At 43.0% G+C, this 70,798-nt stretch overlaps 2 protein-coding genes across 5 annotated transcripts; one reads left to right on the forward strand and one right to left on the reverse strand.

Moving 5' to 3' along the window:
* Positions 1–2,971: 2,971 nt before the first annotated feature.
* On the reverse strand, positions 2,972–9,689 carry HNRNPA1 (heterogeneous nuclear ribonucleoprotein A1). 3 transcript variants are annotated; one of them, XM_053556759.1, is made up of 12 exons: positions 9,501–9,689; positions 8,832–8,948; positions 8,414–8,560; positions 8,072–8,282; positions 7,876–7,968; positions 7,697–7,789; positions 7,378–7,452; positions 7,020–7,178; positions 6,328–6,483; positions 5,748–5,813; positions 3,295–3,373; positions 2,972–3,115 (listed from the first exon to the last, which is right to left on the reverse strand). In XM_053556759.1, the coding sequence occupies exons 1-10, from the start codon at positions 9,666–9,668 to the stop codon at positions 5,758–5,760; spliced, it is 1,275 nt and encodes a 424-aa protein (XP_053412734.1). In that variant the 5' UTR covers positions 9,669–9,689; the 3' UTR covers positions 2,972–3,115; positions 3,295–3,373; positions 5,748–5,757. The 3 variants fall into 3 exon arrangements, with proteins under 3 accessions (XP_053412734.1, XP_053412733.1, XP_053412735.1); XM_053556758.1 differs by having other exon boundaries at positions 3,295–5,521; positions 9,501–9,687; XM_053556760.1 differs by lacking the exon at positions 7,020–7,178 and having other exon boundaries at positions 3,295–5,813; positions 9,501–9,673.
* A 483-nt stretch (positions 9,690–10,172) lies between these two features.
* On the forward strand, positions 10,173–53,301 carry CBX5 (chromobox 5). 2 transcript variants are annotated; one of them, XM_053556769.1, is made up of 5 exons: positions 10,173–10,306; positions 30,133–30,308; positions 38,139–38,325; positions 41,358–41,458; positions 44,835–53,301. In XM_053556769.1, the coding sequence occupies exons 2-5, from the start codon at positions 30,175–30,177 to the stop codon at positions 44,983–44,985; spliced, it is 573 nt and encodes a 190-aa protein (XP_053412744.1). In that variant the 5' UTR covers positions 10,173–10,306; positions 30,133–30,174; the 3' UTR covers positions 44,986–53,301. The 2 variants fall into 2 exon arrangements, with proteins under 2 accessions (XP_053412744.1, XP_053412745.1); XM_053556770.1 differs by lacking the exon at positions 10,173–10,306 and adding an exon at positions 27,965–28,046.
* Positions 53,302–70,798: the final 17,497 nt, after the last annotated feature.

The following is a 70,798-nucleotide window of genomic DNA, read 5'->3' on the forward strand; positions in this document are numbered from 1 at the left end:
AGTCCTATTCCACTGGCTCCATCCCAACATAGTTCTGATGTAAACACCACAGATGAAGAGTGATTAAAAATGGGGACTCTTGGCTCAGCTCCTGTAGCTTAACGGCTAACGGCACCAGCCACATACACCGGAGCTGGCGGGTACAAATCCAGCCCAGGCCTTCCATACAACAATGACAACTGCAACTAAAAAAAAAAAAAATAGCTGGGCGTTGTGGCAGGCGCCTGTAGTCCTAGCTACTTGGCAGGCTAAGGCAAGAGAATTGCCTAAGCCCAAGAGCTGGAGGTTGCTGTGAGCTGTGACGACATAGCACTCTACCGAGGGCAACAAAGCAAGACTGTCTTCAAAAAAAAAAAAGTAAAAATAAATATGTGGAATCTTTTTTTTTTTTTTTTTTTGTAGAGACAGTGTCTCACTGTACCGCCCTCAGGTAGCGTGCCGTGGCGTCACATAGCTCACAGCAACCTCTAACTCTTGGGCTTACGCGATTCTCTTGCCTCAGCCTCCCAAGCAGCTGGGACTACAGGCACCTGCCACAACGCCCGGCTATTTTTTTGTTGTTGCAGTTTGGCCGGGGCTGGGTTTGAACCTGCCACCCTCGGCATATGGGGCCGGCGCCCTACTCACTGAGCCACAGGCGCCGCCCCCGTGGAATCTTTTCTTGAGACAGTCTCACTATGTTGCTCTCGGTGGAGGGCTGTGTCGTCCCAGCTCACAGCAACCTCCAGCTCTTGGCTTAGGTGATTCTCTTGCCTCAGCCTCCCGAGTAGGTGGGACTACGGGCGTCCTCCACAATGCCTGGCTATTTTTTGTTACAGTTTGGCCAGGGCCAGGTTTGAACACACCACCCTCAGTATATGGGCCGGTGTCCTACTCACTGAGCCACAGGCGCTGCCCACATATATATATATATTTTTTGCAGTTTTTGGCTGGGGCTGGGTTTGAACCTGCCACCTCTGGCATATGGGGCCAGCCCCCTACTCCTTTGAGCCACAGGCGCTGCCCCCACTTTTTTTTTTAGGCCTCTTTCAAACATGAACTGATCCTCAACCTAAGCTACAATTCTGAGACAAAAAAGTGAATCATCATAGCTAAGTAGTATTATTATTTTTTGAGACAGAGCCTCAAGCTGTCACCCCTGGGTAGAGTGCTATGGCATCACAGCTCACAGCAACCTCCAACTCCTGGGCTGAAGTGATTCTCCTGCCTCTGCCTCCCAAGTAGCTGGGACTACAGGCGCCTGCCAATTTTTGTTGTTATTGCACTTGTCATTGTTTAGCAGGCCCGGGCCAGGTTTGAACCTGCCAGCTTCAGTACATGTGGCTGGCACCATAACCATTATGCTATGGGCACCAAGCCAAGACGTGGAATCTTCATGTAATGTTTAGGGAATGAAAGTAACTTGAATCTTTCTATTGTAATTTGAAAACTTATCAACTTAGATTGCAAAATGGTAATAATCTGAGATCCCGTCTAAAAATTAGCTGGGGGTTGTGGCAGGAGCCTTTAGTCCCAACTACTCTAGAGGCTGAAGCAGGAGGATCACCTGAACCCAGGAGTTTGAGGTTGCTGTGAGCTAGCACCATAGCCTACAGCAGTGGTTCTCAACTTGAGTCACAACCCACCGGAATTGTGTTAAGAGGGCCGCGGCATTTTGGGAACCACTGGCCTAGAGCAACACAAGACTGTCTCAAAAAAAAAAAAAAAAAAAAGTTTTTATTAGTTTTTATTTAATTTTTTATTTTTGTTTTTGGCCAGGTCTGAGTTTGAACTCGCCACCTCCAGCATATGGGGTCAGCACCCCTACTCCCAGGCACTGCCCTAGTTTCATGTTTTTTTTTTTTTTGCAGTTTTTGGCAGGGCCTGGGCTTGAACCCACCACATGACAGACGCCCTACTCCTTTGAACCACAGGCACCACCCCTTCATTAGTTTTTAAAAAACAAAAATTTCCCCACATTTCAAGGTCCTTGGGCTAGTTTGGAAATTTGGTCTTTAATCTTAAATGCTACTGCATTATGTACATTTTAACAAAAACTTGTTTAGTTCACCAAATAGACCCGATTTTATTTTATGCAACCTCACAGAAGGTGCTAACTTCTGGCTTGGGATTTCTACTCAAGTGCCAGATAGCTGGCCAATACCTGCACAGATGTAACTTTGTAACAGATGGTAACCATAGCTCCCAGTGGAGAGCTACTGAGCTCAATGGCAATGTTAGCTTGTACAACTTGATTTCCCCTTGCCAGGGGAGCTAGAAAAAGGACATGCTCAAGTGCAGCAATAGTAACAGCTTACTTCTTCTATTGGGCCAAATTAAATCCTAGTGAGAGCCCATCTCTATTTTCATTAAGCCTTGACACTGAATGGGATAAATTTCAACATGGCAAAATGTATAGTATTAGGATTACTTCAACAACTTACTCCTCCCTAACCTGAACCATCAACACACATTGCTTAATTTGTTGTTGCAGTTGGCACCTGTGGCTCAATGGGTAGGGCACCAGACCCATATACCAAGGGTGGATGGTTGGAACCTGGCCCCGACCAGCTAAAACAGCAGTGGCAACTATAACAAAAAATAGCCAGGTGTTGTGGCGGGTGCCTATAGTCTCAGCTACAGGGAGGCTGAAGCAAGAGAATGGCTTAAGCACCTAAGTTGGAGGTTGCTGTGAGCTGTGATTGCCACTGCAACTCTACCAAGGGTGGGAGTGAGACTGTCTCAAAATTTATTGTTGCATGTTTTCTAAACCGTGACAACATACCCACATAATGCATTAAACCTTACAAATTAACTTATGAAGCACTCACTAGTAAGAGATTAAAAAAAAGGAGATCGCTGAAGATATTAGCTTACCACACAATTAGGGTATTAAACACCCACATTTCCCATTCCCAAATCTGTAAAGGTAAAGCATGTGAAGAAATCAATCCTTTTACCATAAATAAAATGAAGACAAAGCAAACAGAACTCAAATGCAACATATTTATTTTAAAAACCCATTCACAAAATAGAATGATTAATCACCAGAGCTGCAAGCAGCTAAAGTCCACTGCATGGCAGTGAGAATGAAGTACCAGTGGCTCAGACAAAGGTTGTCCTCACGAGAATGTTCCTGCAAATGGAAGAAGAGTTTAGTATTTATGTAAGCAGAAGTGAAGGATTCTAAAATTATACCTGCTGTGCCAAGCCTACTTAACTGTCTTTGTAATTCATTTTGGTTTGAGAGTCTTATTCTTTTTTACTTTGGTAATGCAGAGTACTCTTGCTAATCATTACTTTATAAAAGCTTACCTTTTAGCCTTGAACTTGAACATGAGTTTCTGGTTTTTTTTTTTTTTTAAAAGTTGACAAGACTGTAGTAGACTCCTCCCTAGAAAAGTAAACAACTTTTAGAACTAGCTCTTTTCTGAGATCAAATCCCATCTCAAGCTAAACCTCCCACCTCCCTTTAATGGCCCACCCATCCTCCCACCATTTGGGGAAAAGATTCTAATGCATTACTTTGAGCCACTGTTTTAAGAAAATGGGTCAATGGAAGGTAAGAAATAAAATTAAAGGGCAAAAATATATTAGAAAATTAATGTGCTCACTTCCTTCAATTGGGAGCCCCCATAATAGGGTGTCAATTTAAAAGAATTCATCTCCAGAAAAACCAAAGTTCAGCTTAACTGGACTAGTTTTGGCTCAATACATTAAGAAAAATGTAACAAAACTGGACTTTAGGTAACTATATGGATGTAAGTAAAATCTGTTCTTACCTACAAGCATAGCCAATAAAACCTTTCCTCCTGGTTCTGACTGCTAGTCCTAAGAGTCAGGTGTGCCTTACTCTTGTCTGCCTCCTTCCTTGCGATGATCACTCAAACTTCACTCCCTCCTAGCTTTCATGGAGCGTGTCGTGGCCTGTCCCTGGCTTATCTGTACTCCACATACCACAAGTGTCTACTCTCAGCTGTAGAGTGTCTGAGCTCGGAGCCATTCGCGCTATACTTGCTAGCAGTTCCTAGTAGCTGAACATCTCTCCTGGATCTTTAAAGGCATTGTCACGAATCCTGAGGTATCTGCAAACTCCCTTAATAGTTAAGGTTCCACCTGCTATTGCAAACTCAGCCAATATCATGGAACTATCACCCATGCTTTCCCACCCACCACCACCTCCCCACCCTCTTCCAACCACCCTCCTCCCCAAACTTCCAAGTAACACACCCATGAGATGGAACATACAATCCTATTGATCAACAAATCTCTATACACTACTAGGTACAATGGCACTGAAATTATGAGGGTACCAAAGGCAAGGCTCAAAGGAACCTATGTACAAATAACAAATTATTGGATTATTAAGCGTTTATGGCTTAGAAATCATTATCTCTATACAATTAACACTATAGGATGTTTGTGTAAACTTGTGCCATAAAGGAAAACTGCAGTTAATATAAAATTGTATAGAAAAAACACAATTTCTACTTTTATAGTTTTAGTTTCTAATTTAACTGCTATAGTTAACCTATGAACTTCTAAAGACCCACCCATTAAGAACCCAGTTAAAAAACTGCAGTTTTCCTTTTATGTAAGCCTATTTTTATCTTCATTAAAATTCTTATTGGTACTGGTCATTTTAAAAATGTCTCTGAAACACATCTAATCTGTGGATTTATGGTGTGGCATTAGCCAGCAGCTGGTTTCTATTATCTGGCAGAGCTTTGAACTTGAATTGTGGTAGAAGCATTCAACATTATCAGGGGTAGTGGGTAGGGAAAGTCCAAATCTCTGCCAGTCCCAAATCCATACAGTTGTCATTTCATTCAAGAGAATTAAATCGTTTATTGATTACACATGATAATGGTAGATACACAAGCTTCATTCTCATCTGTAATTTTATCTGGTACCATTATTCAATTTAGATATATTGCATAGGATATGCCAACAATCACCTTTATAACCAATAATTCCATGATTTTCCTTGGATGACCCCTTTAAATGGTGAGCTTCAGGTCACAACAGTAACCCTCAGTTCAACTATACCAAGGTTTCTGAAGACAATGGCTTCTTCACCCAAGCAGGTTGTAAATGAATTTCAAATAGAACCTGGCATCACCCTGAAGGAATTCTAGCTTCACACTTTTGGAAAGTTTACCAAAATGGCTTCAGAGTAGACTAACTTTACACAGCACATTTAAAAAAAAAAAAAAAGACACATTTATTCAGCGTCATGATCAGACTATTACATTTAGCAATCAACAGCATGGGTGCAAAAAAAAAAAAATCTACATTAAAACCCTTTGTTGGAATGCTTTACACTTTCCACAGAACAGAAACTAAAATAACCTGTTATACAATTAGTCACAAACACAGTCCTCGAGTTTTTTGCCCATACACATGAGTATTGTCTAAAACATGTCTTCTTTGTAGCAGCTAGGCCCTGCCACCACTGTGCTTGGCTGAGTTCACAAATCTGTTGTAACCTGTAGCTTCCCTGTCACTTCTCTGGCTCTCCTCTCCTGCTAAGCTTTGTTTCCTGTTGAACAATATGGAATAAAGTTGTTAATCTAAACATATTAAGACTCATGGCTACAATCCAACAGCAAGTTTTGTTTCCCACAAATTTTGCTGATCTGAATATTAACATCCACAATTTTACTGCAATTACAATGTTAACTATGTTGCACTGCTCAGCTACATTAGGGTTACTGGGTTCATCAGCAATTAAAAAAATTAAGCCACACACAAAGGTGTTTACTTACCTGGGAATAATTAAAACCTTCTGCCACTGCCATAGCTACTGCTGCTACTGGAACCACCATAGCCACCTGAGAACAAAATTTTTCTTTAAAGGCTTGGAAATGTAAATAATGTTTTTGTATTAACGTAACGAATGTTCAAAAGCTTAAATTAAAAAATTCAATTATTTTAAAGTGGCCCTTATAGAACTGACAAAGGAAATGTAAAGAGGTGATGTGACTTTTCTCATTTAACTTTATACTACCCCATTTGAAGGTTTCCAACTGTCAGCTTTTAAGACTTAAATTTTAGAGATAAGTCTTGCTTTATTGCCCATACTGGACTTGAGGGATCCTCCTGCATCAGCCTCCCAAGTAGCTGGGCCTACAGGTACCTGTCTTAAATTCCCTACTTTGTTGCTCACACATACACCTTGAAGATCTAATGCATTTTTCCCCAGTAGTAGCTATAGTTACACTCAGCCCTGATACTATCCAGTGTTTTTTTTTTGCAGTTTTTGGCTGGGGTCAGGTTTGAACCCACCGCCCCTGGCATATGGGGCTGGCACCCCACTCCTTGAGCCACAGTACAAACATACCATACCTTGGTTTCGTGGTTTGGCAAAGTATTGGCCGCCACCACCATAAGGGCCAGAGCTTCTGCCTCCAAAATTTCCTCCCTTCATAGGTCCAAAATTTGATGACTGATTGTTGTAATTGCCAAAATCATTGTAACTTCCACCACCTCCAAAATTGCTTCCTAAGAATGGAAAGAGGGCCTTTGTTATTTGAGAAGATGATCAGTCCCAATCCTGCCTAGTGTTGTGAACAGAAGCTTGCCTTCCTCCCAAACTCCTGGTGGCTCCAAATCTTTGTGTTTCATTCTCCCGGGAAGCTCAAATACAATGATCTAACTTGCCATGATGTGAGTTTTTCCTAGTGGCATACACATTCTCCAGCCATAAGGCCTTTACAGATCCAGGGCCACTGCAAACTTAAGTTCCTTAGATGTATCAACTAAATGTCCTAAAGTCCTAAAGGAGTTAAGATACTAAATCCTGCCATGATGCTAATCTAACTCAAACACACCACTATCCACTTACCCATCTACTTATTTGGGAGTGAGGCGGCCCCAGCTTAAAGCTAGGAGGAGGTAGCACAGCAAGCCTACTTATTTTTAATACACCATGCAGTGCACCACACAATGCTTTAAGAGCTTCAAATCCCAATATGGGCATGAACTCTAAAAGGCTGATCTAGCTATCACACCAAGTACTTGGATCACTGGATACCTACCACTACCACCGCCAAAGCCGCCTCCGCCTCCTCCGTTGTTATAGCTGTCATAGCTGCCACTCCCGCCATAGCCACTGCCCTGGTTTCCATAACCCTGTCCACCACTTCCATAGCCTCTGCTTCCTCCAGAGTAACCAGGGCCGCCTCCTCCATAACCACCTATAAGAATACAATTCTTCTCAATAAGACAAAAGTATTTAACAATAAAGATTTGTGCTATGGCTAAAAGCCAGCTCACAGCATGCGTGTTAAGGGCCAAGTTGAACTTGTCATGCACTAGTTTTAGTCTCTACTAGCCTATTCTAAAGGTAGTGGTTGCCGGATATTTTTTACCCACATATTCCTTAGGCAAACTTACCATCATTACCAAATCCATTGTAGCCATCCCCACTGCCACCATATCCACCACCACCACGGCTGCCACCAAAGCCACCTGGAAGAAAACAAAGCTTCAAATTGGGTTAAGGACATATGACCTGCATTTCAGTTACATTACAGGAAACATTCCCTGTACTACAAAAAACCGATTTGCACACCAAAGATTCACTTCCGGTAAGAAGAGCTACGTTTAGATAAAATGTAACATTGAAATCGTAGGCCAGGGTTACATAGTATTTTGCAAGATACAAAAAGGACAAGTCAGGCAGGGAAATAAAATCATAAACTTCCATACTTACCACGACCACTGAAGTTTCCTCCACGGCCAAAGTTGTCGTTTCCACCAAAACCACCTCCACGACCCCCACCAAAGTTTCCGGAACCACTTCGACCTTAAGAGATAAGGTCAAGTGTTACACCATACATGTCAGAGTAACCATTAAGTTACCATTAAGGTTTAATTAAACAATAAACACACCTCTTTGGCTGGAGGAAGCACTAGCCATCTCTTGCTTTGACAGGGCTTTCCTTACTTCACAGTTGTGGCCATTCACAGTATGGTATTTCTGAACTAAAAATTTTTCAAGATAAACAGAACAGTTATCTTAGGATTTAGAAGACCACAGGGATTTTGGAACCCTTAATGAATTAAATGCCAATGATCTCATACTTACTGACAATCTTATCCACAGAATCATGGTCATCAAACGTAACAAAAGCAAAGCCCCTCTTCTTGCCACTGCCTCGGTCAGTCATGATTTCAATCACTTCAATTTTCCCATACTGTTCAAAATAGTCTCTTAAGTGATGTTCTTCAGTATCTTCTTTAATGCCACCAACAAAGATCTTTTTCACAGTTAAGTGGGCACCAGGTCTTTGAGAATCCTAACAGGAGGAAAACCCACTTATGTTACTTAGATTAGCAAACCCACCCTCAAATCAAAACATCTTAATCTTAGAACAGACCAAATGTAAAGTCCACTAGCAACACAGCTGCAAATGGGAAACACACTCACCTCTCTGGAAACAGCTCTCTTTGGTTCCACAACTCTTCCATCCACTTTGTGTGGCCTTGCGTTCATTGCTGCATCCACCTCCTCCACGGTGGCGTATGTGACAAACCCAAAGCCCCTGGAGCGCTTGGTGTTCGGATCTCTCATTACCTGAGAAAACCGTTACATCATTTCAAACATATTCTGACCCCAGAAGTTATTGTCACTAACTTTGTGTCAAGTAAAGGTAAACTTGAAACCGGTCCTTCACACAAGGGGGTACAGTTCTCTACTACCCTTAATTTAAGAGGCCAGTTTTTCAAATCAGAGAAGTTTCTGGTTATAATTCCATTTACCCTTATTAAGTATTCAGACAGAAACTGCAATGATAAGTCAGAAACCGACCAATTCTGCTGCCTTTTTTGTCCCTTCTAAGTCTTACCACGCAGTCTGTGAGCGTTCCCCATTGCTCAAAATGGCTCCTCAGACTCTCATCAGTCGTTTCAAAGCTCAACCCTCCAATGAATAGCTTCCGCAGCTGTTCAGGCTCTTTAGGAGACTAGAGTAAGGGAAAAAGCATTGAACGGGTCTTTAATGTGAAACAGTTTCCCTTAAGAAGAAACAGAAGTAGACACTAACGCACATTGCACTTATTGTTCGCTCAGATCGCAACAAGACACGTGCTTCTCTCCCCATTAGGGGAGGTGAGATCCTGGGGGCTGGGAGCGCTGGAAAGCCGCAGGCGCATGCGTCCCTACTCTCCCTCTGACGCACGCGCAACAAAAGACCAGGGCGGAGGGGTGCATCGCCAAAAAGGGATTAATGGCTCCTTAAGTAGCTCGCTCACCGAGGCAAGGTAAAAAAATACATCTATGTGCCTTAGAATTTTGCAACGAGTAACAAGCCAAGGTAGTAACTAGTGGCTGGCGGACGGTGGCCTCATGGCGACGAAGAGGACAAAATGGCGACTTGAACTTCGGGAGGGGTAGGCCCTGGCAGCGACCAAAGAACTGTCGAATGGGCCGGTGAAAGCAATGAAACCAAGCCGCATCCTACCGAATTCAGAATGGGGCAAGGAAGAAATTAAAACTGCAAAGGGCGCGTGACGTACCTCTGACTTAGACATGACGGCAGTGGGAAGAGAGACTTTAACGATGCTTCCTCGGCAGCGTCCACAGGCAGAAAGGAGTAAGCTAACGAACGTATCTGCCAGCCTACCTTCGGCCTCTTTTTTATCCCGCCTCCTAGTCTTCAGCATTGGTAGACTCCGCCCCCACATAGCACTGATTGGATAATTGACATCGCTTCGCCCTATTATTGGTCTGTGGTGCTACACGCTTGTGCAACGTCATCCATTTGGGCGGTCTACGTAGTCTCCACCCCTTGGAGTCCATTGGCTTTAGAGTAATTTTATTCTTAACCAGTCTGGGTAACCCACTAATCCTTCAATTTGAATCTATCTGGGATGTTTAGACGCTCTGTAATAATCCACATTTAACACTCTTGACAATGCATTATTAATATTTTGCATTAAAAAGTAGTTAGCCCGTGACAAGTTTTGTTGTTTTTTTTTTTGCAACAACAGCCTGTTGAGCGCATGTGTAGTAAAATGGCGAATTTACGCAGGCGCATTAAGAAGTTCCGCCTGCTTCTTGGAAACACGTGAAATGGCGGGCAGGAGAGGGTGGTGAACCTACGGCGCCTGCGTAGTGGCGGGCTTTGCGCCTCGCTTTGCGCGTGCGTCATGGGCGGAGAAAGGGTCTGGGGCCCAGGATTGGTTGCGCAGGCGCAGGGAAGGATCCGTTTTGGCGGGCGGTTGGCGTTGCGCAGAAGGCGGCAGCAGAGGTGGCTTGTGGTCTGGTTTTACCATAGAGGACTAGGGCAGACGATAGCGCGACTGATCATTCTCAATCCCGGGTAAGTGGCACGCTGTCTTATCTGCCCATACGAGGTCTTGAACTGATTCCAGTTGGGCCCGTTATTGTGTGAAATGAATGGACCGCGGGGTGGGGGAAAGTGAAGGGGCAGCGGTGGGTCGGGCCAACCAATGGTAGAACAGGAGGCGGGATGTCTTATCCGCGTAAGTACTTTGGAGCTGTGGAGCCCAGGAGTTTGACTGGCTAGTGTGTAGGCCAATTGAGTCTGCCTCGAGCTGCCGACTGATCGGCCCTTGGGCCATAGAATGTGGGAGGCGGGTTTTCCTTTCCTGAGCAGCGTATCTCTGAGCCAGTGAGCACCAAGCGCGCGGTAGGTTGGGCTTCTCCAAGAGGCAGCGGTTTGACTCCAATGGGGAACGCGGGGGTCGGGCGGTTAAAGGGATGGGCGGAATCTGGAGCCAGTAGGCGGACAGCCTAAGGAAGGCGCTCACACACGTAGCCCAATTGGCTCTCCAGACGAGGGAAGTCTTAGACTTGGGGTTGTGAGGAAGGGGGATTCAATGCCGTGATGGCGTGGGAGGGCGGATATTCGATCCACAATGACTTCTCGCGCCGCCTTTAGCCTCGATCCCATACCCCTCCTTGTTAGGGAAGGCGGACATTTGCTCCTGCGTGTCTCAAGTTGGGCACCCCTCCCCCCACTTCGGTACATCCCGCTGTCCACCAGTTTAGATTTTGGGGAACGGGGGAGACTTTTGAGAACTCGCTTTTTTAGGAAGACTGAAAATGTTGTTAGGACGAGTAGGATAAATCTCTATGTAATGTAATGGAAAGGCGTCTCCAGAAAAATCTCCCTCACCGTAATGCATACTTCCACAGATAAGTTTGTAGGTCCATAGGAAAAGTTTTGGCAATCTATACGTGAAAGTGAGTTAGTTATAGGGACACGGTGGGATGGAGGCAAGTAGGTTCTCTATTGTTTAAATCCTTGCCGGGAGAATAAATTGTGATTAAAATTTAAGAAAATGGAGCTCCGTTGTTTTTGTGTTCACGTCATAATAACATACTTATCATCACCACTTTTCTCTTTTTTATTATTAATGGCCCCAATGCTTTTATTTTAGTCTTTCCCAGTCAATTTACCTCCCATATATATTTTTCTGCACACCATTACTGATTTCCTAAGGCCTTCTTTTGTTCATTTGAGGATGTCTAACTGGATAAAAACCAAGCTGCTTGAAGAGTAATATTTAGGGCTTGGGAGGACAGAACACTCAAACATACATGACCTGGGTGCGGTTTTTTGTTTGTTTTTTTCCCTTTTGATTACATTTCCTTCAAAGTGTAGTTTATATGTAGTCTCTCTCTTGTTGACAGTGCCCACTCTACTTATTCCACCATCTTTAGGGAAAAGGTAACAGTATATATTGGCTGTATCAGGGTCCTGCAGCTTTATTGTTGACATATTTATTTGAGGTCAAGGAAAAATATTTAAATACTGTAAGGAAATCAACCGGATATGAAGTACACTTATTTAGAGATGTTTCTGACTTTGTACCAAAGACAAATGATTTTAGTGAAGCTTATACTGAACCCAGGAGAGATTTTTGTGTTCTGTGGCACTTGCAAAAGGACATAGCTGTATTTTATACTTGGTTATAAACCTATTTGTACATAGTGCAGTTGCTGAACTTCTAAAAACTAAAGTGACATGGGGTAAGGATATTTGTCTTGGATTTATTTAGGTTTGAAAGAAATACAAACTTGATCTGCAGCAGAGTTCCTCAACCTCAGCACTTTGGGTATTTTGAGCCAGGTAGTTCCTCATGGTGGGGGGGGGGTGTCCTGTGAATTTGCATTGTAAAATGTTTAGGAGCATCCCTTGTCTCTACCCACTAGGATGCCAGTAGCATCTCACCTCTCCCCACACCCCAGTTTATGACAATCAGAATATTTGCAGATTCTGCCAATGGGGGAAGTGGGATTCCCATAACTTAGTTGAAAACCATTAATCTGAAATGTTAGAGTTTACTGGGCTCAGTAACCCAAGACTGCAATCCCAACTGCTTAGTAGGCTGAGACAGAATGATTGCTTGAGCCCAAGGAGTTTGAGGCTGTAGTGTATGATGATGTCATTAGGTAAAAGTGGAAGAAGATGGGCGAAGTGTTTAGGGAGTAGCCTTTGGTAAATGGATCACTAAATCCTAATGATCTATTCAGATATAGAATAGATCATTGTTCCATTGGATAAAAGGAAATGTTCATCGAGGTTTTTACAATTTTTGGCAATGTAAATATGCAATTGATTTCATCTTGTATTTGTTTTGTTTCCTAAAATGCTGGCTATTATGTTTTTGTTTTTTTTTTCCTCGCCTAAGTAAAGTATCTTGAGAGGCTATAGTGTTTATAAAGAAAGTAAACTGGGCGGCGCCTGTGGCTCAGTCGGTAGGGCGCCAGCCCCATATACCGAGGGTGGTGGGTTCAAACCTGGCCCCGGCCAAACTGCAACCAAAAAATAGCCGGGCGTTGTGGCGGGCGCCTGTAGTCCCAGCTACTCGGGAGGCTGAGGCAAGAGAATCGCTTAAGCCCAGGAGTTGGAGGTTGCTGTGAGCTGTGTGAGGCCACGGCACTCTACCGAGGGCCATAAAGTGAGACTCTGTCTCTACAAAAAAAAAAAAAGAAAGTAAACTTTGTCCCACATGCTTCTTAGATTTTTCACTTGGTTTAAGCCTCTTTCCTTTCCTGGGATTCTTTTGGATCAGTGTCTCGAACTTTTTTTACTTTGACCTTCAGTAAGTAATATATTTTACATTGACCCTGTACGTACATTGAAAGAAGTTTCACTAAGTAAATAAATGTACTGAGCACTCCTATATTTTTTTATCTACAGTATGCTATTTCATTTTCTTTAAAAAGGTCAGTTTACAATGAAGTGATTTCACAGCTGTTTCTGTAGACCTGCAGGTTTTTTGTGGAGGTGGAGTGGAGAGAACAACACTGAATCTGAAGAATTGGTAACCAGTCATGCCACCTTAGTAGATTACTCCCATCTACTTGTACAGATGGTCTCCAACTTCTGATGGGTCAGTATAGGATTTTTTCAATCTTAAAATGTTGCAGAAGTAATAAATATTCAGTAGTAACTGTACTTTAGGTCCAGGTGCAGTGGCTCACACCTATAATCCTAGCGCTGTGGGAGACTGAGGCGGGTGGATTGCTGAGCTCATGAGTTCAAGACCAGCCTGAGCAAGAGCAAGACCCCATCTCTAAAATAGCTGGGCGTTACCCCATCTCTAAAATAGCTGGGCGTTGTGGCCGGCGCCTGTAGTCCTAGCTACTTGGGAGGCTGAGGCAAGTGAATTACTTGAGCCCAGGAGTTTGAGGTCGCTGTGAGCTATGACACCATGGTACTCTACCCAGGGCAACAGAGTAAAATTCTGTCTCAAAAGAAAAAAAACAAAAACTATACTTTGAGTACTCATACAACCATTCTGTTTTTCACTTTCAGTACAGTATTCACTAAATTATGTGAGATATTCAATACTTTATTATAAAATAGGCTTTGCGTTAGATGATTTTGCCCAAACTATAGGCTAATGTGTAGTGCCTGGCTAGTTTTTCTTTTTTTCCTCAAGACAGAATTTTAGTTTGTTCCCCTTGGTGGAGTACCCCAACAACCTCAAACTCTAGGGCACAAGTGCTCCTCTTGCCTCAGCCTCCCAAGTACCTGGCTATTTTTAGAGATGGGGTCTTGCTCTTGCTCTTGCTCAGGCTGGTCTTGAAATCATGAACTAAGACAATCTACTGGCCTCGGCCTCCTAAAGTGCTGTGATTATAGGCAGGAGCCACTGTGCCTGGCCTAGTTTTTCAACATTTAGTAGACACGGGTCTCACTCTTGATGAGGCTGGTCTTGAACTCCTGAGTTCAGGCAATCCATCTGCCTCAGTCTCTGAGTTGCAGGATTACAGGCATGAGCCACCATGCCCTCCTGGTGTGTAATTTTTTTGTTGAAACTCTGAGGTCATCATAGTGAAATTCTTTTTTTTTTTTTTTTTTGTAGAGACAGAGTCTCACTTTATCACCCTCGGTAGAGTGCCATGGCATCACACAGCTCACAGCAACCTCCAACTCCTGGGCTTAAGCGATTCTCTTGCCTCAGCCTCCTGAGTAGCTGGGACTACGGGCGCCCGCCACAATGCCCGGCTATTTTTTTTTTTTTGGTTGCAGTTTGGCCGGGGCCGGGTTTGAACCCTCCGCCCTCGGTATTTGGGGCCAGCGCCTTACCGACTGAGCCACAGGTGCCGCCCCATAGTGAAATTCTTAACTTATTTTTTGCCGTTAGAGTAGTGGTTCTCAATGTTCCTTATGCTGCGACCCTTTAATACAGTTGCTCATGTTGTGGTGACCCCCAACCATAAAATTTTTTTAATTTTGTTACTGTTGTGAATCATAATGTAAATATCTGATGTGCAAGAGACCCCCAAAGGGGTTGCGACCCACAGGTTGAGAACCGCTGCTTTAGAGAAACTTATTTGGTTGCTAAATTATACTATTATGGTAATAATCAAAGTATTACACCTCAGTCAAAAGTTACAGCATTTGTGCTTGGTACTTAGAGACATACTATTTTTTTTTTTGGTTTTTGGCCTGGGCTAGGTTTGAACGCGCCACCTCCGGCATATGGGACTGGCGCCCTACTCCTTGAGCCACAGGCGCCGCCCTGGAGACATACTATTGCAACCAGATCTAAAAATGTTTGCTAAAAGGGAAAATAAAACATCTTCACTGGTCTGTGTGAAAACTAAGTAGAAAATGTCTGTCTGGGTACTAGATGATCTGGATGATAATTGGTGAAAGAAAGAAACATACATCTGAAGTAACCGGATTTTTATAAGCCAATATGCTAGAAAGAGAGAAAGTTTGATATCCAGGGTGCAGAGATTTCTGAGGAAGGCTAGTGAGTCTTTTTGCTTTTATTGAGGATCTTATTTTATTTATTTATTTTTTTGGAGGCAGAGCCTCAAGCTGTTGCCCTGGGTAGAGAGCTGTGACATCACAGCTCACAACAACTCCAACTCCTGGGCTCAAGCGATTCTCCTGCCTCCGCCTCCGAAGTAGCTGGGACCACAGGAGCCCGCCACAATGCCCGGCTATTTTTTGATTGCAGCCGTTATTGTCGTTTGGCGGGCCCGGGCTGGATTCAAACCCGCCAGCTCAGGTGTATGTGGCTGGCACTTTAGCCACTTGAGCCACAGGCGCCGAGCCTTATTTTATTTATTAATCATTTTGCCATGATATCCATATCTTACTGGAATAGCTCATTTAATAATTCCCCATGGTAAAGCATTTCTAGCTTTTATTTTGTCATTTTGCCTGGTTTATTTTTATTTCCATTCACCTTATATGAAATTGAATCTAAAGCTTTGTTATCGATACTGATTTTAAAAGTAATAAATTATAGTGCAGGATACAGCATGACTCAATATAGCCATTTACACATTGTTATTCAGGAGCTTGGACTCCAGGTAATCATCTTTTTCTCCTAACATAAACTTTGATCTTACTACCTGCTTATAGAGGATGACTTTAACTGATCATACTGATAGGAAGGAGTCTGGGCCATCCTTAGAGGATTTGAATTGTATGGAATCCAAGATGCAGATTCATTGGATTTCTGCAAGCCACTCAAAAGCCACATACTTATTTCTGATGACAGCTTTACACTTGTGCTGGAAGAACACCCACAGTGACAACTGCTGCCTATGTTTAGTCTGTCCAGGAGCTCTACCAGCTAGCATGTTTGCAGAAAAATCTACCCTGTTCTTGTTAGCAGCTATGTAAATATTAGACCTTTCTGAGTTTGTCTTCTCAGTTCTGCCAGTTTATTTTTGGGCAAATCATATCCTATGGTTGCTCAATTTACCCCTTGAAATGAGGAATTAAAGCAGTGTTTTTAAATCTTTTTTATCTCATGGCACGTCTGAACCTATAGTTAAACTTCTATAGCACAATTATGTTGTATTTATTTATTTATTTATTTATTGAGACAGAGTCTCACTCTACTGCCGTGGGTAGAGTGCCATGGCATGATAGCTCATAGCAACCTCAAACTTGGGTTTGGGTGAGTCTCTCGCCTCAGCCTCCAAGTAACTGGGACTGTGGTACCCTCCACAATGCCCAGTTAATTTTTCTATTTTTAGTAGAGACAGGTTATTGTTCTTGGCTCAGGCTGATCTCGAACTCCTGAGCTCATGCTCAGCCTTGGCCTCCCAGAGTGCTAGGATTACAGGTATGAACCACTGCCCAGCCTCAAAAATAATTTAATTAATGATTTTTAAAAATTTTCATGGCAAGGGCTGGGCAAGGTGGCTCATGCCTATAATTCTAGCACTTGAAGGCAGAGGCAGGTGGATTGCCTGAGCTTAGGAGTTCGAGACCAGCCTGAGCCAGAGTGAGGCCTTATCTGTAAAAATAGCATGGCATTATGGTGGGTGCCTATAGTCCCAGCTACTCGAGAAGCTGAGGCAAGTGAATCATTTGAGCCCAGGAGTTTGAGGTTGCTGTGAACTATGATGCTTCAACACTCTACCAAGGGCAACCAAGTGAGACTCTGTCTCCTGAAAAAATAAAAAATAAGTTTTTTCATGGCACCCTAGTTGAAAATTCCTGGATTGGGTGGTGCCTATGGCTCTGTATATAAGGCGCCAGCCCCATATACCGAGGGTGGCAGGTTTGAACCCGGCCCCCGCCCCAGCCAAACTGCAACAAAAAAAATAGCTGGGCGTTGTGGTGGGCGTCTGTAGTCCCAACTACTTGGGAGGCTGAGGAAAGAGAATCACTTAAGCCCAGGAGTAGGAGGTTGCTGTGAGCTGTGACACCACGACACTCTACCAAGGGTGACAAAGTAAAACTATCTCTAAAAAAAAGATAGAAAACTAGCCAGGCATTTGCCCTCTTTGGTCCTTAGTTTTTTTCATCTTGAAGGAGTAAGACAAGTGGTAGCTCACAGCCTTCTGAACTTCACACTTTTATGTGACTCCTAAGTCATCTTGGAGTTTGTTTTTTAAGTGAATCATTTCAAATGCAAATCAAACATTCAAAATTCTTATATTTTGTGCCAGTGTAGTCCTATGTTGGTCTTACCTAGGACTTGAGGGACAGAAGACTGAGTTGTTGGTTAATTGTCAGCTCCTTGGTACATTAACATAGGGTAAGAAAACTATGCTTGTTTACTGTCTTTGTAGAAGAAAAGATTTTCTATTAAGGGTGTAGTGGATTAGCTGGGTGGGCCATTTTTACTCATCCTAATATGGCTATGGACTATGTAGTCTGGATTTCCTTTCCAAGAATAGTAATTCATCAAAATTAAACACCGACAGATTTTTCTACCTTAAACTAGGTCATGGATAGAGTAAAATTTTTCGTGTCTGAATCTTAATCTTCAGATTTACTGAGTGTCTCTTCCATCATGTTTCATTGCTAGGAAAGATACTAGAAGGCATGAGCTTCAGGTGGTGTACTTGAAAGGACTGTTTCAAGATCAAGTTTTATAACATACTCATTATTTATTTTTTCCATGGAGAGGAGGAACCAAATTGAATTCAAGTATTTCTCTGATTGTAATCTTTTTCTTAGAATTAAGCTAGTTTATATCTGAGCCAGCAGGCATAATTATGTCGGAATAAAATGCCCTGTGCTAAAGAGGTCAGCTAACAGGCTGGGAAATCTTGAGTTTGGTTTCTGAGGCAAATGCTTGAACTCTGTGTGCTTTGTTCCTCATCACTAAATCAGTACAACTCACCTCACAGGGAGTTGTGAAGGATAATATACTGCTAATTTGTTTAGTATTTCACAACAATAAATTATGTGTAAAGATCTGATAAAACTTAGGCAAACCTCATTTATATGAGTAGTTGGAGACAAGCATAGATAAAACTTACAGATAATAAAGAAAATACATTAAAATTTTTTACTTCCTCTATTAAACACTTTGCCATTAGTTTCTTATGTGTTTTCCAAAGTATTCTTGTTTTTTCATGATAAACCTCTGAGATAGGTAAGGCAGATAACTAACATCAGGTTGTGTAATAAAGGAATTAATTAATCAAGAGGACATAACAATCCTAAATGTTTATATACAGCTAATAATGAAGCTTCAGAATACACAAAAGAAACAAGAGAAATGAAATAGTAGTATCTGCAGTTGTATCTTGGAATTTTAATACCTTTCATTAGTTGACAAAACAAGTAGACAGAAAAACAGAAAGAAAATAGAAGACTTAAATAGCAGAATACCTTGCTCTTTAAGTGCAAGGTATTCTTAAAGAGCAAGATATTCTGCTATTTAAGTGCACATGTAACATTTACCCAGACAGACCATCTTCTGGTTCGTAACACAAGTCTCAGATTCAAAAGGATTCAATCATACAAAGTCTGTATTTTTGGGCCACAGTCCAATTAAATTAAAAGTCAGTAACAGACATCTGGAAAAATACACAAATATTTGGAAACTACACAATACAATTCTAAGTAACCCACAAAGAACAAAGTGGAAATTACAAAGGAAATGAGAAAATATTTTTAACTGAATGAAAATGAGAAAATGACATACCAGAAAACTTGGGGGACTTAGGGTACCAGGCCTGTAATCCTGAGTACTGGGACGACTGCTTGAGGCCAGGAGTTAGAGAACAGCCCCAGTAACATAGTAAGAAACTTAGCTCTTAAGAAAAAGATTAGCTGACAACAGTAGCGTACCTATAGTCTCAGGTACTTGGAGGCTTAGATGGGAAGATGGCTTGAGCCCCCAGGAGTTTGAGGCTGCAAGTGAGCTATGATCCGGCACTCCAGCCTGGGTGATAGCGAGACCCCGTCTCTAAAAAAAGAAAACAAAGGCCAGGCTTGGGTGAGGTCACTCAAGCCTGTAATCCTAGCACTCTGGGAGGCCGAGGCAGGTGGATTGCCTGAGCCAGAGCAAGACCTTGTCTCTTAAAAAAAAAGAACAAAACTGTGCAGGCGCCTGTAGTCTCAGCAAGTGAATTGTTTGAGCCAAAGAGTTTGAGGCTTTTGTGAGCTGTGATGCCACAGCACTCTTGAGGACAACAAAGTGAGACTGTCTCAAAAACAAACAAAAAAAAATCCTTCAAACTAAAACAATTAAATGCAAAATTGAAAAAAAAAAAAAAAGGAAAACAAGGACTCTGGGAGGCAGAGGTAGTTCCTAGAGGGAAATTTGTAGCATTACATACTTTGCCTATGACAGCAGGTCTCAAGTCAGTGACTTAGGTTTGCACCTAAGAACTTAGAAAAAGAGCACATTAAACCCAAAGTAAGCAGAAGAAAGAAAATAGTAAAGATCAGGCCAGGTACAGCAGCCCACACCTATAATCCTACCACTCTAGGAGGCTGAGGTATATGGATTGCTTGAGCTCAGGAGTTCAGGACCAGCCTGACCAAGAGTGAGACCCCATCTCTACTAAAAACAGAAAAACTAATTAGGCATGGTGGTGGGTTCCTGTACTCCCAGCTACTTGGGAGGCTGAGGCAAGAGGATCGCTTGAGCCCAGGAGTTTTAAGGTTCCTGTGAGCTATGATGCCACAGCACTCTAGCTTGGGGCAATGGAGTAAGACTACTCTGTCTCAAAAAAGAAAAAAGTAATCAAAATAATAGTAATACCCAGGCACACACCTATAATCGTAGCACTCTGGGAGGCCAAGGCTAGTAGATTGCTTGAGCTCACAAGTTTGAGACAAGCTTGAGCAGGAGCAATTTCCTGTCTCTACCAAAAATAGAAAAACTAGCCTAGGTGCCTGTAGTCCCAGCTACTTGGGAGGCTGAGGAAAGAGGATCTTTTGAGCCCAAGGGGTTGAGGTTGCTATGAGCTATCATAATGCCACTACACTTTACCCAGGGCAACAGAGTGAGAGTATGTCTAAAAAAAAACAAAAAGATGAAAGTAGTAATTACACCACACATAATTAACTTCCATTAAAAGAAGTAGTAATTGGCTCGGTGCCTCTAGCTCAAGAGGCTAAGGCGCCAGCCACATACACCAGAGCTGGCAGGTTCGAATCCAGCCGGGGCCTGCCAAACAACAATGACAACTACAACCAAAAAAATGGCCAGGCATTGTGGTGGGCGCCTGTAGTCCCAGGTACTTGGGAAGCTGAGGCAAGAGAATCGCTTGGGCCCAGGAGTTGGAGGTTGCTATGAGCTGTGATGCCACGGCACTCTACTACCCAGGGTGAGAGTTTGAGGCTCTTGTCTCAAAAAAAAAAAAAAAAAAAAGAAGTAGTAGTAATTAATGGAGTATAAAACAATAGAGAAAAATAAATGAAACTGAAAAGTTGGTTCTTCGAGAAGATCAATAAAATTGATAAATTAAGGGAACAAAGATTACCAATCTCTTAGGAAATAAGAGAAGTGGTATCACTACTGATCCTATAGACATTAACATAATAAGGGAATATTATAAAAAACTGTCAGTATACAGGGTGTCCATAAAGCTCATGTGCAATTTAAATTAGTTTAACATAGTAAAACTATGTATTCATTGCCTTAGATGAAATTAATCACTTCTTTTTCTTTTTTTTTTTTTTGGAGGCACGGTCTTACTTTGTCACCCTCTGTAGAGTGCTGCGGCGTCATAACTCACAGCGCCCTCCCAACTCTTGCATCCCAAGTAGCTGGGACTATGGGGGCCCACCACACGCCTGGCTATTTTTTAGAGATGAGGTCTTGCTCTGGCTCAGGCTGGTCTCAAACTCCTGAGCTCAGGTAATTCACCCATCTCAGCCTCCCAGAGTTCTGGGATTACAGGCGTAAGCCACCACGCCTGGCGTAATTGCTTCTGTTTTTTGTTTTGTTTTGTTTTTTGACAGTCTCACTATGTCACCCTCGCTAGAATGCTGTGGTGTCACAGCTCACAGCAACCTCAAACTCGAGCTAAAGCGATTGTCTTGCCTCAGCCTTCCAAGTAGCTGGGACTACAGGTGCCAGCCACAGTGCCCAGCTATTTTTTTTTTTTTTGCATTTGTCATTGTTGCTTTAGCTGGCCTGGGCCAGGTTTGAACCTGCCACCCTTGGTGTATGTGGCTGGAGCCATAACCAGTGTGCTACGGGTTCCGAGTCAGTAATCACTTCTTTGAATGACAAACTACCAAAGCTTGGCTGAAGAAATACAGAACCAAGCCAGGCTCTGGCTCATGCCTGTAATCTTAACACTGGGAGGCCGAGGCAGGTGGATTGCTTGAGCTCATGAGTTTGAGACCAGCTTGAGCAAAAGTGAGACCCTGTCTCTACTAAAAATAGAAAAGCTGAGGCAAGAGAATTGCTTGAGCCCAAGGGTTGGAGGTTGCTGTGAGCTATGAGGTCACGGCATTCTACCCAGGGCGACAGCTTAAAACTCTGTCTTGACAAAAAAAGGGTGGCGTCTGTGGCTCAAGGAGTAGGGCGCTGGTCCCATATGCCAGAGGTGGTGGGTTCAAACCCAGGCCCGGCCAAAAAAAAAAAAAGAAACATTAAAATATTAAAAAAAAAAAAAAAAGATTTTAATTGGGAATAAGTTGGAAACTAAGCAAAAAGAATCAGAAAAATCTATGTGGCTTACGTAACAAGTCAAAATGTTCTGTTGGAGAGCTGGGTGGCCTGAGATTGGCCATCCCTTTAGCCATTTTTCTCATGGCGTCCTTTCTTTGCATTTAACTATCAGTATATCTGAGGTGTAAAACACATTTTTATGATATTGTGGCAGAGTAACTCACACTTAAATGTCAATAGAGACACTTGCAAAGACCTGCAAGGTTCAATAACTTCTGGTATCGGTTTGTTTCTCCTGTCGTCACCTATTATGTATTTTTTTACAGCTTTTAAATTGCCATGGAGAGAAACTGGTCAGGATCATAATAAATGGCCCAGGAGCTGCCAAGGATACCCTTGTATGGAATGAGAAAAGTTCAATACTGGCTTGATATTATTTATCTAAATTATAGACTGTGACTTCAATATAATTCATGTTGTAAATAAACCAAGGTGATGGCAAAGTACAGAATTATGCCATATGTTGAAGGAATGCTGTCTTTTACTCCCTATAGTTTTATAGTCTGAGATGTTCTTACTACAATTATATATAAAAATTTAATTTTTGTCAGCATGTATTAGTCAGATTTTAGTATATTGGCTTAAATTCTAATATTTTTTGAATAATTAAAATAGAGATATTTTAGCAATTTTAGTTTATGGTTATGTAAATTAGTTTTTATATCTCTTGAATATCTTCTCTAAACTGAGACTATGAAAGAACCTAAATTGTCTTACTTAGTATAGGCTTTTTCTTAAAATGAGTGATTTGTGGCCAGGCACAGTGGTTCATGCTGGTAAATCCCAGCATTTGGGAGTTGGAGGATCTCTTGAGCCCAGAAGCTCAAACCACTAGGCAAAATAGTGAGGATTCTGTCTCTACAATAAATTGTAAAAATTAGCCAAAAAAAAAAAAAAAAATTAGCGAGATATTGTGTACGCCTGTAGTTCCAGCTACTTGAGTGGTAGAAGGAGTGCTTGAGCCCAGGAACCCAGGTTGTAGTGAACATATGATAACACTAGTATACACTATAGCCTGGGCAATGGAGCCAGACAGTTATAAAAAAAAAAAGAAAATTTGTAGGGTGGCGCCTGTGGCTCAACGGAGTAGAGTGCCAGCCAGACAGTTATAAAAAAAAAAAGAAAATTTGTAGGGTGGCGCCTGTGGCTCAACGGAGTAGGGTGCCAGCTCCATATGCCGGAGGTGGCGGGTTCAAACCCAGCCCCAGCCAAAAACTGCAAAAAAAAAAAGAAAATTTGTAGAAATAATCTGAGGGGGACTTTGTAACTAGGCTGCCAATGTCTAAAATCTGTGCAAGCTAGATGATGGCCAGGTAAATCTTAGTTTTATGGCTGATGTTTGGAAAATGCTTTATGACCACAGTTTTATTTGGGGGTGGGGGTGAGCATTTCAGTTCTGTTTTTAACCCTTCCATCTTTTGTGAGCATGATTTGCCAAAATGGTATATATAATTCTAAGATTCATCATAATCTACTCAAACGTTTCTGTTATTATTTTTCTTAAGGTTTATTTATAATGAAATGCCAGGTTCTTTGGGAAAGGTGATGAAGTCCACAAGCATGCTTCATCCCGTTTAATTAAGAGAGGAATAGGAGTGAGATTAATACCCACCTGAGAGCATGATGCCTTGAGATGAGTTCAGTACATTCCAAGGATAAAGTTGTTGGAAAGCACCATCTGGAAGACTTTTTTTCCATAGTGGTGCCACGTTCTACTTTCTCATAAATCTTGGAACAATTGGATATTTAACCTTCTGCCCAGTGGTGAGTTTAGTGTGCCTTAACTAAAGAAAACTGACATTTGAAAGGAGAAATCCAGTACATTTTAATAATAGGGGAAAAAAGAAATCCCATGTAAAATTATGGGATACCAAGAACTTGGATTACAACAAGATATACCAGTGTACCAGACTGATAACCTCAAGCATTTCTGAGAATTAAGTCTCATGATCCGCATTGATTTATGATAAAATGATGGTCAGAGGCTGGAGGATGTACAGCCAAATGGAATCTATAGGGCAGCCTTTATCTCCACTTAGAATGTATACCTTTATCGCCACTTATAATGTATATATTTTTATCAAAAAAACCAAAAGGTCCTTTACTCCATTGCTTAATGTAGCAGAAGACTTAGATAATCAACAAACAAGATACTTTGCCCCAGAATAAGTTCTCTGGCTGATTGAAGCAGTTTGTTGGCCTGATTTTTACAGGATCATGAACGAGTACTGTGCTAGCCAGCAGGAGAGCATTTCTTCTCTCCACACTCCCCTCTATTAATAAAGTTTGTGTTGTCTGTATGTGGCTTGTTAATGATAGGAGTGTTAATGACCACAGTTAATCTTCCTCCTCAACTTTTTCCTAATCCAGTCTCTTAAATAGACATTTAAGAAGCTTTTTAACTCCTCTTGAATTGGGTACTCCTGGGCTTTTGGTGGGTGAAGTGATAGTTATCAGCCCATTTAACAAAACTTGAGACAGTCAGGACAGCTGTAATGTGCATCTCTATGCTGTGTTTTGTTAAAAGGCCACATGGCCAATACTTTGGAAATCATAAATCCACTGCAAAGAAACCATCTTATAGAGGGTATTTTAGTTTTATGCTGTTTGTGTTACATATCTAAAACCATAAGTATTTTAAGAGCCATAAAGAGCAAAGAACATAGGGCAGATTAAAATGGTTCTGTAAATTTAGTTTGTTTTCACCTGCTTTATTTGCTGCAATAAGGCCATATAAAGGACGCCTTGAAGACAGGGCTATAGCTGACAATTTAATCTTCACCTAAGCCACTGTCTTTCCCCAAAGGCCTCAGGGGAGAAATAGGAATTCTTAAGCCTGGGCCAACTGAAACCTCTCATCAATAGCATCTTTAATTAATCCATGTGATTGGGAGCTTTGCACATGCCCTCTCTTTTCCCTGCTTTTTAAATCTGGCTTATTTTCTGGAGGATTTTGTCTACTTAGAGGGCTTATAGCGTTTATATTGAAACCCTAAAATGAAGAGAGAGCTCATTGACTATGCATCTTGACATTTGATCTGATTACTACCTCCAAATAATTTGGTGGTTAGTTCGGTAAGGCAGTTTACCAATTGGCTTTTATTCTTTTCAAATCATTTTTTAGAAGCTTAGAAAGTATCTAGAATTAAGTTATATGTGCTTTTGCTCATACGTGTTGATGAAAATAAATTGTGCTACACCAAGTTCTTAGAATAGCCACCAGGACAGTTGGCATTGAAAAGTAGTGACTGGAGGAATTACAGCAGAACCTGACTGAACAGAGCAGACAGTACCAGGGACCCTGTGTAGGTGGTTCCAGGATTGTTTGGTTAATGCTGAGAGCTAAGCACATCTGTTGTTCTTCTGGGTCACTCTAGCTTTCTTGTAATACCCTCTCCGTAATTGCTGGGGACTGACCATTTTTAAAGATTTTCTTTTACCTTCATGATGAGTAGAATTCTCCCCACTGTATATACACACACACTCTTTCTGCTTAACCTCCTCACCTCTTCTCCCATCTTTTTTAGAAGATTGATCTGTTAAAAGAGTCCCCTGTCAGCAGTTTGGAATGTGAGTTCTGACTGCTTGACCGCAGAATTCTTTGATGTTTTTCCAAGGCTAACTTCTCACCTTCTGGTTTGGGTGTTTTCCCCCAGCATTCAGAGGCCTATAAGGTGAATTTGCCTTGCATTATTTATATCAAAGGTTTTGGGTACCTGCTCTTCTCTTGTGATCTTAAGGACTTGTTGCTATAAGCTACCTATAGTTGTCAATACCTTTACCACAGTTCCTGTCAATATATTAAAGAGAGAGCTGAGAGCTGTTATGCCTGAAAGACTCTAGAAACTTGAGAAGCTGCTCGCCCCTTCCCATGGAGATTTCCACAAGGATAAGGTTGCGATCAGAGGCTCATCTTCTCTTCCTCTGACATGGTATTGGGATTCTACCTTAATTACTCCATCATTCTGCCAGCCATGTCTCATTTCTCATACTAGAACACTCCCTCCTTCCAAGCTCAGCATGAACCACCAGTCTTCATTGCTTTATCTGGTCCAGGCTCTAGCTCTTAAATTGTCCGCTTGGCTTTGTGTTTCATTTGACCCTACCTAATACACTGGGTCGCACTGTCTAAAAGAGAATTATGTCCCCTCCGATGTCTGAGTGCATTTCTCATTTCTTCCTGCTGCTCCTGAGCAGATCTGTAACTTCAAGGTTAAGATAAGACACATTCCATCAGAACTATGTCGTCATCCTTGCCAGCTTCTGATCTGTGACTGTCTAGGAGATTTACAAGACAATTTCATGCCATTCTTTAAAGAATATTATGGTTGGACTCTGACTCCTGGCATCAGGCCCAATTCGATTTGTCAGCTTTTACTAAACCCATTTCCCAAAGAGAAAGGGACCTCAGCCCACGTGTCCTTTAGGTGGTTCTTAAGGGTGGGAAAGAGAGAATTGATCTAAATCTTTTGTTTTCCAGTGTTTTAGGAGAGAAGAGAGGAACCAGAATATTTATCCCTTTCCTTATTGAATTCGTATTTCTTTTCCTGAAAAGTTTCACCAAAATGTAATTGTTGCTGGCACTCTTTCCTGTCCATTATCCCTTCACAGAATTACTATTAGTCTTTTCATTCTACCATCTTTAAAGTTTTCCTGAGTTTTAAGGAGTAAGAATAAGTATTTTACCCTTGTGAGAAAATACACCTACCCTGTTCCTTGAAGGTTTATTAGTTTTCCAGCATTGTAAAAAGTTTCTCCTTTTTTTGGCCGTCTACTAACTTGTTAAGCTGCAGAAGTTACTGCATGTGATAGGGTTTACTGGCTTAGGAATGTGGAAGGTCACATAGTTCCTTCTGCTGTTGTATTCGGCCTTGACATATTATTACAGAAGGTTCTCTTTGGGGGACTTAATAGCTCTTTAGTTTCAACATAAACTTACTCTTTCCCTAGGAGGTAAGCAGTGGGGATTTATTTGGCCTGTTTTAATGATGCCAGAGGTAATCTAAGATTTATTTACTTTAGATCATACATGGTAAGGTAACCACAGAATCAGAGCCCTGTTTTAATTTATTTGGCATTTTCATGTCCCCTAATCATGACAAGTTTAATAAAAGATAAGATTTTTTTTTTAAGGCAATTTTTACCCAGATTTCCTGAAGGGTCCATTTAGAATTAAAGAAATCTCCTATAATTAAAAAATTTCTCCTTTGCTCTCCTACCCTGTAGTTTCTTCTGACAGCCAAAATAGTCATTGAGTTCCTTGCGTCTATCAGTATCTTTTTTCTTTATCCTAGTTCTTTTCTTCTCAAGTATTAAGGATTATTGATGTAGGGAGTTGTGTATTAATGATGTATTAGGTAGGCAGTGGATACTTATTAAGAGAGATCTGTTTCATAACATTACAAGAGCAACTGAAAGTGGTTTCAATTTAACAACCATTTGGTTGTGGCCAAACTGCTCTCTTCTCCTTTTATTAAAACTTCTTAGTGATTAAACTTTTTTTCCACCTATAGTTGGAAGGGTTTTTTTGGTAGTGCTTCAAATCTCTGGATTCTATTTCTGTATCTAGTAATCCTCCTAAGGAAGGAAAGTTGTATAGTATCTTTAAAATACTTCTCCACCCCCCCTTTCCTGTTATTTTTTCCCCTCAAGCAATTGTAATTAACTGCTCAGTGACAGATGGTAGAAAAGGCCTTGTTGTAAGTGCTTCTGGTGGGCTGGATTTAGGGGTGTGTGGTTTGTATAGATCCTGTAGTAGAAGGACCTGGCCTTTCCCCTCCCCCCTCCAGCTGAACTGTAATCTTGTTAGATGATCTTAAAATGCTGTTGATTAATTCACAGTACTCTTAGAGGAATAAACATAAATTTTTGATTTAAATCCCAAGAACTAATTCCCTTGAGTTCTAAGTGCCTTAGCCTTGAGGCCAAGGGAGGTACCTTCCAACTTCTCCACCCAGTCTTCACTGAAAAGGAAAGTTAAGCCTTTTAACTTTTCCATTTTTCTCTCCCCCTTAGTATAATACTGCTGCCAGTTGCCATGGCAACGGACTGGGACAGCTGCGCACTGGCGCCCAGGCAGCTGGGTGGGGGCAGGGGAGCTACCAGCCCGCCAAGCCCCAGACCTGGGAGGGGAGGCCCCTCCTGTTAGCCCAGAGGGAAAGAAAGAACTGGGGCGATCCGGTAGGTAAAGGAGGGAACCCCCATTCATCTTCTACCTTTGGGGCTCCTCTTCTGCATGATGGTATAAAGGGAGATTTTCCTTTTCTCTCCCTCAAACTGAAGAACACATGTAAATCCTTGTTTTTCCTGGTGAGGCAGGGGAGGCCATAGCCACAATGCTTAACTGCATGCATCTAAGCTGGGGCTGGTTTTAACCCCAGTGCTCTAACCTAAACTGCTCAGCTCCCGGAAATTCCAAGGTGAGTGGGGGTGGGGGTGGGGTACTCTCCCTGGAATATGCCATTTCCTGTCTCTGAGGTTGGAGGCTGTTTTTGTTTTAAATAAACCAAATCAAATATGTTCTCTTGAAGCTTAGGACTCTTCTGAATTCCTGGAAAAATATTTAAAACTCCCCTACCTGCATTCTCCCAGTACTCTTCCAAATAAAGTATTTTAATGAAAACTTAAGTTTTGTTACAGGGCAATAATGGGTACAGGCAATTTTTTAGGTGAACAGACTTATTGCTAATAAGTTCTAGAGATAAGATTTAATTTTTTAAGTTTTGCTAATTTGAAGTGAGTTGGTAAATGTAGCTTTTTTATGCTACTTGAACATAATTCTGAAATTGATAGTGGTCCTTTCTATTCCCAGCAATGGTTTTCTGGTCAGGATGGAAATACCTAGAGTGCTGGAACACACCTTCAAAGATTACAGCAAAATAAAAATGGAGTTCAGCTAAGAAAACAATTCCTGCTTCTCTATAATCTAGACCATAGGCACCATTTAACATGGCTACGAAAGAATTCTTAAAAATGATTATGGTAAAGAGGGGGGAATCTAAAAAACTAGATTCTCTGTTGAGTACCCCCTGGCGTGCATATTTCTGAGCTTAACTCAATTTCCATTTGTGTTGCCTTGCTTCAGCTTTCCTTGGGCCTATGAATGGTTCCTCTGTGTTTTGAGGAGGCTTCATGTTGATGCTGAGTCTGGGGCCAGACTTTTCCTCCTCTTCGTTTGGCCTAGAGTCAACTTGAGTTAAGAGCAGCGGTACCTGAACTATTTGTGTTAGTTGTGCCTTGGGAATTACTGAATAATCCAGTGACTAATTTTGAATGTTAAGACTCAAACATTTTTTCTTCATCCTGCCTCCTTTCCATCCCCAAATTAGCTTGCTAAAAAGGAGGCTGAGTGTGTTTGAGATATCATTCTGTTTTTGTTTTGTTTTTTTTTCTTTTTGAGAGAGTCTCACTCTGTTACCTTGGGTAGAGTGCCATGGCCTAAGCATAGCTTACAGCAACCTCGTTCCTTGCCAAACAGTCCTCCTGCCCCAGCCTCCTGAGTAGCTAGGATTCTGGGACTGTAGGTACTCAAATAGCTAATTTTTCTATTTCTAATAGAGGCAGGATCTTGCTCTTGCTCAGGCAGATCTCAAACTCCTGAGTTCAATCACTCTTCCTGCCTCAGCCTCACAGAGTGCTAGGATTACAGGCATGAGCCACTGCACCCTGGCCTTTGAGATGTCATTCTTAACTTTTGTTAGCTGATGGATGCTCTGAAGGGACAAACTCAGTTTGTTTAGGGAAAATGTACCAAGTGACTGAAATGTGAAAAATACTTGAGCAAAACTTTTGGGGGGCTGCTAAGAGACGAGTCAAGATACTCAAAACAGAGAAGTTATATTTTGGTGGCTTTTCATTTTTATAAAGAACCTTAGTCATCCTAGAGGCAAAGATTTGAATTTTATAATGATTCATTTAACTGAAAGTTTTCTACCTTTCATATTTTTGAGTTTCTGGCGTATAAACAGTTAAGAGGAGTAGCCAGGAATAACAAACCATAATACTTTTAGTTTGGAATCTGAAATTAAAGGAGTTAGATAATTGTACCATTAATAATTTGTTCTTTTTAGACAAAGAGAAAGTTGTAGTTGGGGAAGTAAGGCTTGACCCATTTTTAAATTAAATTCTTAAGGACTCATCTAGAATGATTTGAGACCCAAAAGAATGGCCCATGGCAACTTTGGGTTGTACTGCCTTCATTCCATCAAGAAGTAGAGTTTTTAACTCCTCACCTGAATTCTAACCACTTTGTCCTTGCCCTTTTCAGGAACCCAGTGGCCTTAGTCCTTCAGGTGGAACAGTGTTCGACATGGGAAAGAAAACCAAGCGGACAGCTGACAGTTCTTCAGAGGATGAGGAGGAGTACGTTGTGGAGAAGGTGTTAGATAGGCGCGTGGTTAAGGGGCAAGTGGAATATCTACTGAAATGGAAAGGCTTTTCTGAGTAAGTGCCTTTTTTCAGACTTCAGAACTTTGCAGAGGTAGACACTTTTGGTTTACTTCCCTATGAACCACCACTATCTTTGTCTTTTTTTTTTTTTTTTGAGAACGAGTCTCCCTATCTAGCCCTGGCCAGAGCACTGTGGCCTCAGCCTAAATCACAGAAATACGGCAACCTCAGACTCCTGGCAATCTTCCTACTTCAGCCTCCCAAGCAGTTAGAACTACCATGCCTGGCTAATTTTTCTATTTTTAGTGGAGATGGGGTTCTCACTTTGCTCAGGATGGTCTCAAACTCCAAAGCCCAAGCAGTCCTCCTGCTTCAGCCTCCTAGAGTGCTAGGATTATGGCATGAGCCACCACGTCCAACCTTTTTGTTTTTCTTACCCCTCCTGCACACCTTTCCTCAGAGTAAGAGGAGCCAGCAGTAAACTAAACAAATTGTCCAGCTTGGCAACCACAGTGGCTCACGCCTTTAATCTTAGTATTGGGAGCCTAAGGCAGGAGAATCACTAGGGCTTAGAAGTTTGAGCTTAAGTAAGAGTGAGATCCCAGCTCTAGTAAAAAAAAAACAAAAAACAAATTTACTAGGCCTTGTAGCTGGTGCCTGTAGTCCTAGCTACTGGGGAGGCTGAGGCAGGAGGATCCCTGGAACCCTGGAGTTTGTGGTTGCTGTGAGCTAGGCTGACCCCCAGCAGATTTAGCCTGGGCAACAGAATGAGACTCTGTCTCAAAAAAAAAAAAAAAAACAAAAAAACGGCCTGCAGGTGAAATTTGTGAAGCTGTGTAATCTTCGGGCATTCTGCCTCAATTTCTTTTTTTTTTTTTTTTTTTTGGAGAAAACATCTCATGTCAATCTGAGTATAGTTCTATGGGGTCATAGCTCATAGCAATCTCAAATTCTTGGGCTCAAGCAATCCTCTTGCCTCAGCCACCCAAGTAGCTGGGCTATCAAAAAGCCTGGCTAGTTTTTCTATTTTTAGTAGAAGTAGGTCTCTCTCTTGCTCAGGCTGGTCTCACACTCCAGAACTCAAGCAATGCACCCAGCTTGGCTTCCCAGAGTGCTAGGATTACAGTCATGAGCCACTGTATCTGGCCTATACAATTTTTTTAATTTTTAATTTAATTTAATTTTTGCAGTTTTGGCCAGGGGTGGGGGGGCAGCATGCTTGAACCCGCCACCCCGGTATATGGGGCCGGCGCTCTACTCCTTGAACCACAGGCGCCACCCTAAATTTTTTTTTTATTGTTTGGGATTCATTGAGGGTACAAAGAATTAGGTTACACTGATTGCATTTGTTAGATAAAGTCCCTCTTATAATTGTGTCTTGCTCCCAAGAGGTATGCCATATGGTGTGACACCCCCCCCATCCCCTTCTCCCTTTCCCTCCTCCCACTCACTCAGTCCCCAACTTATAAAAATTACTAGGCGGGGTGGCGCCTGTGGCTCAGTTGGTAAGGCGCCGGCCCCATATACCGAGGGTGGCAGGTTCAAACCCAGCCTCGGCTGAACTGCAACCAAAAAAAAAAAAAATAAAAAAAAAAATTACTAGGCGGTACCCCTAGCTCTATGGGTAAGGGCGCTGGCCACATACGCCAGGGCTGGCAGGTTCGAGCCCAGCCCAGGCCTACTAAAACAACAATGACAACTGCAACAACAACAAAAAAAAATAGCTGGGCATTGTGACGGGTGCCTGTAGTCACAGCTACTTGGGAGTCTGAGGCAAGAGAATCGCTTAAGCCCAATAGTCTGAGGTTTCTGTGAATGGCACTCTACCCAAGGCAACAGCTTGAGACTCTGTCTCAAAAAAAATAAAACCAAAAAAATTATTGATGAGTTTTTTTTTTGCAGTTTTTGGCTGGGGCTGGGTTTGAACCCACTACCTCTGGCATATGGGGCCGGTGCCCTATTGATGAGATTTTTTATATGTGTGCTAAGGCCTCAAAATCTGGGGTGTATTTTACATTTTACAGCAAGTCTAAGTTCAGACTAGCCACATTTCAAGTGCTCAATAGCCACAGGTTACCTTATTGGACAGCCACCACTCTGTGGTGTTGAATCTAAATATACTAAAAATAAATGTTTTGTCAGTATCTTTGGATAAAGGGTGTCAGGAGCCTTCAGATCATACTAAAGTTCATTTCATTTCATGAATCAGGGTTTCCCATCTATCTGGAGCACTATCGGAATTTTAGATGAGATGATTCATGCATTGTAGGATGCTTATCAGAATCTTTAGCAGCCATAATGTTAAATTTGGGTGGCACCACAATCAGAAAATACCCTCCACATTTTTAAAGAGGAGTAGTATCACAGCTCTCACTAGAGATGAGAAGTACTGAGTTTGAGACACCTAGAACACTGGAGATAGGAATTTTAAAATAACACCTAAAGATTTTGAGGCCACTTATTAGACCCATTGAATCACCACTGGAAGTACTTGGGTGTTTATAAGATACTTGAAACTCTGTCATCAAAATCAGGTTTGAGGTAGACAGATTAAACATTTATTTGTCTTTACTTTGTTGGTAATGTCCAGGATTTCATAAAAGACTTGAAGCATCCCTCCCATCCCTCCTACCTCCGCCTCCAACACCCACATTGTGGACAAATGAGTATCTACTATGGAGTAGGCTTTGGATAGATTCTACCTTTTCTGTTCCCTTTAATTCTCACAAAAGCATTTAGAGGTATTTCCCGTTTACAGATGAGGAAATTAGTGAAGTTATTTGCAGAAGATCACATAACTTGTAGTTGCTGGAACAAGGATTCAGTATCAGATTCTTTTTTTTTTTTTTAAAGAGACAGAGTCTCTTATTTTATCATCCCCGGTAGAGTGCCGTGGTGTCACAGCTCACAGCAGCCTCCAACTCCTGGGCTTAGGCGATTTTCTTGCTTCAGCCTCCTGAGTAGCTGGGACTACAGGTACCCGCCACAACACCTGGCTAGTTTTTTTTTTTGCAGTTTGGCCAGGGCCTGGTTTGAACCTGCCACCCTCCATATATGGGGCTGGTGCCCTACCCATTGAGCCACAGGCGTATCACAGTATTGGATTCTTTTGGCCCTAAAACCCAGGCTTTTTTTATTTTATATTTTATTTACCTTTTTTTTTTTTGGAGACAGAGTCTCACTTTTTTGCTCTTGGTAGAATGCCCTAACGTCACAGCTCACAGTAACCTCAAACTCTTGGGCTTAAGCAATTCTCTTGCCTCAGCCTCCCAGGTAACTGGGACTACACGCGCCTGCCACAGTGTTCAACTATTTTTTGGTTGTAGTTGTCATTGTTTGGCAGGCCTGGGCTGGATTTGAACCCTCTACCTCCTGTGTATGTAGCTGGCACCTTAGCAGCTGAGCTATAGGTGCTGAGCCCATTTATCTATTTTTTGGAAATAGCTGGCTCTGTTATCTGGGCTAGAACACAGTGGTATCATCATAGCTCATGGCAACCTTAAATTCCTGTGCTCAAGTGATCTTCCTGCCTCAGTTTCTCAGATAGCTAAGACTACAGGTGTACCATCATGCCTGGCTAAATTTTTAGTTTTTCTGTAAGAAACAGGGTTTCCCTATTGCCCAGACTGGTTCAAACTTCTGGCCTCGGGCGGCACCTGTGGCTCAGCGGGTAGGGCGCCGGTCCCAGATGCCGGAGGTGGCGGGTTCAAACCCAGCCCCGGCCCCCCCCCCCAAAAAAAAAAAACAAAAAACTTCTGGCCTCAAGCAATCCACACCCTTCAGCCTCCCAGAGTGCTACAAATGCAGATATAAGCCACTGCTTCTGGCCGTAGGGGCTTTTAAAATTATATTATGCCTTTTGGGGTAAAAATTAGTTGAAGTAGAAGCAGCAGTACCAAAATGGTAGGAAATGGATAATCCCATTATAGGACTGGTTTTCCTTTCTGTCTGTGAAGACTCTCCCCATCCCCCAGGTCTACTTGGCTTGTTTTATATATTGGCATGCTTTTGGTTTTGGTGCCTTAATTACCTCTGGGATGGTAAACTATATGGTCTGTGGGTTTGGGGGGAAGTTACTGTGTGAGGACAGTTACCTTTTTTCTTCTGAGAGAAGGGATATAAAGGAGAGGCTTTTCAAGTATTAATTCAAATAATTTAGAAATAATTTTATCTCATTCTTATGTTCCTTTTATAGCAAGTTGTTTAGGTCTATATTAAATGATTCATATTTTCCCATCATTTTTTGCTTTTTATTTGACAAGTATTCATAATTCTTATCTAAAGATCTCTTATTTATTTATTTGAGGCAGTCTTAGTTTGTCACCCTTGGTAGAGTGCTGTGGCGTCACAGCTCATAGCAACCTCAAACTTTTGGGCTCGAGGGATTCTCTTGTCCCAGCTTCCCAACGCCTGGCTGTTTTTAGAGACGGAGTCTTGCTCTTGCTCAGGCTGGTCTCAAACCTGTGAGCTCAGGCAATCCACCTGCCTACGCCTCCCAGAATGCTAGGATTCCAGGCATGAGTCGCCCTGCTCAGCCTTTATTTATTTTTCAGACAGAATTTCACTTTGTCACCCTGGGTAGAATGCTGTGGCGTTATAGCTCATAGCAATCTCAAACTCTAAGGCTCAAGCGATCTTCTTGCCTGAGTAGCTGGGACTGACTAGAGATGTCCACCACAACACCCAACTATTTTTAGAGATGGGGGTCTCACTCTTGATTAGGCTGGTCTCAAACTCCTAAGCTCAAGCAATCCACCCGCCTTGGCCTCCCAGAGCACTAGGATTACAAAGATCCCTTATTTAAAAAACAAAAACAGGCTTATCACCTGTAGCTCAGCAGCTAGGGTGCTGGCCACATACACTGAGGCGGCGGGTTTGAACCCAACCTGGGCCTGCCAAACAACAATGACAGCTATAACCAAAAAATAGCTGGGCGTTGTTGTGGGTACCTGTAGTCCCAGCTACTTGGGAGGCTGAGGAAAGAGAATCGCTTAAGCCCAAGAGGTTGAGGTTGCTGTGAGCTGTGATGCCGTGGCACTCTACCAAGGGCGACATAATGAAACTCTGCCTACATAAATAAACAAATAAAATATCTAGGATGGGTAGTGCAGAAATTTAAAATTTTTTCCTCATTTGACAAGACGAGGGATTGGAGAAGCTGCTTTTATGACATATTTTGAGATGTATCTTAATTCTCACAAAAGCATCTTTTGTAAGATGTAAACTAGTCGCTGCTGTATAACCAAAAGAACTTTTGCCACTGGCTGAAGGGTAAAGAGGACACCTGGAGTAGTTTTCCCCATGTTGGTAAATTTCATGCTTTGATTCTACTAGCTTACCATGTAATTGGTGGTTTTGGTTTTCTAAAGTCTATGCCAAGGATAGAACAGCTTTGAGACTATTGACTGTATTTTTTTTAAAATGAATATCAAAGTTTAGGAAGACACAATTTAGTTCTGTTTATTAATATAAACTTGACTTCCTGTGACAGTAGATACTTATGTCTCTTTTGTTACTCGTTATATCATTATTATTATTTATTATTTTTTTTTGTAGAGACAGAGTTTCACTTTATGGCCCTCGGTAGAGTGCCATGATATCACACAGCTCACAGCAACCTCCAACTCCTGGGCTTAAGCGATTCTCTTGCCTCAGCCTCCCGAGTAGCTGGGACTACAGGCACCCGCCACAACGCCCAGCTATTTTTTTGTTGCAGTTCGGCCGGGGCAGGGTTTGAACCCACTACCCTCGGGGCCGGCGCCTTACCGACTGAGCCACAGGCGCCACCCTACTCGTTATATTATTATAATTATTAACTTAAGATCATACTGCCTTTTTTTCTAAGAAACTCTTTTTTTTTGGCCGGGGCTGGGTTTGAACCCACCACCTCCGGCATATGGGGTTGGCGCCCTACTCCTTTGAACTACAGGAGCTGCCCCCACTTTGCTTATATGTAGAATGAAGGTAAGTAGTTGTTTTTTTTTTTTTTTTTTTTTTTTTTGAAACAGTCTCACTTTGTTGCCCTTGGTAGAGTGCCTTGGAGTTACAACTCAACAGCAACCTCAAACTCCTGGGCTTAAGTGTTTCTCTTGCCTCAGCCTCCCAAGTAGCTGGGACTACAGGTGCCTATCACAAGACTTAACTATTTTTAGAGACCAGGGTCTCGCTCTTGCTCAGGCTGGTCTTAAATTCCTGAGCTCAGGCAGTCCATACGCCTCAGCCTCTCAGAGTGCTAGGATTCTCTAATATTTGTTGGCATTTTTCCAACATTTGAGTAACATGTTTAAGATAATGTAAGATGGGTCCAGTGGCTCATGCCTGTAATCCTAGCACTTTGGGAGACCAAGGCAGGTGGATCAGTTGAGTTCAGGAGTTTAAAACCAGCCTGAGCAAGAGACCCCGTCTCTAAAAATAGCTGGGTATTATGGCGGGCGCCTGTAGCCCCAGCTGCTTAGGAGGCTGAGGCAAGAGAATTCCTTGAGCCCAAGAGTTTGAGATTGCTGTGTCTACCAAGGGCAACAAAGTGAGTCTCTGTCTCAAAAAATAAAAGATAATGTAAAATGGGTAGTGCAGGATTTAGTAGGTTATCCTGTCTTCAGGACTTGCACAAATGATTCATTATGTATGAAGTCACACTGTTTTGCCACTTATAATGTAGAATTCAAATTTGGGGTTTTAAACAGCTTTATTGAAGTATAATTTACACATCATAAAATTCACCTACTGAAATTGTACAATTCAATGATTTTTAGCAAATTTATGAAATTATGCAGCCATTGCCACATTGCAGTTTTAGAACTTTTCTGTGACCCTTCCAAATACTCCTGAGCACATTTCTCATCAATTCCAATTCTAAGCCTCAGCCTCAGGCAACCACTAATCTGTTCTGTTTCTCTAAATTCATCTTTCCTAAGCATCATATAAATGGAATCAGACAGTATATATAGTCCCTTGTATCTGGTTTCTTTAACTTAGTATAATGTTTTTGAGGTCCTTCCAAGTTGTAGTTATGTATTAGTTTTTGTTGAATAATATTCTGTTGTATGGATATATCACCTCTCGTTTATCCATTCATCACTTGATGGACATTTGAGTTTGTTTTCTGGTTTTGGCTATTATAATGCTGCTGTAAACAATGTGGCCTGGCTGTTGGCTCACGTCTGTAATCCTAGCACTTTCAGAGGCTGAGGCAGGAGGATCACATGAGGCCAGAAGTTTGAGATCTGCCTGGGTAACAGAATGAAACCTTGACTCTACAAAAAATTTTTAGAATTAGCCAGGCATAGAGGCACATACTTGTAATCCTAGCTCCTTAGGAGGCTGAAGCAAGAGGATTGTTTGAACCCAGAAGTTCAAGACCTCAGTGAACTGTGATTGTGCCACTGCACTCTGGCTTAGTGGCAGAGTGAGACTTTGTCTTCAAAAAAAGAAAAAAAAATTGTTTACAAGTCTTTGCATGTACGTATTTTTTTCATTTCTCTTGGGTAGACATCTAGGATCAAATTTGTTATCTGTCTTTTTTTTTTTGCCTACATGTCCTCTTTAAAATGAGGCATTGGGACTCGGCACCCTTAGCACAGTGGTTACGTCACCGGCCACATGCACCAAGGCTGGCAGGTTCTAATCTAGCCCGGGCCCACTAAACAACGACAACTGCAACAAAAAATAGCCGGACGTTGTGGCGGGTGCCTGTAGTCCCAGCTATTTGGGAGGCTGAAGCAAGAAAATCACTTAAGCCTAAGAGTTTGAGGTTGCTGTGAGCTGTGACAACATGGCACTGTACCAAGGGCAACATAGTGAGACTCTGTCTCCAAAAAAAAAAAAAAAGAGGCATTGGATTTTTCTCCCTCATTCTTTTCCTTTTTCCTCATTCTTCTTACCCAGGGAGCACAATACTTGGGAACCTGAGAAAAATTTGGATTGCCCTGAGTTAATTTCCGAGTTCATGAAAAAGTATAAGAAGATGAAGGAGGGTGAAAATAACAAACCAAGGGAGAAGTCAGAAAGTAACAAGAGGAAATCCAATTTTTCAAACAGTGCTGATGATATCAAATCCAAAAAAAAGAGAGAGGTAAGCTTTCTTTCCCCTTTCCAACAAACTAGTCTTTTGCTGCCACCCCGCTTCGACACACACACAGAGGTGTCTTATTTTGGTTATTTCTCCTCAGAGGATGGCCCTGCAAGGTAATTTTTGAACAAAAGAGCTTCTGGGAAGATATGTTTATTAACTACAGTGCCCCCTTCTGGCTGAGTGAGAAATGTAATTTGTGGCCACTAAATTGTTTTAAGGTGGCAAAATTAAATCTTTGTAAAACATTAAACCACTCTCTGCCTTCTGTAAATAGAAGGCATAGTTATCTCAGAGAGAGGGAGCATCTTTGGTGAATTTTTTAAGACAGAAAAGGGCTTTGAAGTGCTTACCACTTTACTTCCTTTTTTCTTTTTGTTGCAATGATCACCGTTATTTTCAACCCTTTTTATTCCCTTTTATCCTTTTTTGTAATTGAGGTGAAATTCATATAACATACAATTAATAATTTTAAAGTGTGTAACTTAATGGCATTTACATTCTCTTGACCCTATGATTTCTATACACTCCCAATAAGAAAATAATTTTCATCTTTTAAACCTTTTTATTCTTCAGCTTAAGAAGTGTATTTATAAAATTTTGGTTTGATTCAGTTTTAATTCTTCTGATCTTTAGCTCTCAAGTAACTGGCTTAAGCACTGTTATTGCCTCTAACATATACTCTCCATCTGTGTGTGTGTGCAGACACACACACCACCCCCCAGCTTCCACTCCTTTCATTTATTTCAAGGTTATGAAGCCTTTTGTGGTGAAGGATGTATCATACACTTAAAGTTTAATAAAATAAAAGCATAACTCCACTTTTGAATCTTCTAGCAATACTGCCACAACATCCCTATTCATCTTCATTCTACTTGGATATGCATCTTTCTAGAGCATTAGTTCTCAACCCTAGCTACACATTAAAATCACCTGGGGGGAGGGAGGTGCTTTAAAAAATGTCCAGTGCTGAAGATGCACTCCAGACTAGTTAAATTTGAATTTCTGGGTGTTTGACCCAGGCACCAGTTCTAAGGTTTACACAAATGTTTTCTGGTCTCTGTAACAGAGAAAATGGGAAACTAGCATTCTAAAAAGAATGAAATGAGAGTGGAGGATTGGAGGTTGCAAGTAAAAGTGGACTCTCCGTTTGTGTCTGTCTTCCTGTTTGTTTTCTTGATTCTATTTTATACAACCTTATTTTTTAAACTGCTCTCTTCTGGTGGGGTCTGTATATCATTATGATCTAATGTACTGACAGAGGATTTGAGAATGGTTTCTCTTCTCTAATGAGCTGGGACTTGATTTTTTTTTTCCTTTTCATTAGTCTTTTATATTCTAGCTTTTGTCATTTGATTCATTATCTAGCTAAGTGAAGAGAGCAAAAACAAAACAGTGTAAGACTTGACTAGCCATTTATAACAGTCTGTATTTCTACAACCTAGGGTTTCTATACTTTTAAAAAGGAGCAATCTGAGTAATCTGGCTTGGAACCACTGGCCAGTGCAGAGAGTTTTGTTCCTTTCCAGGTTCTGAAGCTGCTGACCTTGAAAACAATCCCCACATGTCCTTTACATCATAATGTTCATCTGGGGCCCCTGATAGCATTCTCAGCAATACTGGCTGCTGTCAGGGAGGCAGCTGGGAAGCTAGCTAGGTGGTTGTTTGTTTTAAAGGTACAGAAGGGGATTATGTTTCTTTCTTTAGACCACTGTAGAAGAAATTTGTTAGTCGGCATTATGCCTGATTTAAGATTACTGCCTGTGTGATGATTTTAGCATTTTCTTTGCCTAGGCTTTTTTTTCAGCAGCTTGAACATTTTTCTTTATCATCCCCCACTCTCCCTCCCTATATGGCAAAAGGCAAACTGTTCTCAGCCACCAGCTATGATTTACAACTCAGTCCATGCACCAGCATTCCAGCTGTGAGCAGCTGTGCGCACATCTGGGAACTTCTTCCCCTTAAGCATCGGCAAAAGAGGCTGTTTTTAAAAAACAGTATTTTCTCTTGATCCATGCATGAAATTTCCTTCCTATTGGGGGTTCTGGTATCTTTGGGGACCACATGGACCCTGAATTCTCTTTATCTCTCAAGGTGAACATCAGATCAAAGAGATTTTATTATGAATATCAGACACCAGAGATTTATTTCATTTGGGCATTCTCTCTAGATCTTTTTTGTGTTACTACTAGACAAGCTTGCATTATCTTCCATAATAAAGTTTTAAAAACTACCTGGTTTGTAGAAAATTTTATTTTATTATTTTGCTCTCACTGGCAAGATTGCATGATTAGGCCAAGTTTCAATACTCACCTTATAAGTTATCAATGTTATTTTCTTCTTCTTTTTTTTTTTTAATTTATGGACCAGTTCTGCCTTCTAAGGCTAGCAGCTTGTCCACATTAAAAGAAGATAGGCACAGACCAGAGCTTCCTCTCTAGACAAATGCATGGATATTGGTGTTTGTGATTTCTAAAATTTGCTGTTTAATAGTATTGGCCTTCCATGATTCTTACCTCTGTTCTTTCATAAGTATGGGTGATGGTGAAAAGTATTAAAATAATTGGTTAATATTAAGGTAAACTAAAAGTAGAAAAAAAGATTAAGAGAGGTGTTATGTGAAGTTTATAAAAGGAAAAAGGGTTTAGTTAGGATAAATACAGATTTGTTATTTTAAAAGCTGCAACTTAAAGAGTCATCTACTTGTAGTATTAAGGATATTTAAGATATGGAATTAGAGGAATTCCTTGATGATGACTCCAAAATATTTTATAAGATATTAAAGAGTATTAGGGTTTACTCTTAATCTTTAAAAGGAATTCCAGGAAGGACATCTTCTTGCAAAAATATCTCTTGGCATCACTGTCACTGGCTGACCTAGTATTTTATTTGTTAAATTCTAAGAACTTTTCTGAATTGGTGACAGAAATGGTATCAGGTGATATTAACTTAGATTGTGCTTTCTTGAACTGAGGAACAAGGAAATTTTTTTTACTTTCTCCAAGCTGTAACCTTTCTTTATCTTCTGTTTATAGCAGAGTAATGATATTGCTCGAGGCTTTGAGAGAGGACTGGAACCAGAAAAGATCATTGGGGCGACAGATTCCTGTGGTGATTTAATGTTCCTAATGAAATGGTGAGAGAGATTGAGCCTGACTTTACTGTTGTGTTTCTTTGTCAGTGAGTTGAGTTTGTTTGGAAGCTAGGTTAGCAAGGCTGAATAGCAAGACTCTGTTGTCTGGGCTAGAGTGGCATAGCCTCAGCCTTGCTTACTGCAGTCTCAAACTCCTAGCTTCAAGTAATCTTCATGTATCAGATTCCAGACTAGCTGGGATTATAGGCAAGCACCACCAAGCCTGGCACATTTTTCTATTTTTAGTAGAGACAAGGGTCTCACTCTTGCTCAGGCTGGTCTCAAACTCTTGAACTGAAGCAATCCTAAAAGTTACATAAATAGTTTAATTTTTTATCTGATTAGAATGTTGCTGATAAATTACCCAGAAGCCTATATTTGAAGAATCACTGTCCTCTGTCAGGATTAAGGAGCTGTATTTAGCGGTTTTTCCTACTCAGCCATTGTGTGTCACTTAATGATTTACTTTCACATATTAACTAGTTTTATCTATTGTAGTCTAAATTTGAGTATCTGTCTGCTCTAAGCTGTGTGTTTTCCCTCTCCACCTTTGTGAATTAAACTTCTCAACTTTCTAGTAAAAGAGGTAGTTATGGCTCAGTGCCCGTAACTCAGTGGTTAGGGTGCCAGCCACATACACCAGAGTTGGCAGGTTCGAACCCAGCCTGGGCCTGCTAAACAACAATGACAAGTACAACAAAAATATAGCTGGGCATTGTGGCAGATGCCTGTAGTCCCAGCTACTTAGGGGGCTGAGGCAAGAGAATCACTTAAGCCCAAGAGTTTGAGGTTGCTATGAGCTGTGATGCTGCAGTACTCTACTGAGGGCGACATAGTGAGACTCTGTCTCCAAAAAAAAGAGAGAGAAATAGTTGTCTTTGTCCGCTTTTTAAGAAAAAAAAAAAGTTGTTTTTTTTTTAAAGATACAGTCAAACTGTGTTGTTGAGGCTAGAGTGCAGTGGTATGATTATAGCTCACTATATCCTTGAACTTCTGGGCTCACATGATCCTCCCCCCTTCGCCTTCTGAGTAGCTGGGACTACTGGCAGTACCACCATGCCAGATTGATTTTTAAAAATTTTTTTGAAGAGACAGGGTCTCACCAAGTTGCCCAGGCCATTCTCAAACTCCTGGCCTCAAACAGTCCTCCAACCTTAGCCTCCCAACATGCTTAAATTACATATGTGAGCCTTTGTACTCAGCCACAAGAGAATTTCATTTAAAGTTTTTTTTTTTTTTTTTTTTAAAGTTTGTTTTTTTTTTGTCTTGATTTGAAATCATGGAAGAAACCATGTTGCTAGTTTTTTTAATATTCTTGGTAGTAGAGATAATCGAAATTTACAGTTAAATATTTATTTATTTTTATTGAGAGAGTTTCACTTTGTCATCCTCGGTAGATGCCACAGCATCACAGCTTACAGCAACCTCAAACTCTTTGGGCTCCAGAGATTCTCTTGCCTCAGCTACTCTAGTAACTGGGACTACAGGGTCCTGCTACAATGCCTGGTTTTTTTTGTTTGTTTGTTTTGAGATGGAGTCTGACTGTTGTCGCCCTTGGTAGAGTGCCATGGTGTCATAGCAACCTCAAACTCTTGGGGTTAAGCGATTCTCTTGCCCCAGCCTCCCAAGTAACTGGGACTACAGGTGCCGCCACAACACCCGGCTATTTTTGTTCCAGTTGTCATTGTTGGTTAGCTGGCCCAGGCTGGGTTTGAACCCACCAGCCTCCGTGCATGTGGCTGGTGCCATAACTTCTGTACTACAGGTGCTGAGCCTTTTTGTTTGTTTAGCAGGCCTGGGCTGGGTTCAAGCCTACCAGCCCCAGAGCATGTGGCCAGCATTCTAACCACTGAGCTATGGGCACCCCATCTGAAGTTTTAGTTTCTTATTATTATACTTCACAGTTATGACCAAAGAGGTAATGCATATTTAAAAGGCCACAGGGTATGAAGGCTCAGGACCCTTTTACGTTAATGATCAGGAAACTGGATTGATCAACTTACACATAATCCAGAGAGCTGAATATAGGTTTAATTAGGTTCATACACATGCTCATACAAATAAAATTGTGGACATATTATAATTTATTATTCAGCCTTCTTTTTTTTCTGAGACAGAGTCTCACTATATCGCTCTTGGTAGAATGCCATGGTGTCAAGCTCACAGCAACCTGAAACTCTTGGGTGTAAACAATTCTCTTGCCTCAGCCTTTCAAGTAGCTGGGACTACAGGTGCCCACCACAATGTCCGGCTATTTTTGTTGTTGTAGTTGTAGTTGTTGTTGTTGTTTAGTAGACCTGAGCTGGGTTCCAATCCACCAGCCCCGGTGTATGTGGCTGGTGCCCTAACCTCTAAGCTATGGGTGCCAAGCCAGCCTTCTTTTTTTTTTTTTAATTATTGGCGATTCATTGAGGGTACAAAGAACCAGGTTACATTGATTGCATTTGTTAAGTAAAGTCCCTCATATAATCGTGTCCTGCCCCCAAAAGGTGTGTGGTATTTTTTTTTTCTTTGAGACAGAGTCTCACTTTGTCACCCTGGGTAGAGTGCAGTGGCATCATAGCTCATAGCGACCTCAAACTATTGGGCTCAAGCGATTCTCTTGCCTTAGCCTTCCAAGTAGCTGGAACTGCAGGTGCCTGCCACAAAGCCTGGCTATTTTTAGAGAAGAGGTTTCGAACCCGTAAGCTTAGGCAATCCACCAGCCTCGGCCTCCCAGAATGCTAGGATTACAGGTGTGAGCCATGGCACCCGGCCTATACAGCCTTTTTGACTGAGCCTACCATGTTTTTTTTTTTGCAGTTTTTGGCCAGGGCTGGTTCGAACTCGCCACCTCCAGCATGTGGGGCTGGTGCCCTACTCCTTTGAGCCCCAGGCGCTGCCCAAGCCTACCATGTTTTACATTTAAATTCTAGCTGCAGACTTCTGTCTGAGATAGTAGTTAAATGATATTCAGTCATAATTTAATTCATTTACATAAATTTCTCCTTGAAAATATTGAACAGTTAGGGTCCTTTTCACCTTGAAATCAAGGTGAGGAGGGTGGCGCCTGTGGCTTCAGAATATGGGGTGCCGGCCCCATATACTGAAGGTGGCAGATGCAAACCTGGCCCCGGCCAAACTGCAACAAAAAATAGCCGGAAGTTGTGGCGGGTGCCTGTAGTCCCAGCTACTCAGGAGGCTGAGGCAAGAGAATTGCTAACTTCTTAAAAAAAAGAAAAAAAGAAATCAAAGTGAGGAGGAAATTAAATGAATTAAATCCATGTAATGACAAAACCTATGTTTGAATAGATTCTTTCTCAGTCCTTTCCTTCTAAGTCTCATTTTTTCTTTCTTTGTTTTTCTTTTTCTGAGCTTACGTCTCGTTTTTTCTTTCCAGGAAAGACACAGATGAAGCAGATCTGGTTCTTGCAAAAGAAGCTAATGTGAAATGTCCACAAATTGTGATAGCATTTTATGAAGAGAGACTGACATGGCATGCGTACCCTGAGGATGCGGAAAACAAAGAGAAAGAAACAGCAAAGAGCTAAAGGAGGGGGTGGTCTCTGTCATTTCTCTTTGTACATAATACATTCACCCCCACCCCCTTCTACCCACCCCCTTTTGTCCTAAACACATCCATAAAAAATGTGCTTATCCCTGTGCTCCACAGGAGAAATGTTGGTATTGGTTCTCTTGTAACATAACCGATGGTCTGATCCATGATAAGTGTCTCTCTGTGAAGACCAGGCATTTACATACTGTGTGTAATTCTCACAATTTTTTTCCTTTGCCCTGATCTCTTCCTTCTGCTCCCCTGAGACCTCAAGATGCATTTTAACTTCTTATTCACCTTAGAGTCTTTTCAGGGTTGGCTGATTCTTTTAGATTTGGGGATTTTGTTATAATGATGATGAATTTTGGTTTCTTGCTTTGGTTCTTAGAACATGGTGATGACCAGCTGGCCTTTGTTTTGACATGTTGGGATGGAAAGGATATTGCCCATATTTTAAAAAGCCAATAGAATTGCCTACCTATTAGGGCTTTCCCAACTTTGTTCAACTCTACCCAAGAGAATTCAGGGTTTCTGGTGTGGTCTTCTGGGCTATCCCTGTTGTTCAGCCTCACTTACCCTCCCACTCCCAGAAAAATTCCGTCCATTGGAGGACTTGAAAATTTACACTGAAAAGGCACTCCTTTTCCTTTTAGCCCCAGGACTTTTGGCCTTGTTCTTAGGAATCCCTGTTTCTGCTTCTGCAAGGTGGTGTCAGTTTGTCATAAATGACAAGATTATTAACTGTGGAGATTTTTAGCTGTAGTACATGAGGAAGATGGGTAGTGGTAGGATACAATTGTCTTTATTATCATATATGGTATGTATGTATTATTTCTTTCCATCCCTCGTATTTAGATTATATATTTTATGTAGGTGTGAGTGATTGCCTGGTGCTTGCTTGTGCCAAGGTGCTAGGCACCCTCCAACCCTGCCAACTATTGTGGCCTCCCAAAGCATTCCTGTTACCAAAGAGGCTTCAAACCTGACCCTCACTTCTCAGTGGACCCACTTTTCCCTCCTATGCCATTAGTTTCAGTGGGGAATTTTTGGAGGGGAGCCATTGGCCACAATATCAATTTTAAATATTCATAGCAGTTATAGTCATAAGTCTTCTTTTTCTTAACTCCTGGATTTACATCGAGTCCCCACAGTATTAATGTGCTTTCCTTTTACCACCCTTAAACTTTTAGTTGTATATTAATTTTAGGATCTATTTTCATGAAAGAATATCACTTCAAGAAGTGACAGGCCCTGGCATTAGTATGTCATAGAACCTTCTCTTCCAGCAAAATATTTTCCTTTTGTTTTCTTCTGCATTATTGACAGATTTTTCTGATCGTACCCTTCTGCCTTTGTCCTTTATGAAATACTCTACTTCTTTTTATCCATTTCTTCTTGTAGTTGACGGGGGCTAGAGAATCAGGACTAAAAGTAAGGAAATAGCAGGGTTTTGAGCATCCTTGTCCCAGCCCCAAAGCTGAGGAAATAAGAATAAATGCTTGAAATAGCCTTAATTCTAGAGTTCACAAGCCATTGAGGCTGGTTTTGTTGTTGCTTTGATTTTTAAAACATAGCTGTCTGGCCAGGAGCATTCAACCATTTCTAGATTATTCAGAGTAATGAGGAGAATGGATGGATTGCTCTAGTCCACAGATGAGCCAAATAATATGCAAATCATACACCCATTCATAGCATGTTACCATTGCTTCCCTGCTCAGCTGCTGATTGAATTCTATGTGCTTGCATAAATTATGTCAAAAATTATACTGCAGTTGAGAAGACAGCTGTTGCTGCAGTGACATGACAGAATGAAACAAGTTTTTGGTTTAAGTCAGCCAAGAAAATCCTGAGTGGTAATGTGATTGGGGGACAGCTCATAATCCATATCTCAAGTAGGTGGGAGTTTTATCTCTATATTTGCTCTCTGAAGGAATTAAAGGCATAAATCAGGTACTGGATAATTGACAGTTGTTTGTACTTAACCTGATGGGCATCTAAAAGAAAGGAAGGATGGTCAGCAAACAGATTTGTTATACAAGTAACCAAGAATATCAATTAGGGTAGCCAAGAATAGGACAAAAATAGGCCAGAGCTCCTGAGGAAGTGATGTGGGTCACAGATTTGCAGCTGGAGAAAATGATAGCCGATTATCCAAGTAGCCAGTGTTTGCATCCTAGTAGCAGTGGGTATGTAAACTGAATTAATCATATTTTTAAAACCAAACATCTAGCATGGGAATAAAAAACACAATAATATTTGGTACTTGGATTGATAGAGAAAAGCCCGAGATACATGGTTGCTGTGGTTATAGGTAGTAATATTTAAGGCATCCATCTAAATCTAATTTTATTTTACCAAAATAGCTACATCTACTACTTTATCACCCCTTTAATACTTCTCACTCTATCTTTTTCTGTCCTCAGTTTATTGAATCGTGCTCTTATACTGAATATTCCCACAACAAGTTTTGTTCTCTCCCTACTACCCACAGCTGGTTGCATAGGGAGTGAGGCCAATACTGACTTCAGCCTTTAGCACTAAGGAAGTCAGATGGCTGCCTCCAGAATTGTTAGTGCTGAGTAACTGTCCTAGGTCTTGGAGAATTGCAGCCTCAAACAAGAAGTCGTTTCATGGAGATTTCTTCCCTCTTTAAAAAGTTAATAGCCATGGGGAAAGCACTGTGATGGCTAGGTCTCAGGTGCTTAGTGTATGTGTATATTTTTCTCGTGTTTAGTCCTCTTTGAGAAGATCTTTCTAATGTTAGATTTCTTCTAGTACTCAGCATTGAAGGATCTCCCTTTCTGCAGTAGAGTCGATCAAGGACAGCTTAGCAGCTCTTCCTTCCAATTCCTGAGCTAGGCAGTTGTCCTTAGGTTAAGATCTACAGTAGGAAAAGTCAGCCTGGATGGAAGCACCTATTTAAACTAGGAGAGATCTGTATTTTTTTCTCCTTCAAACCAGTTTTTGTCTGTTCTAGGGAACATTTGGACCTGTGGTGCGTCTAATATTTGAAAATTTAAGTGGTCCTTGGTTGTCCCTCAACCATACTACACATTACTTTGTGTAGTTGCTGAAGAGTTCGTTCTGTTCTGACAGCTTAGGCAATTATTCTTAACTCTTTATTGCTGTTCTGTAGCTACCCTGCAGTCCATTTTCCTTATTATTCAGGCCAAATTGCAGGGCACTGGGGGAAGATTATTGGGATTTTCATCTTCAGATTTTTACAGGTCTGTGATTTAGCCCAGCTTGCCTAAGGTACTGTGAGGGTCAGAAAGATCTGTGTTTGGGCTGGGGAACAGTTGTCTACCTTAGTGTTCAGATTTGAGGACCTAAAATGATGATATGAGAACCCTATTAGATTTGAAATGAGAAAAAGTTAGGTTGAAGAAAAGTCTCATGCACACATGACCTCATCCTTTTGATTGATACTTTTAAAGTAAAAATGATAGTGTTGAGGTGTATACTTTTGTCACTAGACCACCAAACATGGTCTGGCAAGCCAGAGAGAGGGAAAGTCTGGAGTAAATAAATATATTGCAATTTCATGCTGACTTCACCCAACCCATTATCTGTTTTCAGAAACAGAGATGTTACCAGCCTTACACCAGAAAGCATAAGCTCTAAATTAGGTGCCTCTTCTGCCCAGTTTGTGTTAAGCTTTCCAAATTCCAGCCACATTAGTGCGCATCAGCAGTGATTTCACTCAATACGTATTTTTTTGTTTGGAGATACAGAGTTCAAAAAGAGGCAGCCCCTGGCCTCAAGGAATTTTCATACTGGTTATGATGAATTGACCATTAATAGTTTGGTGTAATAAATGCTACACGCTGATGTAAATTTCTGGTTTGGGGGCAGAGACGACCGGCTGGTGTTTGATAATGGTTTGTGGCCCTAGAATAGGAGAGTGGTGTTATTTTTGGTTAATATGTAGAAAAGACCTGTGACCTTGGGTGAACTAAGCTAACTGGCCATGAAACACAGAAGGGCTTGTTTTATTGTAGGAAATAAATATAGGTAAGGATTAGAAATGTGTTACTGGGCAGCACTTGTGGCTCAAGGAGTAGGGCGCTGGTCCCATATGCCAGAGATGGCGCATTCAAACCTAGCCCCGGCCAAAAATCCCAAAAAAAAAAAAAAAAAAAGAAATGTGTTACTGAGAGAAAACAGTTGAGTTGAGATCAGGAACTTCTGGTTTTGGTCCCTGGTTTAGATTTTGCCGGAGTAGTTAGTGGTAGAGTTAATGCTTCTGTGTGGAAAATATTAACTATGTTGCAGATTCAGTTGTATGTTGCCCTATTGTGGGTTCTGTGGCAACATTTATTCCTCATGGATATTGTCAGAACTGCTTATACCTTTTTCAATTTCTCATCCTTTTTGGAGGAATGAACACAAAACTGGCTTTATTCCTTAAAATAGGGACATACTTTCTAATGACAAGAGATTTGCTAAAAAAGAAGGTTTGAAGCACATCTGTTAATATCTGAGCATCTGCTTTGGGCAGTGTAGTTCTATTCAACTCAACAAGAGAGAGTGATTTCTAAGCAAGAACTTGTGTCAGTTATATGGAAACCTTTCCCGGAAATACACCTAAGCTGTCTATTAAATCGGCATGGAGTGGAGGTCTAGAGTGAAGCCTAAGCTTGGTTAAGAAACAGTCTGACCATAAGAAAGTTGTCAATTCTGACCCATCTGACCACAAGAAAGATCTGTTTATTTCTGCATGAATAATTGAAAGTTGCCTAGCTTTGGAAGTCATAATTCCCAGGAATTATAGTAAGTCTTCTGGAAAAGTAAAGTGTGAAGTTTTCTAGACAGTTTCATTAAAGAAAAAAATTATAGTTTCTTTTTGCTTTTGCTGAATTTCTTGAATTTTAATCTACCTCATCTTGGCTTTTTTGGAGTTATTTCCACTTGTTGCCAATTTAACATCATGCTTGACTTTGGTTTTCTAAGTTGGAATTTTTTTTCTATTCATTGATGGCTTGTTCTCCTGCCTTTTCTCCTGATTCTTTCATCTCACGTCATCTCATATTGCTCCTCTGTCAGAGAAATGTTTTAAAATAGTTTAAAGTCCTAATTTATGGGAAGAAAGCGATCCTCCAATGCTGTTTGTCTCTGAGGGTCAGTAAGAGAAAGAGTTAAAAGAAGGTGGTGGGGGAGGGGATGAATCCTACGCTGGAGGCAAAAAGCTGACAAGGAAAGAGCCATTAATTAAGACAATTTCAAAGTCAACCAATTGTGATCATTAATGTCACAATAGATCAAAACCTAATTATCACAGCCTAGGTAAGAGCCATCAGTATTAATCGGAAAATCTAATAGGAAACTATTATCAAGAAATTAGGCCAGATTGAACGCAGTGAACTTTTATCTTGTCCTCTCTGTCTCTCTTTTTGTGATGTCCCACGCATTGGCAGGTGTGACCCTAACTGTTGTCTTGTCTAAGGCCAAGTGACGAGTTTATCAGTCTTTTTTAAGGATTGTTTTTTCTTTTAGGAATTCTAAACAGACTGCACTTGAACTGTCATTGCTGAAAAATCAGTTTTGAACATTCTCATCACCTGTACTTGTCTGATATGATCAGCAATCAGTGAAAAAAAAGGTTTATATGTAGGTGGTTCCTGGAATTAGAATATCCCTTGTGCACATTTTACTGTGTGTGTTGGTAAATCATTCTTTGAATTTTTGTTGTATATAGAGTCCTACTACACTGGATACTCTGAAGGAGGGATGGAAGAAAGGTTTCTGCCTAGAAATTCTTTGAAAACACCTGAAAAAATAGAGTTTAAACATATTACAACACCCGCAAAGCTCAAATCAGTGGTTTCTAGTAGTAGCTTTTAGGATTTGATCCTTTTTTTTGTTTTTTATGTTTTTACCCTTATTTGTGATTCTTCCAAGCAAAGGATTTGATTCTAAACCAGGTCTGGCTGTGGCTTTGCTGTCCATCTCATGTATCCCCCACTTCTATTACTCTTTCCCAGCTTCAGGATAAAAGACATGATGATTTCTCCCAGATTCCAGAGTAAATCCAAAGAGGGAAAAAAACATCCATTTTTTTCTTTTGCCTTTCTTTTGTCTCTGGTAGGAGAAAGGAAAATTACAAGGGTCTATATGGCTACTTATAAAAGTTATTTCATTCTGTCTCCCTGAATTTTTATCCTTAGTCTTGAGCTGTTAATGAAGATGCTGCAACTCTTGAAGTTGAGTTGAGGCAGAACAGTTGGAAAGGTGGAATTCTGGACACAAAGTAGCAGGGATGTGTTTTGTGGTGTTAGGATCCCCAGCCTGCCAACTTCGTGGTTCTACCAGAGCCCTAACAAGACCACCACTGGGGAATGGTTCTCATTGTTTTTGCTTGAATATCGTGGTCCTAGGAATTTGGGTTACTCAATACAAAATTTTGGAAAACTAGTGTGCCGGTTATTAGTCTTTCACGTTTTGGGATAAAGTAAATATTTACAAAATAATTCATGTCCTTAATGTTTAAGATACAATTTTATTTTCAAAACATTCATTCATTAACACATGACTTTCAGAAGCTGTATGTTTCTCTCAGATGCCTCAAGTTATACTAGATAAGGAATAGGCCCCCAGTTAATACTTGTGAATTGATTGGGGTTTTTTGAGAGTGAAGTGTACCTACCAACTTCCTTTTGCTCCCAAGTGCACTCTAAGAAGTAAAATGCTGTAGGAAGTGAAACAAGAATTGAGTGAATGCTGACTATGTGTGCCAACCTTCTCACTGATTGATAATGGCTGACCTTGGGCAAGTCTCTCCTTTCAATGCCTCAGTTCCCCATCTGTCAAATGGGGGTAATAATACTGACCTACCTCACAAGGGGTGTTGTGAGGCATTGTAAATCAAAGTTGATAGAATACTTTAGGGTCCTCCGTGGAGGATTCCTTGAGCTGAAGTTTAAGCCTGACACAGGCTTTACTCCTCACTGAGCTGTCTCCAAGATTGGAACTACTTAGTGACCTCGGCAACTTCTCTGCCCCCCACCCCTCATCAAAGCTGCTAGTTCAGACGTTGACAGTGTTTTCATGAATGTTGGATCCTACTAGTCCTACTTAGGTTGTTATGGAGGAAGGCACTTAGTATTTTCAATGTCTTGCATTCGCTAAGAGAAGCTCTTTTAGACCCAGGAGTATTGGATTAAGGAATTGTGAGGCAGTGATGCTACTGCTTATTTGTCTCTGCAGGTTGAGAATTAAGGTTCCATTTCCTGTAGGTTTGGAGCAGACTTAAATTGTCTCAGGAGCAAAGCAACCCTGAGTGGTTTTGATTTACGTTGTTGCTTATCACTCCCCACAGTGATCCCAGGACACCTGGGTCACTGCACCCCTTTGTAGTATCTATACTGGAGCCTCCACTTCCTCATAGGGACCAGCTGGTTCAATAAATGAGACCACCTTCTCATTTTTCACCAAAACCAGCTAGCTACATTGGGATTTTTTTTCTAGAAATAAGTGTAACACTTAGAATTGGGCATCTGTCTTTAAAGCTTCATCCAATTCACTGTATTCACCATCCGTCATCTCTCTCAGTAGCCACAGTCTGAACCTAACCTTGACTTCCCCCCCACCACTGGTTTGAGAAAACTTTGGACACTATTTGTCTGGTGTGTGCTCAAGAGCCTTACCCTTTCCATATCAGTTTAGGGGCTCAGCTCAGTTTTCCAATAGGGCTTTTTCTCCTTTGGCCCTAGATTTGTAATTCATGAAAAAGCACAAAGTCCTGACCCTTAGTGGTCACATTCTGGTTCTCTGTGTTTTGTGGACTCTGCTCCCACTGTTCACCCAGCACTGGTGGTACCAGGTGGTTCTGTGGAATCCTAGAGGATGGAGAGAGCACAGTCTGGCATCCTGCCAGGTAGCCAGGAGTTGACTCACCCATGGCCCACTGGCCTTCCCACCACTTCCTACAGAATGGATCTTAAGAGACTCAAGAGGCTGGGTTTCTTTCAGCCCTCTCTTATCCTGAGTAGCAACACAAATCACACTTTGTAGCCAGATTTCTGAATGAAAATAAAATATTGGAATTCTCTATGGACTTTAAGTTTTGTGGGGGAGTTTTGGTTGTGTTTCTTGGTTTTATTTTAGCCAAACATGTCCACTTTTGATTTTTTTAAAGGATAAGTGATCTATATATGTGTTCACCTTTTAAATGTAAATGTTTAAAAGTAGGCATTTATGTGTTTCCATAACTGACATCTGATGCAGACCTCATTCTCTCCCCCCTTCCACCCTCCTCTTTTCCCTCTTTTCATAATCTTGTATTGGTTCTAATAAATGGTTGCTTTTCAAATACAGATCCTGAGTGGTGTTTTAAAGATTGGGTCTTACATCTGTTCTTTAATTTGGGTCCTGGAGTATCAGCCAGTTCTTTCAGCTCAGTTTCTGAAAGAACAACTTGGAAAACAAGGGCTCTTTTCTAAGGGCTGTTGGTGTCTGACTTTCTACAAATAGCCACAGAGTGGCTCACGTGTGAGGAATACAAAGAACGCAAGTTCTGTTTTCTACTCTATTTCCTTAACCAGTTCAGTTTATAGCCTTCCTGGTTTTCATGTTCTTCTCTGATGGTTCCAAGAATAAACTGGGAATTTATCTTCAGGATCCAAGGGACCTCTAGAAGAGTCACTCATGGTTATTAAAATTTGTGCAATACCACATCAAGCAAACAGTCTAAATCAGGTTTGAAAATACATGAGTTTATAAATGTAACTATTTTACTTTTCTCTGAGGACTTGTGGGTCAGGAACGTGGTGCAGGTGAATTAGACATTGGATTAGGAGTGGAAAAGTATATAGATAGTAAAGGATTTATTGAGTAAGAAGAGGCCAGTGCAGTCCCAAATCTAATGGAGGTAGGAAGAAACGCTCAGAAGAGTTAAGTAGTAAGAAGATGGAGAGATTCCCAAACCCAGGCATCCTCCCAATGAGATGTGCCTCTTTGGAAGCTAAGTACTTTTTTTCTCTCATCTCTTATCTGCAATTCCCTCTTGTTCTTTCTTGCTGCTGAGTTATAGGGTCTCCCCAGTCTAATCTTGTAAAGTCTTATGAAGACATCTGTAGGGTGCCTAGCTTAATGTTCCATGACCTCATAAACATGGGACAGGAGAGCCATTTGGTCCACTCAGAGCCAGATCCTTTTGACGTTATTTATTTCCTATCTCTGAAGACTGAGGCTGTTTGAACTCTTCCCTTTCTATCTTTCTAATTCTCTAGAAATTGTGCCATTTTGTCTCTGCCTCAGGCTGATAGGAAAGCACAACTCCTGTACTCCTACCCCTGAACAACTGTGTCTTGGTTTTTGTTTCCCTCCAGTGAGGAATACGCCTGCATGGCACTCATTCAGATGAGCTCATTGCTCATGACTCTTCACCCAGGACTCTTGCCTCTCAGTCTGCTGGGCAATTTTGTTTCTCCCTTTGTCTTCACTAGAGGGCTGCAGAACACGGGAAATCGATGCAGTGCTGACAGCCTGGGAAAATGGAGGATCACTGTGTGGGGGTCTCCCCTTGGATCATTGGATCATGGAGCACATAGCTCTAAATTGCCCTGTTAACCCAACAGCTCTCAGGCAGCCTCTTTGGAAGGAAGTGTGAGCTGGGGTGTGAGAGCCCAGCAGCCTGGGGATGCTCCAAAGTGCTGCCTAAGCTTTGAGAGAGACTTATGTGTGGGGAGAGTGGAGAGACAAGGTGAAAGCTGGGGGCCGATTGGTGTGTGTTGGAGTGCACACAGGCACTGTGGGGCACTGTTCAAGCAGAGATGGGGGGAGTAACTGCGTATGAGAAAACCAGAGGAAGGGTCTGATTCTTGGTTTCTCTCTCCATGTCCTTTTCTATTTCTCCACCCCTTGCTTTCCACATCCGCTGTGCAGCTTAACATCTTGCTTCCCAGGTGCCGACTCCCTCCTCTCAGCTTCTGTGTTTGTGACCCTGTGGCTTTTTATGGTTTCTCCCCTTTGTCTACCATATTGTGTGTATTTTTCTTTTGTCATTTTTTATCCGCATTTCTGGCCTCTCTACTCCATGTTCTCTCCATCCCCTTTAAATTCCATAAGCAACCTCAATTTGGACATTTAATTTTAGCCCCATCAAATTGTTACCGTTCTTACAGCAATTGGGGACTCTCAATGGGCTCTTTCTACCCTATGCCACCTTTGGAAACAGGTGCATCTCTTTCTATGTGTAATGTGATACCCCCTCCCAGACAGGGAGAGGTGATACTGGCTCAATAGCCGCATGCCTCCTCTCATCAAAGCCTTGTTTGATCATTTGGTTATGAGCCAGGGAGGGAGGAAGAGATGCTTGCTGGTATATTTGGGGGCTGCTGAGATGAAAAACTTTAGCATTATTATTGCAACCTTTTTCTTTCCCTTTCTGCTGCTTGCTTCTGTCTTCTGGAGAAGAAAGCTGGTGGGGAGTTGAGGTATTGGCTACAGCTGCTGGAGCTTATGAAATTCTGCTCTATATCTGCAGCAAAGGGTGGGGGGCGGTAGTGGGGGTAGGTGAAATCTGCAGTAAGGGGGAGGAGGGCAGGTGAGCTGGAGCTCTTGCCTTTGCCTTGTAGGAACAGGATGGACTGTTTCCAACACCACACAGCACCTCCCCATGCAGCCTCTTTCTCTCTTGCCCCACCTCCCACCCCCAGTCTATAATCCTCTGCTTGTTTATGTTTCAGATGTTCCTGGCAGGAGCCAAGAGAGCCTAGCTCCTAGAAACCTGGGCCCTGACTGCCCCTTTGTCCTCTATCATATACCCTGTTGCTCTAGTTTCTGCCTTATTGTTGTTCTACTCCTATTTTGTGTTAGAAGCTGGAAGGTGGAGGGGATGGATCTGCATGATGCTCCCAGGGGAGAACAGGGCTGGGGCTCCCTGCTACTTGGGTGTGTGGTGCAGCCATATAGCTCTTTCTTCCAGACCAGGCCTCAGGATACTTCCTCTCTACATTTTCTCTGCCCTTCTTTTTATTTCTCTCCTAAAAGTCTTTTTTTCACTGTTCTTTCTCAGGTACTGTGTTTTCCTTATCATCTTCTCAGTTTTTTGTGTGTGTGTGTGTTTTTTTTGAGACAGAGTCTCACTATATCACCCTTGGTAGAGTGCTGTGGCGTCATAGCTCACAGCAAACTTTTGGGCTTGAGGGATTCTCTTGCCTCAGCCTCCCAAGGGGGAGTGGGACTACAGGTGGGACTACAGGTGCCTGCCACAATGTCTGGCTATTTTTTTGTTGTAGTCGTCATTGTTGTTCAGGGCCAGGTTCAAACCCACCAGCCTCGGTGCATGTGGCTGGCACCCTAACCACTGAGCAATAGGCACCAAGCCTTCTCAGTTCTTTTTCCTCTCCTTTTTTAATTTTTATATTTCTGGGCGGCGCCTGTGGCTCAGTCGGTAGGGCGCCGGCCCCATATACCGAGGGTGGCGGGTTCAAACCCGGCCCCGGCTGAACTGCAACCAAAAAATAGCCGGGCGTTGTGGCGGGCACCTGTAGTCCCAGCTACTCGGGAGGCTGAGGCAAGAGAATCGCTGAGGCCCAGGAGTTGGAGGTTGCTGTGAGCTGTGTGATGCCACGGCACCCTACCAAGGGCGATAAAGTGAAACTCTGCCTCTACAAAAAAAAAAAAAAAAAAATTTTTATATTTCTAGGAGTAGAAAGCTAATATGAGAAGGGGTTGAGGCCAGGAATGGTTGGCTCATACCTCTCCCTCTCCCTCACTCTGGGAAGACTAGACAAGTGGATTGCTTGAGCTCAGGAGTCAAAACCAGTCTGAGCAGGAGCGAGACCCCATCTACTAAAAATAGAAAAACTAGCTTGGCCTTGTAGCAGGCCCCTGTGGTCCCAGCTAGTTGGGAGGCTGAGGCAGGAGGTTAGCTTGAGCCCAGGAGTTTGAGATTGCTGTCAGCTATGACACCGTGGCACTCTTCCAAGGGTGACAAAGTGAGACTCTGTCTCAAACAAACAAAACAGATGGAAGGTACAGATTATCAGGTGAAAAGGGGTGTAAGTAGCCAGACATTGTTGTGGTCACCTTTATTCCCATTTACATGGGAGGCTGAAGCAGGAAGATCACTTGAAACCAGGAGTTGGAGGTTACAGTGAGCTAGGCTATCATCATGGTACTCTAGCCTGGGTGACAGGGTGAGACTCTGTCCCTCACCCCCCCCCCCAAAAAAAAAGAAGAAAGAAAAAGGGCATAAGTAATGATCGTAAGCATGAGGATTGACCGAGTGAAATAGACTGTCGCCTTGCACACAATGTTGGATACAACATGGGTTAGAAACACGGTTAGTAACAACAGTGTTAGAAAAGAATGAGGTTTAGTGTAATACACCCAGCAGCAAAAGAGATTAACAGAAGAGTCAATAGCCCAGGAAATCCTAAGAGATTGTCTCTCAGCTGGGTGGCTCATGCCTGTAATCCTAGCACTCTGGGAGGCTGAGGTGGGTGGATTGCCTGAGCTTAAGACTTTGAGACCAGCCCGAGTGACAGTGAGACCCAGTCTCTAAAAATAGCCAGGCATTGTGGCGGGCGCCTGTAGTTCCAACTACCCGGTAGGCTGAGGCAAGAGACAAAGTCTCACTCTATTGTCCAGGCTAGAGTGCTGTGGCATCAACTTAGCTCACAGCAACCTCATATTAGGTTGAGCAATCCTGCCTCAGCCTTCTGAGTAGCTGGAACTACAACTGCCCACCACAGAACACAGCTAGTTTTTCTGTTTTTAGTGGAGATGAGGTCTTCACTCTCCACCTCTGGCTGGTCTCAAACTCCTGAGCTCAAGTAATCCTCCCACCACCTCGGCCTCCCAAAGCACTACAATTACAGGTGTGAGCCACCACGTGTGACCCTTATTCCATTTTAGGTGGGTTTTCTGCAGGAATTCCAGGATGTATGCAATTTTCATTCTAGAGGTAGGACTTTGCTTACTTGCTGGACTAACTCAGATACAAAGGATGGTCCGTTATCATCCTGTACGGAGGAAATGAGCTTATGGGCATTGCAACAGCCTGGGAGATCATTGAGTGCACTGTGTCCAGCTTCTTGGAGAAATGGTTCACTAGGCTCCCTCTGGGGGGGGAGGGTCCACTTGAAGAAGTTTATGGGTGACCACAGAACACCACGCAGCATATCTAGGTGCAGACAGTGGGCAACGAGGTTTCCTCGACAGACACTGCCATGAAGTAGCCAACATGGTGATTCCTTGAGGAGAAGCTCTGAGCTGCCTCTGCTGCCACAGCATCCACCCCCAGCATGCCATCCTCCATCTGCTGGGCCTCTGGGCTGCTGCCACCCATTATTCTGTCGTTCTCTGAAGCCTGTTCCTGCTCTGGTGTATGTGCACAGGAACTCAGTGAAGTCCCTGTCTCAGGCCGGCAGCTCCTTGTAGGAGCCCATCAGTGTGAGTTCCTTCCGAAAGGTTCCAGTAACTCAGAGCCTCCTTGCTTCTCTTCAGGTAGGACAATCCTCTACCCAGCCTGAAAAGGTATCTCCAATACAAGCCTAGGCCATCTGAGTAAGGCTGCCCATTATTCAATAAAACAGGGATTCTTAACTTTGAAAAATCGTTTCAATTCTTACTGGGTTCTGTGTAATTTTGTGTTTGTGAGAGAGACCCTTGCTCCTGTGAAAACAAAGTCAATTCTCTGTATGTATGTGTATGTATATATATATATATATTTTTTTTTTTTTTTTTTTGACAGAATTTCACTTTGTCACCCTTGGTAGAGGGCCATGGTGTCATAGCTCACAGCAACCTCAAACTCTTGGGCTCAAGCCATACTCTTGCCTTAGCATCCTGAGTAGCTGGGACTTCAGAGGACTCCCACAATCCCTGCCTATTTTTAGAGACAGGGTCTCACTTTTGCTCAGGCTGGTCTCAAACTCCTGAGGTCGAACAATCCACCCACCTTGGCTTCCCTAAGTGCTAGGATTACAGGTGTGAGCCACTGCACCTGGCCTGTTGTATGTATATTTCTGTTAAAATTTTAAGATAATTACTTTTGAGAATTTCATAATCCTCCTTGACGTGACTAGAGCCATATGGGGTGTTGCAACAAGACTGGAAATCTCTAATCTTTAGTGTCCCACTAAACCAGTTGGATCCTTATTTCTGTCTGAAAGTTTTGCGGCCTTTCAGTATGGTAGTAAAAACTTACTTCTTTGGGGATCTCTTGCCCCTTCATTAGTCTAAGAGATCACAGGGCATATAGAAACATTTTCCTAATTCATGCCACTCCCCCAATCCCCCTCCCTGTAAAAGGAGGTGAGAAACAGTGCTTGGGCTCTGAGATTGGATCTATTATCCCCACTCTTTACTTCTCATGCTTGTGTCACTCAAAGCAGAGAAGAAGAGTGGTTGGAGACCAAGTTATAAGCTTGGATAAAGGAGGTGGAAGAGAGAGAGAAGGGCACAAGGTTAACTAGGAGTCTGGAATATAGTGAGGAAGGTTGGGAGATGAGGGACTTGGAAAAATAGATGATATGGAGGGGACACGTGTGTACCAAAACCCAGATGCAGGGAATGGGGTGGCTCACAGACAGTGCAGCAGACACACAACTGGCTGGAACTTTCCTTCTGAAAAGCTCTGGGCCATAAATCAACTTAGCCTCGACTCTCATGTGTTCTGAGTTAGTATGGTCTTTTTCCTGGACTGGATCACCTGCCTGAATATCTGAAAAATATCTGGATTATCTCAGAAAATTAAAAAAAAATTAATAAACAAAATCGTCAGGCCACAGTTGCTGGAAAAAAAGAAAGAAAAATAACTACTGCTGTCTCCAGAGAAGAGATGGGACAAACAGTTCCCTTCTCCCTTCCCAAGGAAATGGCAGGTCTGTGTGTGTGAGTTGGAGGATGTATTAATTTGAATATATGTCTGTGCTCATTTGAATATATTAATTTCCATCGAATCTAAGTTGAGCCAGTTTACTGGAGGGGAAGCAATGGCCTAGGTAATTCAAGACAGATAATCTCACATCGGCTGGCACCCGTAGCTCAGGTGTTACGATGCCGGCGACATACACTGGGAGTGGCCAGTTCGAACCCAGCTTGGGCCTGCTAAACGACAACGACAACTACAACAAAAAGATAGCCAGGTGTTGTGGCGGGTACCTATAGTCCCAGATACTTGGGAGGCTGAGGCAAGAGAATCGCTTAAGCCCAAGAGTTGGAGGTTGCTGTGAGCTGTGACAGCACAGCACCCTACCGAGGGCAATAAAGTGAGACTCTGTCTCAAAAACAAACAAAAAACAAAAACCGTATTTTTACATTTGTGCTTGACCAGATTTTGTTTCTACAAAACAAGTTTCTGTTTTTACATAGTATGTATGCCATTTTATATTTTTTTCACTAAACATAGTGAAAAAACAGCTCTATAGCAGTATGTATTCTTTAAAAAATCATATATCTATGGGATATAAAGTGATGTTATGATATATGTATACAGTGTGGAATGGTTGAATCAAACAAATTAAGATATCCATCACCTCAAATTCTTATTACTCATTCTGTCTAACCTTTGACCAACATCTCCCCATTCCTCTTTCCCTCCAGCTTCTGGCATCCACCATTCTACCTCTGCTTCTATAAGTTCAGTTGTTTTAGATTTCACATATAAATAAGTACACGTGGCACCTTCTTCCTGGGCCTGGCTTATTTCACTTAGCAAAATGTTCTCCAGGTTCATTCATGTTATCAAAATGATGAATTTCCTTCTTTTTAAAGGCTAAACAGTATTCCTTTGTGTATGTATACCACATTTTCTTTATCCATTCATCTGCTGATGTGCACTTAAGTTGATTCCATAAATTAGCTATTGTTAACAGTGTTGCAATGAACATGGCAGTGCAGAAATCTCTTAGACATATTGATTTCAAGTCCTTAGGCCATACTCCCAGAAATGGGATTGCGGGATCATATGGTAGTTCTATTTTTAGGTTTTTTTTTTTTAGAGACAGAGTCTCACTTTATCGCTCTTGGTAGAGTGCTGTGGCGTCACAGTTCATAGCAACCTCCAACTCCTGGGCTTAGGCAATTCTCTTGCCTCAGCCCCTCGAGTAGTTGGGACAATAGGCACCTGCCACAATGCCCAGCTATTTTTTGCAGTTTTTGGCCGGGGGCTGCATATGGGGCTGGCGCGCTACTCCTTTGAGCTAAAGGTGCTGCCCCCGATTAATTTTTTTTTAATGTGCTGTTGAATTTGGTCTGCTAGTACAGTTGTCCTTTAGTATCCATCAGGAATTGGTTCCAGGACTCCTATGGATACCAAAATCTGCAGATGCTCAAGTCCCCGTATAAAATGGTGTAGTATTTGCATAGAACCTATGTTCACAACCTCCCATATAGTTTGAATCATCTCTAGATTACTTATAATACCTAATACAATGTAAATGATATGCAGTTGTTATACTATGTTGGATTTTTATTCCTTTTTTTAATTTTACTCTTTTGTTTTTTTTTCTTGAATGTTTTTGATCCATGGTTGCTTGAATCCACATATACGGAACTCTCCATTACTGAAGACCAACTGTACTTTATTTGTTTAGTTTTTTTTTTTTTTAAGAGACAGAGTCTCAGGCGGCGCCTGTGGCTCAGTCGGTAAGGCGCCGGCCCCATATATCGAGGATGGCGGGTTCAAACCCGGCCCCGGCTGAACTGAAACCAAAAAATAGCCAGGCGTTGTGGCGGGCGCCTATAGTCCCAGCTACTCTGGAGGCTGAGGCAGGAGAATCACTTTAAGCCCAGGAGTTGGAGGTTGCTGTGAGCTGTGTGATGCCATGGCACTCTACTGAGGGCCATAAAGTGAGACTCTGTCTCTACAAAAAAAAAAAAAAAAACAGAGTCTCTCACTTTGTCAACCTCGGTAGAGTGCTGTGGTGTCACAGCTCACAGCAACCTCCAGCTCTTGGGCTTAGGCATTCTCTAGCCTCAGCCTCCTGAGTAGCTGGGACTGTAGGCACCTGCCACAATGCCTGACTATTTTTTGTTGCAATTTGGCCGGGGCCGAGTTCGAACCTGCCAACCCTGGGTATATGGGGTCAGTGCCCTACTCACTGAGCCACAAGTGCTGCCCAAACAACTGTACTTTAATGAGAATTTTTGCATCTATATTCATCTATGTTGGGCACTATATATTCTTAACAATTATTGCTTAAAATTATAATAAATGTATTATACTATGTATGGATTCTACTAAGATCCATGGTCTGGAGGGCCCTCTTCTACTTCCCTGGCCACTTCATCTCAGTCTCATACCTTTGAAATAGTGGTGGTTGCAGTGTTCGTTCTTAGCTCTTGTTCTCATCCCACTCTGTTTCCTCCTTCTGAAATAGCTTATATGCTTTCATTATTTCAACCACTGCTTATGGGCTCATGTCCCCCAGACCTGTATCTTTGGGCCTCAACTGTTTCTCTGATCCCTCTATATCCACTCGCCCTTTGCTGCCAACTCCTGAGAATCCTGGAGACGCTTCAGATGCAGGCAGGCTCTTCTCGGTCATCTCTCTTTACACCTTCCCTCCCACTTTCCCTTCCCTTCTTTTCTGCATTTCACAGAACTATGTTCTGAGTCCTGATAAGCTGGTCCATTGGAGTACAATACCCCTTCCCCCAACACCCCATTCTCAGTGGTTTCTTCCTCCCTCATTGCCTTCGTGGATTTCTCCAAGTAGAATTATTCACCCCCTCTTTGGTGCTCTCACGGCCTCTTATACCTTATTTATATTAAAAAATAAACTGAGTTTCTGTGAATGGAGTCTATTTCAGGTTCACCTCTGGATCTTCAATTCCTGGCTCAGAGTATAGCACATGGCAGGTGCTTATTAAATATTTGTGGGATGAATTGATGGTCAGCATCATGGTTCCCACTTGTTTTCCTTTCATACTGTTGCATCATCCGGGTGGAGGAGGCTCACCACTGCTCAGCATCCTCACTGCCACCTTTGTTGACTCAGTTATGGTCACACTCCCGGCAGAATCATTATAAACTTTCTGAAAGATGAACAATGAAGAAAAAACTGAAAACCATTTAAAGAATGACACGATATGATATTCAGGGAGGATGGAATTATTTCCATTACCACCACCAAGTGTGAAACTCACCAAAAACACCAATAATGAGTAGCAAGACCTTCACTGCCCGGACTGCCCACCTCTCAGCCTAGCTCCATAGTCCTCCCTCCTGCCTTTCCGCTCTCTGCGTGGGGCTGTCTTGGTCTCCGTACCCTTATTAGAGAGGCTGGTCCCAGCAGTATGGTTGCATATTATACCTCTTGGAGTAGCAGGTGTTGTTCTCTGAGTTTGGGATCTCCAAAAAGTGGCTCATAAGTCACTTGGGCCCCTGTGGCTCCTCTGGCCTGGGAGAGGAAGCATGGAAGACATAGGGGTAATTCAAGAGAGGTGGAGAAGTGCTGGTGGTGGTGCTTCTAGAGGAAAGCATGTGGGGTGGAGAGAGGATAGGGTTTCTAGTGAGTGAGAAGAAACCAAACCCCAGAAGAAAGAGGGGAGAGGAAATGGAAGTAGAGAGGGTGGATATGTAAGAGGCACTAAAAAGAAAGCTGAGAAGAATGAGAAGTCGGTGGGGAGTGAGCCTGTGTGAAGGAGGGCCGCCTGAGTGAGTCTCAGCAGCGGCAATCTCATCAAGCCCCCTGTCTGTGGGGTGGGAGGTGTGAAGGCTGGGGATTCCAAGTCTGCCTAACCTCCTGCATGTCACAGTCCCTCAGACACATGCCTCGGCCCCCTACAAGATAATTGAGTTTTCAGTTGTTTTTCATGGTGGGACTTTATTTATTTATTGAGATAGAGTCTCACTGTCACCTTTGATAGAGTGCTGTGGCGTCACAGCTCACAGCAACCTCCAACTCTTGGGCTCAAGCGATTCTCTTGCCTCAGCCTCCCAAGTCGCTGGGACCACAAGACGCCCACCACAATGCCTGCCTATTTTTTGAGACAAGGGTCTTGCTCTGGCTCAAGCTGGTCTCAAACCTGTGAGCTCAGGCAATCCACCTGCCTCCACCTCCCAAGTGCTGGGATTACAGGCGTAAACTACCATGCGCGGCCTCATAGCGGGACTTTATAGATGGGAATGGAACTCTTATTATCAGTTCTCTGAATGGTGGGCATACTTTCCTCTGATGTGAGAGGGAGGCTCTGGTCTGAACAGGGGAAGGGTGGAGTCAGAGGGAACAATATTTGACTAGACAAGCATAGAGCAAGTGGAGCTTTCCATGCACTGAATGAACGTGCATCTCACAATTCCCTGAGGAATCAGGAGAAGGCTTTGACCTGCCCAAGGTGCAAGTTGATTAATGGCAGCACCAGGCCTGGGACCCAGGTCTGTCTTCCTCCAAATTCCTCACCGTGTTCTGTTCCCAGAAGCTTTGGTAGCGTTGCTTCCAATCCTAGGATGTCCACTTACAGCATAATTGACCACTATTGAGGGAAGTCTGGACAATAGGAGACCTGGATATTTGCCATAAGTTGGCCACAGGAGGCACAGGAAGGGGGTGTGCACACCAAGACCTGCCTGGGAGGGGACAGCAGAGGGACATGCTGATCAGGACTCAGTCCTCAGAGGAAAACCCGGAAGGATCCTTGCCTCTAGCCCACTTAGGCAGCCTGAGGTGATTTGGGGGTTTGTGCTGCCCCCTGGTAGCCATTGTGGGAACAGCATCAAAGACCAAAGACTCATCTTCACACACAAACAGGTATGACCCCCATCCTGTGGGATGGATTCTTGCTGTCCCATATAAGTTCTTGCAGAGTGCATGCTCATGAAATTCTTAAGCTTCTTAGCCTGGACTGTAGGGGCATGCTCTCCTCCCCGGGTGCAAGGGAGTGAGGTGGAACCCCGATGTCATCTACTTGGAATCTAAACCAGCATTTTTTAATCTGTAGTAAGCATTTTATGTATACCATTTCATTGAATCACTATGAAGTCTCTATTAAGTAATCATTGTTATTCCCATTTTACAGTTGAGGAAACAGCTTCTGAGGGAGGAAGTTACTTTGCCAAAGTCATGCAGTGCCAGAATTTAAAACTATGCCTCTTGACTCTGATTTTTCACTGCATCAGCTCAGCACTCATAACCTCCCTGGCTCCTCACTGCTTACTACCTTGGCGGTGCTTGGACAGATATGTGAGGACCTGGAGGGGGGCTCTCCTATGGGCTCACAGATGTCATATGAAAGATGTTTGGGACCAGCAGAACCATGAGTAGCTTTGTGTGTGTGTGTGTGATAACTCATTCTATATTTTTGAGCATCTCCTGGACTTCAGACTCTGTGCCCAGAAGTGGGACACAGCAAAGAACAGACATGGTCCTGGTGTAAATTGAGGGAGCTCACAGTCTGGTGAGTGCAACTGACCAAATGTTTGTTCAGCGAGTGCTAATAGGGCCAGGCATGGTGGCTCATGCCTGTAATCCTAGCATCCTGGGAGGGTGAGGCAGGAGGATCCCTTGAGCTCAGGAATTCCAGACCAGCCTGAGCAAGAGTGAGACCCTATCTCTATTTCCTACTAAAAATAGAAAATAATGAGCCAGGCATTGTAGTGGGTGCCTATAGTCCCAGCCACTCTGGAGGCTGAAGCAGGAGGATCTCTTGAGCCCAGGGGTTTGAGGTTGCTGTGAGCTTGACCTACGCCATGGCATTCTAGTCAGAGGCAACAGAATGAGGCTCTGTCTTTAAATTAAAAAAAAAAAAGTGCTGGCTCAATGCCCGTAGCACAGTGGTTACGGTGCCAGCCACATACACTGAGCCTGGCAGGTTCAAACCCAGTCCGGGCCAGCTAAGAAACAATGACAACTGCAACAGAAAAATAGCCAGGCATTGTGGCGCGCGCCTGTAGTCCCAGCTACTTGGGAGGCTCATGCAAGAGAATCACTTGAGCCCAAGAGTTTGAGGCTGCTGCGAGTTGTGATGCCACGGCACTCTACCGTGACATAGGTAGACATAGTGAGGGTGTCTATGGGTCACTAAGGGTGACATAGTGAGAATCTGTCTCAAAAAAAAAAAAGGTGCTAATAGATGTCATTATCAATTGCCAGAGGTAAGAGGAATTAGAGAGGTCTTTCCAAAGGTGAGAACATTTGAGTGATGACTATCAAAAAATGTGTTTGTTGTCAGGAGTGGTGGTTCATGCCTGTAAACCCAGCACTGTGGGAGGCTGAGGTGGGAGGATTGCTTAAGCTGAGGAGTTGAAAATTTGTCTGAGTGACTCAACAAAATAAATAAATAAATAAAATAAAAAACCTAGCCTGTAATTCCAGCGACTCTGGCTGGAGATTGAGGCAGCAGGATGCCCACAGCCAGTGTTTGAAGTTGCAGTGAGCTAAGATGCTGCCACTGCACTCTTCTCAGGGCAGAGGGTGAGAATCTGTCTCAAACAATTAAAATGTTTTTTTTTTTGTCAAGCAGAGGAGAGGGCAGAGAGACTGTTCAAGTGGATGCAAGGTGCAGGTAACTGGCAGGCAGATGAGAGGTCATGAGGAATTTAGGGACTAAGTGGCCACGATGGGGGATATAAGGCTGGGGAAGGGGGATGCTGGCAGAACGTGAGGGACTTTCCTTGGCTAGACAAGGAAAGTGAACAACATACATTTTATTTTGTAAGCCTGGGAGTCCTGAGTTTTATGCTGTTGACCTCTATCAGACCTGTTTTTTTACAAGGTAATCCCGGAGGCTGGACTACCATCTAGGAAGCTATGCATCAATACTGGCAGGACAATACGACCAGAAGCCCCAGGCCCAATATGTCACGGAAAGAGGAGCACTTTCAGGAGACATTGACCAAGCGGAGTGCAGGAGAGGAGGAACCGGGATCTGGGCTTGCAGGCTTGGCTTGCGCCTCTGCGTGGCAGACGGATGCCCAGAAGGTGGCGCGAGCCGGGGGAGGCGGTAGGGGCAGGACTGCACCCGCGGCTGCTCAGGGAGGCGTGAGAACCCGCCGGCACCTGGGGCGTGAACAGCCGCGGTGCAGCCGCGCAGAAAGAGCGCCCACCCCGCGTGGGGCCCGCTCGCCTGGAGCCGCCTGCCACGAATTTATGGCCCAAAGCCGAATGCAGCTGTGCGCAGCTGGGTTTGCAAATGTATGCAAATTCACACTGCCCTGGCTAGGTTGCGAGCAGAGGGTGAGGGAAGGGGAGCTGCAGTGTTTCTGTTTTTCCTCTCCCAAAGGAGTTCAGAGCGGTGGGATGAATTTTCCCTGTTCTGATGATCCCTCCGTAGGACCGTGACAATCTATAAGGACAAATGTGGGTTCCCCTCTATGTCTCAAATGACCTTGTGCTTCCATACCCTCAGCCCCTACCTGCATAAGGTAGGAGCAGAGGGAAGTCCGAGAGTCCCAGAGCCTCTCTCTTGGTCACAGCTTCCTTCCTTCTTAGTGAGCGGGAAGGAGCCCCAGGGTAGGGTATCATTCCACACTCGCCCCAGTCTCAGAGAATTTCCTCTCCCCACCGTTAGGGAAGGGGTGGTTTGGAAGACCAGATTTCTTTTATTCTTTCATTGCAATCCGTCTTCCGGCCTTCCATCCTCCCCCCCCTTTTTTTTTCTACAAAAAGACGAAACACTCGGACCTTCTTCTTGAGAAGTCCCTCCAGTAGTCTAACCAGTCACACTCGCTGCTGTTTCTATTTTCGTTTTCCTTGTAGTTTAGTGAGAAGACTCTATTCCCGAAGTCTCAGTTGTTGGATTTTGATAGTGTAGGAGTGAAATGAAGGATTGCTGGGCACAGATAGCCACCCAAGGTCCTCAGGGAATAAGTCCCCACCAGACGCAAGAACTGGTAGGGAGTCCAGGCTGTGGTCTTCATCTGGCTCTGTCCTTTTCCTCGCCGGCTCTTCCCACAATGGCCACAAGGGGTCTGCCTTGCGCTAAGAATGGGAAATCCTGAGTGAGGTTTGTGCGCCAGGGGTGGGGGGGCACCTGGCGAGATTTCCTCTATGCGGTCCCAAGCGCACAGACCCGCAGGCGTCCGACAGCCCCCGCCCCTCCCCGGGGTCTTCACATAGTGGCGGACGACCTTCAGCTCTTTAACCTCGCGCTCTAGACTCGAGGTTGGCACTCCTAAATCTGTTCCTTCTTCTAAGCCTAGAGAGCAACTGGAGGGCTGTGAGCCGATGTGGGGAACTCCGGCTGGACATAAAGTAGGTGCTCAATTAATGCTTTTGAGATGAATGAAAATATGTGGTGATGTCAGAAGCAGGGGAAGGGACGAGATGACTTGGAAGGAGCGCAACAGGACACCCCGGCCCAAAGCAAGAGGGTGCCATGGAGGCTCTTCAACGCCCTACCCGAGAAACTGAGGCCTTGTTGGGATCTAGCTATGAGCGACTAGGATATTGAAACAGTGAGGGAGGTACTGAAATGACAGGGGAAATTAGAAAGGAGGGGTTAGCCAATCAGAGAGCAGCTGGGATTAATCACAGGGCGGAAGAAACGAAAGATGGAGACTCATTAAGGGAAGATTTGTCAGGACCGGGAAATGGAATATGAGGGTGGGAAGGGGGCTGCTGATTTGAATTGTTTAGCTCAGAAAAAGTTAAGGCAACTACTTTTTCCTATGAGGGCGGAACTCGTTAGGTTTAGCTGAAGCTGCAGCAGGATGAATAGTGGTCAGACACCAGAAAGGACTTCCCCATTGGAGTCAGACCAGGGTGTATGGAGTGAGGGGTAATAATATCATTTCCGAGGCCTGGAGGCGAGTTACCTGAGACCCTCTTACAATGAAAACCCGTTAAGGATTGTTATGGGGGGAGATACAGTTAAGGGTTGGACACAGTTGTAAGCTCAGGTGGAGTTGCTTGCTCTTCCCCCAAGGAAGTGGCTGCCGGGCCCAAGCGGTGGGCAGTGTCAGACCAGGTGCTCTCGTTCTTGACAGCCCACCGGACAGACAACTAGGTGGCCCAGCGACTCGCCCCCGCCCAGGGCTTGCAGGAGGTCCCTGCCCCAACCAGATGGGTCGAATTGTGTTTGGGTGAGGCAGAGCCTCAGGCAGTACCCGGGTGGCGCAGACCTCACGAACCTCAAAGATGCTCCAGCGGCAACTCACTGGTCCCTAAGTTTGGGAGCACTCAAGTCCGCTCCTCCCCATAACTCTAGGAAAGGTTCCTGCAGGAAGCTTGCCCTGCTCTCGCCAGCCTAGTTGGCTAAGCCCATCACTCCTCTAGTTTGCTTCTCTGGGTGGCCTGGGTGAGCAGGAACTGCCCCTTGATTCGCACGTGGACAGCCAATATAGCCCTGGGGTGGAGGTATGTGTGTGAGCTCAGTTTGAAGCCTCAGTTTCCTCCTCTGTGAAATGGGGATGTATTCCTGTTTTGTTCACTTCTCAGGTTGTTGAAGTAATGAGAGGGAAAGCATTTGGTTTTATGCAAATATAAGCTATGGGAGTCCGAGTAACGCAGAGGCGCGTGTACAGGGGTAAGTACATCCACATTCACACATGTTGAGTCTCTTGCAGGGGCTAGGTCCGCGTCCCTTGAAGTGATTACACAAAAGCTGAGAGCCAACTATGAGAGGAACTAGAGAAGGGTCTCAAGAATGCAGAGGGTAATCCTCTAAGCTAGCTGTCCTAGACCCAGGATCCCATTCTCCAGGGCTGGATTCCAGTTCCCCGAGGGACTCTGGGTGTCGCTCAGCATGCCCGGACCCAGAAACCCCGGCTGAAGACCCGACCGCTAGAGCCAGGTGCTGGGGATGCCTGGTAGGTGCCCGGCAGAGGGCGCGCAGGTCAGTGCCACACAGCGCTATAGCCCCTCCGGGTGCGGTCGCCTCCTGTGAGCCCTCTGCTGGTCACAGAGGACACTGCCGCAGACCCGTCTGCGGTGGCCACCAAAATGGGCGGGTTTCTGTTTATTCAGGCAGGTTCTCTTGGCCACGCCTTATCCCCACTAAACCCAGACGTCCAACCCACAGTCCAGGCTTGGCGTTAATCCCTCCATTCAACTCCATGGGAGAAATCCAGTCCATTCCCACCCTTCAGAAGTGTGGTGGATCAAAGTACCGAGTTTCCCGCCCAGCTCCGCACTCAACACCGGACAGCAGGAGGGTGATGAGAAGAATGTCAAGTCTTATACTTAGGGTTTCTGGGTTTTTTTGTTTGTTTGTTTGTTTAGACAGAGACTTTATCACCCTTGGTGAAGTACCGTGTCGTCACAGCTCACAGCAACCTCACACTCTTGGGCTCAAGCGATTCTCTTGCCTCAGCCTCCCAAATAGCTGGGACTACCGGCGCCGGCCAAAACGCCCAGCTGTTTTCAGAGATGAGTTCTCCCTCTGGCTCAGGTTGGTCTCTAACCTGTGAGCTCAGGCTATCCACCCACCTTGGCCTCCCAGAGTGCTAGGATTACAGGCGTGAGCCACCTTTTTTTTTTTTTGAGACTGAGTCTCACTACCCTGTTTCCCCGAAAATAAGACATCCTCCGAAAATAAGACCCACTTACAGGAAAGGTAAGACGTCCCCTGAAAATAAGACCTAGCGCATCTTTGGGAGCACACCTTAAAATAAGACACTGTCTTATTTTCGGGGAAACAGGGTATGTCGCCCTGGGTAGAGTGCCGTGGCGTCGCAGCTCTCAGCTACCTCCAGTTCTTGGGCTAAAGCGATTCTCTTGCCTCAGCCTCCCAAGTAGCTGGGACTGCAGGTATCCACCACAACACCCAGCTATTTTTTGGTTGTCATTGTAATTTGGTTATCATTGTTGTTTGGCAGGCCTGGGCTGGATTTACACCCACCAGCTCCAGTGTATGTGGCTGGTGCCCTAGCCACTGAGCTACAGGCCTCCAGCCTGTTCCAGCCTTCTAACTGG

The sequence above is a fragment of the Nycticebus coucang genome, chromosome 12 (assembly GCF_027406575.1).
Source record: "Nycticebus coucang isolate mNycCou1 chromosome 12, mNycCou1.pri, whole genome shotgun sequence".
Classification (NCBI taxonomy): domain Eukaryota; kingdom Metazoa; phylum Chordata; class Mammalia; order Primates; family Lorisidae; genus Nycticebus; species Nycticebus coucang.

Bases quoted from the DNA above. Each gene is read 5' to 3' on its own strand.
- HNRNPA1 (XM_053556759.1), bottom strand. From the start codon at position 9,668: ATGTGGGGGCGGAGTCTACCAATGCTGAAGACTAGGAGGCGGGATAAA. The intron at 8,949-9,500 runs GTACGTCACGCG...CCCTTACTCTAG, and splicing joins CCGTCATGTCTAAGTCAGAG to TCTCCTAAAGAGCCTGAACA. The intron at 5,814-6,327 runs GTATGGTATGTT...TTTTGTTCTCAG, and splicing joins TGCCAAACCACGAAACCAAG to GTGGCTATGGTGGTTCCAGT.
- CBX5 (XM_053556769.1), top strand. From the start codon at position 30,175: ATGGGAAAGAAAACCAAGCGGACAGCTGACAGTTCTTCAGAGGATGAG. The intron at 30,309-38,138 runs GTAAGTGCCTTT...CTTCTTACCCAG, and splicing joins AAATGGAAAGGCTTTTCTGA to GGAGCACAATACTTGGGAAC. The intron at 41,459-44,834 runs GTGAGAGAGATT...TTTTCTTTCCAG, and splicing joins TTAATGTTCCTAATGAAATG to GAAAGACACAGATGAAGCAG.